At 39.7% G+C, this 72,089-nt stretch overlaps 1 long non-coding RNA gene across 1 annotated transcript; it reads right to left on the bottom strand.

The window, feature by feature from the left end:
- Positions 1–22,827: 22,827 nt before the first annotated feature.
- LOC135420034 (uncharacterized) lies at positions 22,828–23,747 on the bottom strand. Its single transcript, XR_010433301.1, has 2 exons — positions 23,578–23,747; positions 22,828–23,080 (listed from the first exon to the last, which is right to left on the bottom strand). It is a non-coding gene; the product is annotated as an uncharacterized LOC135420034 (long non-coding RNA).
- Between the last annotated feature and the right edge of the window lie 48,342 nt (positions 23,748–72,089).

Genomic DNA, 72,089 nt, shown 5'->3' with positions numbered 1-72,089 from the left:
TAAATAGGAAACTAATGGAATATAAAAAGTGAAAAATTAACAAAAATATTTTAAAATCTTCGAGAACTAACAGAATAAAAAATCCCTTTTAGTCTTACTGGAATAGTCATGCCTTAGATTGTTGCCCTTTGGACTAAGTTTTAGTGATTGATTTTATTCTTATAATAAGAATGCATCCTTTCTAAGTTAATAGCACTTGTTCTATTGGGGGAAATGAATTTTCTGTCTATGTATGTTTAAAAGAATCTAGTTTTCAAACAGTAATAGACTTCTGCATTTCCTTCAGAAATTAGTACTCTTCTGAAGTGCTCACCTAAATCCTAAAAACCAAAATAATCCATGAGTCTCAAAGGACAGAGTTAGTCCTATGTACTTATACACTAAAGTTCTGGTTTCCACAGCTTCCAGATTATATACAGTGATGCCTTTCATTTAGCTATGCTCATTCCAGTGTTGATGGGATCCATGGGGGTTAATTAAGGGTAGTTTATAATCTTTAGGAGATCCTAAATTTTCCCTTAAATTTAATAACCAGTCTTGTATGCAGAGCTCGGCTGCTGAGATATGTAACCTCTATCTCCTAGAGCACCATTTCTATATATAAAGTTATTTTTCAGATGATGCACCAAACTTTGGCTCCCTGTTTACTAGTCAGGCATATCAAGAGCTAGGTTGAAACTCGAAGCCCAATGTATTTTTATATTATTTGAAAGAGCAACGTTAAGTAGGCAAAGTATGTGCTGACAGCCTCTCAGACACACTGTGGTAGCACAGAGTCAGTCTGTTGCTGCATCCTGCCTACTGTTTGGTGCATAAAAATAATATCTGCCTTGTGTGTGACAAGAAGGTGTCGGGATATTCTCTTGGTGGGGCTGGAGACCAGAGATGTCTATATGCTTCATGTTATGTCGTTACTTTTATTGACAACTGTAAATATAATACAGCTGAACTCTGCCATGCTACAGAAAAAAATACGTAGGCTTGCATTCCTCTCACAATAGCATTTAGTTCTTTAAGTCCAAAAACTGCACAGGGTCATGCACTGGGCTTATTAGATCTCATAGTTTTATACTTCTATACCCAAAAGTTCAGGTCAGCTGTGTGGTTTTTCCCATGATCTCATTATGTGTGTCAGCAGCAGACATGCATACAAAAGCAAAATCATTGGAAAATATTTGGATAATAGAAGAGTTCAAGTTTTCTATTCTCAGAAAGGATTTGTAGTCATCTTTTAAGCAGTGCTTTACAGTAGTTACACTATATTCCAAATGGGAATAAATACATGTTTTCTAGGGACAAGAGTAATATTATGACAGAAAACATAATAAAACATTGAATTGGCAAGATGCAACAAAATAGGGGTAAAAAGAGGACTGTTCAGTCTGGTTTGAAATCTCTAATTTACTATATGGCTGTGCAGAGATGTTACAAAAATAAGGAAGTAACATAAATTGCAAGTGTGTAATGTACAGAGAATTGATACCCTCCAACAAATAAGATGTTTTGCTGTGTATATCCCTCTTTGAAACATCTGCCTGCATTATCTATACACAGAAGTGCTGTACCTCAATTTTTTTTCTTCTAAGTCCTTGTGCATGTAGGATTTGTACTGTAATACACTAGTGAGATGTTACAAGATGAGTGGGGCCCAGAGAGGAATAGGGTGTGTGTGCAGAGTTGTTTGTGTGTGAGAGGCAAAGAGGAGATTTGGCAGTGGGCAAAATAGACTTATAAACAACAATTGTATTTTAAGATACTTCAGCGTGTACCTTTAACACTAGATTTTTTTTTTCTAATGTATTTGACTTTTTTAATCTATGAAGAAGGTTAAAAGCGGTATCTTTGTTGAATAGCTACTGTATATCTAATTCTTAGAGGATTTTTTTTTTCCCCCCTCATGATGTGGAAATGATTTCAATCCCTTTTAATATTCATTTAATGTCAGTGCAATATATATTGCCACCTTACTTACTGCATTAGTAAAAAATGTGCTTATGTGCTATGATTCTCTTATGATAGAAACATAAAATCTCGGAAGGATCAAAGTCCACCAACATTCACCCTCCTGCAACAGCAGGAAATTGATCATGCGAGAGATGCTCACCTAATGCTAACATATTATTATTATTTATTATCGCACTAACAGCGTGCGAGGTGCATTAGACGCCAGTATGGAGATGAGGTCCTTGTCCTGGAGTGGCTTCAATCTCTGGGGTGATCTTGCAAACACTTAACTATATGACTAACTATATATACGCATGAAATCTTTCTAGCTCACGTATTTAAGTGATTTTCTTTTTTTTTTCTTATGTGCAGGACATTCCTACAGGGTCCACAGCAATAATTAAACTTAACGTTTCTCCTCTGCATCGCAGGGAATGTGAATACTTAAAGGGGAAAGGATCAAACTCCTCCAGTGCCTTATGATTTTATAGAAGTTTTATTAAAAAAACACCACTTCTTTTCACTAGGTGCCTCTTATTTCCCTACGCCGTATTTCCCACTCAATATTTTACAGCCAGTAAAAGCTATATTTTGTTATGGAGCTTTTTTAAAACAAAGATCTTACTGACCACAGTGAAATTCCCAAAAGGCACCACTCTTGGACTATAGTCTACAGAGGCAGTTATGTAAACCAGCTCAGAAAAAGGACATACATTATACTCAGTCATGTATATGCTGGGGTGATTCAAATGGCAAATTCTGATCTAAATCCAAACTAAAGTAAGTTTTGCCCAGACCTCCTTAAGACCTCCCTCTTTGAACCCTTCTCTTTTGCCTGCTTGCTTTTAGTGCATCGAAGAGGTCTTGCAGAGCATCGCCAGCGTTTCTGGCTGTGCTGCTGAGGTCTGTCAAGGCAGGAGCTGGCATCTTGTTCTCTGCAGTAAAATTATCCAGAGATATCAGCAGATAGATTCGCTTCTCAGCAAAATTATTCAGCAGATTTCAGCACGAGTGTGGCAGCTCTGTTAATCTGCATTGCCTACAAACGTATGGTTTTGTTGCATGTTGTTGGATATCATAATAGCTTTCATTTGTGAAACATCTTTTTTTCAGAAGTCCCAAAAATGCTAGCAAATGTGAATAACTTAGATCTCTCTGTTTTGGACATATGAAACTTAAAGATTGCCAATGCCTTTTCAGATGTTGAGGAGAGAGGAACGTAAATCCCTCTTTTTCATAGATACATCTTGGATGGATATATCTCTTGCTGGATTTTTGTTCTGCTAGTTACAGTGCAGTCCCATCAACAGATCGATGCAGTGGGAGTGATGGACCATGCTGGCTTTCTTGACCCCTGTGGTCACATCCCAGCCACTGATCCATTTCTCACATTTCTGATCCAGGAATTTTATCCTGATGACAGTCATGGACTACCGAGTCCTGGCTGTGGATATCAGGGCTCTGAAATGGGCTTCTACTTCCCCTGTAATCCACAATCAAAACCTCTTGTCACTCAAGTTATATTTCCTGTTTTTAAAAACAAAGAAATAAGCAAACACAACAAACTAACAACATGCAAAATATATTGATAATGAGAACAAGTTTATAATTACCAAATGCAGACAGAGATATCAAAGCAGTGTTCTTCAAACAGGATATTATTTTGTAATTAAACAGAACTTCAAAAGAAAAAAGCTAAAGACACGATCATTATAATGTACATTAAGTGCAACTGAAACACTATTTGAGTAAAATAATACTGGGTAACAAGGAGGAGAATATAGAGGGAAGGAAGAATTAAAATCACTCAGTGTTAATAGAAGAGGTCCAATTATATTTGGATAATTATGTTTTCTTAATATCTGTGTTATAAAATTATTCCTTGCATTATTTATTCTACGAGTCTTAATTGATAAATATTAGGTGACTGATTCTCACAAAAGAGCAAGCTCTTGGTGGAACGTATTCTGAGCTGGTCTGGTTCATACTTATCATAAAAATGAAAACCACCGGAGCATAAAGAACTTACAAAAAGGCAGCATTACTGTGGATTTAGTACAGTTGGTGTGTGATACACTGAGTTGTATTCATCACATACACAGTGTCAAGGCATTGCTTACAATGTGTCGGATCATCTTACAGGCCATAAGCAAGCACAATATTTAAATTGAATGATGCATTTGGTATCATTCTGCATTAATTCTTATATAATAACGTATAAAAAAGGCAAGTAGCATCCATTTCCACATAATCTCTCTTCAAACTTATCTGTATTTGACTGTATTTTTCCCATCAGCTTAAAAAAAGCAAATACAACTGAGAAGCCACCGAATTTAAAAAGGGTGTTACAAAGACATTTAGTGAGGACATGCTATTTATTGGCTTTTTGATGGCTATAACGTTTAAGCACATCACAAATAGAAATGGGCTTATTTTACATCTTCCTGAGACCAAGAGGCATTAGTAATATTCCCATTTACAGCAACCAAAGCAATACAGTGAGGCTCGGTGACATGTCTGCACCCTGCGGGGAGTCTGTGGTGCAGCTGGAAGCAGAACCACAGTGCTTTTACTGTTTTAACTGCTACTCTTAAAATTTTTAACTGGTTTTGGACCCCTGCTAAGGGATGCCTCTTTCCTTGTTAAACCTGTCTATGCATCTCGACGCTGTAGCTGTGAGTGCCACTATACAAATCCAGACTCCTCTTCATATTTGAAAATGCCAAGGGAGACACAACTGTCAGCAGAGCTCTGGGAAGAGCTCTGTCTTTTTCCTGGTGGAGGGTTCCCCAGTCGCACTACACAGAACAGAAGCTTTGTTCCTCTTCACTTAGACCTTTGCTTTACCCTTCTTTTGCATGATGTATCCCGTCATTGTGGGGTCACCCAGGTAGCAGAGACATAGGTATCTTGAAACATATCCTGTGCTTCCCCTGAACAGGGAAAGTACATTTTGATTTATTCTACAGGATGAGTAGTTCCAGAAAAAAATCTTTTTATTACATGTTCCATAGGTCAAATCCAAATCCATGTATAGTTGAAGCTGTTGGTTACCAGCCCCCTGCAGGCATATACTACTTCTGCTTGAAAGGATGACCTAAAATTTCTTCTTTTTCAAAGTTTTGTCAGGATGTATTCTCATTAAAACGTTTTTTTGTCGAGAATTCAGATTTTTTTTTCCATGCCTTTATGTAGATGATATTCTCTTGAAACACCGTGGACTTCAGTAACTTCTGTAATAGGGGTCGAGGTATGAAAAGAACAGTTTAAGCACATTCAAAATTTTAGCCAAAGTTTACTTTTTCCTCCCCCATTTCAAAACACAAACAGGCTGTCCTCGCTTTTGGAGCGCCTCGTTCTCAAGGCTCTCACCTTGCAAATCTCTACGTATGTGCTTTATTTCTTAAGTGTACACAGACCACAGCCAAAGCACGGGCATATGTGTGCGTAGGACTAGGATGTCGTCTGGCAGATGGTGCCATGGCACCTAGATTTGTTCAGAAGTCAACTGAAGCTTCCATCATTTCATGGAGATAAAGAGGAAAGCAATTTCTGAATGCATTATAAAGTGTTATTCACTCAGAGTTACTTAGAAGGAACAGCTAACATAGCATATAGAAAACTGCGGGTAAGCCACACGCTCTGTGGCTGTGTGTGCGAAAGCTGAATGCCATTTATTTAACATTTTGCATGCAAATGAACAAGGTATTATACCATCAAAACAAATATTTTCTATAGAAGGAGAACAGATACATCAAAATCAAGGAGAGTAGCCCTGAGCCTTGAATCTTAATATAACTGTTAGCTCATTAACACGAAACTTGGCGGGTTTCGTACGTCCCAAAATGTCCTTATCTCTGCAGAGCTCTGTGCCGATTGCTGAAGGTGATTTTGAGACAAAACACTTGCAGAACGGTACGATACAATTTGTCTTTGTGTCAGAGGGAACTGTTTAAATGACTTGAGGTAAGTCAGCAGAATAATATAAGCACATGTTTGCCCATAGTCTTACCTGAAGATATAGTTGAGCTTGTATTACAAAGAATTCAGCTGTATAAATACCTCGTGCCATCTGTGTATGGCAGGGGAATTGAGCCAGTAGAAGCTCAAGACCTGTGTCAGTGTTCTCACAGAAGGACTGTTTATGAACAGATGTTATGTGGTGTTTTTCACAGAAAATGGGCTCTGGAGAGAGAAAATGTCTATCAATTACTGAGGTATTATGTATAACAGCAATTTTTAACCTTGAGAATGATACTTAAAAGTTCTCTGTGAAATATTCAGCGCCGTGACCACTTCCTTTGTGTAACGTAACATATGCCCTTGCCTATTGCCCAAATTCTTTTTGATATTGCATTTTAAGTTCTTTTGAAGAAAATATATTAGATATTGTAGAACTCATTATTCTCGTGGAAAAAAAAAACCAAAACAAAATAAAACCAGGGCCTGACTGAAAAACTTTTTCTATTAGCTGATCTCAAAACCAAGCTGAGTTTTTAAGATTGAATGCTTGTATATTCTGTTTTGTGCTTCTCAGACCCATCTAAGGAATACACGGATTCAACTGTCATTTACTAAGCAAATTAGAAATGTTAAATGAATGTAAAAAATACCTATTCTGGCTAACCTGTGTTTAAGCCCTGGTAATTAACACTAATTTCAGTAGGGTGTTTGGAGGAATGAGGTCTTAATCTTAGTCAATAAAGATGAATTTACTTGCAACTGCAAAATCAGGCAATATTCTGTAAAATTTAACAACTATTATGTAGATGTATTTATTTAATAGATTGCCAGTGCTTGTTTGATTAGACTATCATATCTAACCCTCCATTTTTATCACTTCTTTAAAACTCTTGACTTCAGAGCATCTTTGAATTTGGGCTTCCCAGGTTAATAGAATGATAAAAGTGGAGCCCCCAGTTGTTGCTAACAGTTACAACTATCGGACTTGGACTCTGTTTTACCAATTTGCACTTGCTTCAGGAGACAAACTGTATCTTGCAAAAATGCACCATTATTAAATATTCTCATACAGGATGTCTATGATTCTGTAAGACCCTTACATGACCTGTGGACAGACACTGTGTTTTGCATAATATATATACTTTTATTTTCCTCTAGCTTTCTTATTATTTATTCAATAAATCCTTTTTTTTTCTTGCTGACAGCAGTTGTATTTATAAAGCTAAACCCAACACAGCAAAATGTTCATCACTTTATAAACTAAACGCTAATGTTTTATTTATGTGCAATGAACAGAGAAAAAAGAACTGAATTGATGTTTACCTAACAAGCTGCAAAAAAGTGCAGTAACATAATAGTGAAGTTCATAAGCATTCTGGCTTGTAATTTTTGGTGTCAACATTTGAATTGCAGAAAGAGCTTATGCAGACATAGCACGTATACAAGTGCAGTTTAGATCTACATCTATAAAAATAACATCTGTTTAAGCATACATTACATTTAAAAATAACTGTACAGTGATCAGCTGGTTAAGTACAGTTAACCAGATGCCGTTTTAAAGTGCCAGATGGAACAATGAAACTAAGATTGAAAATTAAAAAATACTGTGAAAGGTCAAATCAATTAAGCAACCTGTTTTGTTGGCATGTAACAGTTAAAAGTAAGTTTAAACTACTTAAGGAGTGAGCAATGTGAAGATGAAGCAGTTAATTTTTAACTTGCTATTTAGAAGAGGGAAAGATAAAATGCCTGCTGTAGTTCCAGGGTCCCTCAGCAAGTCTAGGGGGATACTGGGAAGACAGGACACGGTTAAGTAACTTTTGCCTTGTTTGTTTTCAATTTAAAATAAATAATGTGTTTCAGGCTTTTAAGCAACATCTTTTATGGCAGTCTGAGCTCATGCAACACAGACGCAACCGTGTCTTTCTTCTCCCCTATGACCAGTGGGAGACTCGTTGGCTGAATCAGCTCCCTGGGCTTGCTCTTTAGCAGTGGGGATGGTGCCCAGGGGGGTCAGGTTGGGCTTGGGCACACACTGGTGCCAGGGTGTGCATGGGGAGCAGACACCCCTTGTAACTGGGCTCCCCAACCCTTGTTGCTTTCTGAGAACCCACCTGAATTAGGAACAACACCCGGTAGGAGGTGCAGGGTGCAGCTTTAGAAACAAGTGTGTCACTGTGATTCTGTGAATAAATGACAAACATTTGTTAAAATTTGCACCCAATATTAAACCTCTGAAAGACAGATATGGGGAAAAGAGAGCTTATTCACCTAAGCTGTTCTAAGTCCAGTGGGAAAAATAGCATCTTTGAAACATCAGTGAGCCAATGCATTTTCTTCTGCAGTCCTGGCTGGCGTAAAATTCACAATATAAATTTAAATTTAGGGCAACGGGACAGTGGTATCCTTGCTTTAATCAGGAAGGTGTAATGCTACCTGCAAGTCTGTTGGCAGGCAAGGCAGCACTTGCGGACAGCAAGAGAGAAAGTGTTGATTTTCCCATGGAGATGACTGCTGCTATTTTTGTTATTTTTTTTTTCCTGGATTCTCAAACCACTGTAATTCAGACTGCTCTATGACACAGTATATTCCTGGATAATCCTCCAGCAACAGGACAGAAACCACAGACATCAGGAATTGTTTTGGAAAGAGGGTTTAGGTACCAAATCTGGGAGAGCTGTGGGGCTCCAGGTCAGAGGGAGATGCTCAGCTGCCTTGGGGAAGAGCAACCCCCTAGCAACAGTGGTGCCATCCATCAGCAATCTGAGCAGGAATTTTTCCTGAATGAGTGTAGGGCTATTTTCAACCTAGGAACTTGCTGTTGTTCCTTTGTTTTAGTAACTTTGTTTATATCTGGTTGGCGGAGGCGAAGGGAGGAGGGCAGAGCGCCGGGGCACGTTGCTCCTTCCTGACACCTCCTCTCTTGCTCCCATAGTTCTCAGTAAAGGAGCAGCTGTACCTCTCCTGCATGCACAGCCAACTGTTTAGACCAAAAACACAATGAAAAGACTCTGTGGCTGTTAAAATAAATAGCTTCCCGGCAGGGGGTAGAATAGTATGGCCGTTCCTAGGAACTTCGTGTACCCTGCTTCCAGAAAGTGCTGGGATAGGACATGCTATGAAGAGAGAGGAAACAAGCCTGGCTTCTGCACTTGGCTCACTCTTCCTCCTCACACTGAGAACAGTTACCCTACAGATCTCTGGTCCTGTTGGATTCCCTTTCATGGAAATATTTTGCGTTCCTGCTGGTTCAGTGGCTGATGTTCAATTATTTTTATTATTTTTTTTTCCTTAAACAGTTTCTCTTCGTTGACAGCATAAAGCAAACATTTGGGCTTGCTGTAAATAGAGAACATACTACACCAATGGCAGGTAGCTTGGGATGTTTAAGTGAGTTGCCAACCAAAGTCTGTAAATCTGCGAAATCGAATCATTATATTTAACAGACAAATATGTATAATATAAAATCAGTGAAAAGATAACATAATAAGTACTTTGACTATTATCTGGGGGCCTAATTAGACTGGTGGAATCACTGTAGTCAGTGAAATTAGAGTTATACAACTGAGGGGAAGGGAAATCCAACCCTTTAGCGGAATGAACGCTAATGGAACCCTGTTGACATTTGCTGTCCCAGGTATTCAGCAGCTGTTCCTTTCCTTTGTAGAAAACAGGGTTTTGCTCTTGCCAGACCATATTTTCTTTAATTTAACTCCCTGGTAGAGAAAATGGTGGAGAGGTAAGAGGGGCTAAACCCTGCTTGAAACCCAGACTCTTTCATCAAGCATTGTCCCATTCTCATTGCTGCTTCCCTCCGGTCTGTCAAAGTGGTACCTTGGAGCAGGATTGGGGCTTTATGTTAGAAAGGAAACACACAGTTCTACCAAACCCTGTGCTTTGCTCACGAGTGCTGTGAGACCACAAACCTTCAGGAAAGCCAAGGATGTGTTCCCCTCTTTGCTCACCCCTCCACCCTGGGCACTGAGCAATGTTTCTGTGGCAAGCAGAGGCTCTGAGGCAATGTTACTGCCCTGGGATTCCAGGTGCCAACAGCCAACCCTGCGTGGGGCAGGGGAATGTGTGGACTAGTGGTGGTCTGAAGGATGACAATGAAAAGGATGGAGTGTACAGTAGGGAGCAGACAAGAGCATGAATTTTATTTGGATGTGTTGGACTGGTGGCTTATTTGGGGGCGTGAGTCATTCAGCCTGAGAAAATGATTTCCCTGATGAAGGAAATAATTCTTAAGGAAGACCTTTGATTGAATTTTGCTGTCACACTTAGGTGCAGATGAGATGACTGTGCTTGCAAGGCACAGTGCATCACTAGCTAGGCAAATGCACAATGGTAGAAGAATATTCTGGCAGCTGGCAGTAGGACTGGGGCACTTGTTCCTTTGGGAGTACGAATGCCAGAAAGCTGGAGCCTCTGGAGGGTGAGACAGGAGATCTACCTGGCTGCAGGCTGCTTGCTTGCGTTTCTGTTTCCCCAACACCCAGTACCTGGCCAGCCTTCCTCATTACTCCTCGGTGCTCTCCTAACCTGTAGCTAAATCACCCTTGGCAAGTTTTCCTTCCCTTGCAAAGACGGCAACTCCCCTGTCAAGTTCTTGAGCGTTTGTTTGTGCAATGAAATCTGTGATGCTCTAAATCTCAATGTGCATCAGCTGGCATGCTCTGACATTTGGAGAGCCTCACATTCATCGTGTGCCAGACACACAACGAGAGGCCTCAGCACAGATGTAGCTGGACCCCAGGTTCATCTTGGAAGGTAGGGAGGGATGTGCTGTGGGTCAGCAAGTGACCCGGAGGCTTTTGGTGGGGGAGGGAGGACTGGAAGGGAGCAGTGGATGGCCAGCTGGCTGATCGTGCCGAAACCAGGACAAACAGTTGAATATCATTTTCTTCTGAATTCCTAAAGTACCAGGACATCTGGCTACCTGAAATACATCAACAAATAGGTCAGCTAAGATTGCAAATGCCTTGCACAGCAGCGCCGTTACGAGAGCAAGGGGAATCCTGCCAACCAAAGTCTTCCCTTTCACAGTAACATTTTCTTCTAAAATCCTCTCTTGGCTTTTCGGTTAAGATCGCTAGAAAATGTGTTAGTCTGGGGGTCTTTAATTAAAAAATATAATAAAATAAAAAAAGATACTCAGGGGAAGTGTATTTCCAGGGCGGAAGCAGGACATCTGCAACCGCGGGCAGCGCAGGCAGGTCTCTCCCACCCTCGGGTTTTCTGCGCTCCTGCATCTCAGGGTTCCATACTGCCACTGGTCTGACCGTCACGTGGGGAGGGACCTCCCTCGCCATTTTCCCATATTCTCCCTTATGCCATTGCTGCTGTGCTGATTTGGGGGCGCTTTGCAGCATCTGCATAGCCCCAGTGCTGACAAGGGATGGAAGGCGAGAAGGAACTGGCTGCAGAGACCATTCTTTTGCTTATTTCTACAGTGGGGACAATCCCTTGCTGAAAACCCTCAAAATAGCCAAAAATTCCATGCACTTAAGCACTTGCAGGATAGGATTGTTCCTCATGGAACACCCAAAATAACCCTCTAAATTTCTCTATTTAAAAATAAAAAACGCTCTGATTTTTATTTTTTTTATGTCACTGGTGACCTTTCTAAGCGTTTTTTACCCCAAATTACATTTTAGATCTATATCAGCTCCTACCCCTGATTAGGGTAATGTATAGGAGCTTATGTAAATGATGCCACTGTTTGTCCAGTGTTTTAGAGACTTATAAAAAATTTATTTTTAAAGCTTGTGAGGTCCTCATAACTTTTTTTCCCCACCCTCTCAAGCCACAGAGAAACTGGTTGGTCCCAAAAAATGAAATTCTTACAATAAAAGTCGAATATGAAATATCAAAACAAATAAAATAGTCATACTGTTGTTGTTTGCACTTTATGGGTTCAGGGGCACTGGGTAGTGCCTTTTTTCAGTCTTTCTTTTCCTAAATCAACATTAGCTAGCAACACACCTAATCTTGACTGAACTATGTTATTTCCTGCCTCCCTGCCTTTCCTGTCGAAATCTCACTCTCTGCTGAAGCAGCTAAATTTGCTGCAAATGAGGAATATTTTGGGACACGAATTTTCTTACAAAAACATGGGAAGAGATCTAATGCTGTAAGCAAACAGCACTCTAATTAATGCAGATCAAGGCTATTGAAAGCATTTGTAGGTTATGGTCATAAAAAAAAAGAGATCAAGAAATTGATGATGAACCCAGTACTGGCATGTGTGATAAATACTGACCACAAACATTTTTGGGAACGGTACCGGAGCAGATGCTAGCTCAGAAATTCTGGACCTGGAACATATGGGTTTTAATAAACACATTTCTGTTCCAGCTCCTCAGTTGCTTTTTTTCCCCCCTCTTTTTTTTTTTTTTTTTTTTTTTACTGTACTTGCTTAATTTTATGTGCCTGTGTATGCTTCCATTATTAATTAATCTACAAGTATTTGGCATTGCTTCATCGTCGAGGTTTTCTTTAATTTGCAAATGTGCTGTTTTAGCTTGAGCGGGACTTGTGTAGCTAATGTTAGAATGGAAACATTTTTAACCCTCTGTTTCATTGGTTTCCTTATCATCTCCTTTTCTCCTTCGAAGAGGAGTAGCTGCCTTTATATGTGTGTGCACGTGCACACGTGAGTGTGTGTATTATTAGCTGCGCTGTCACTTTTAATCCTTTTCTTTCAATCATCATTTTTCCTCAGACATGAAATATTTCAGTCTAACAGGCTGCACAGGCTGCTCACAGTGAAACACTCGTAGCATTTTCAAAATCTAAAACAGAGGAGTACCAGGAGGATAGAACAAAAGAAATTAAAACACTAGATATGCCACAGTTGTCTTATGCAGCTGTTAGAAATTTAATTATTTTATCTCATAGAATAATGTGCCCTTCAGAAATCATTTTGGACTAGATGTTTCAAACCAATGATCTGTAGTTAATTATCTTTAATAACTGTTGCACATTATGGTTAGATCTATGTTTTTGCTAAACCAATTAATAATATCTTCATTAGTATAAAGACAAGGTAGCTGGATCCTTTCATTTTTCACATTGAAAGAGTAGATATTTTAAACACTGTAATTTACTTTAGCCATACATTCCCGATGATATGACTAATTAATGAAACTTCAAAGACATATAACTTCCAAAAGCTACTTATTTAAAGTCATTGTTGAGCACTTAATGACATTATGTTGGGGCATTGCAGAAACCATCACTGCCTGAGTGTTGAATTTGCTAAACCTTTTTATTCTACAAAACTGAAGGAAGCTTGAGTTATATTGAAAAGCAAATTGAGCCCATATTTCTTCGTGTTAAAAAAAAAAAAATCCCCAAAACCTGTTGATTACAAGAGGATCTATCAGAAGTTGATGACCTCCTTTCTGCTTACACATTGCAGCTGTCAGTTTGACTTATTCATGCAAGTCTGTGTGGAAAACCCTGGAAAAAGAGCAAAGCAAATATTCTGTATTTCGTGGGTTAGGGGCAAATAATTTTGCTCAGAATCATTAATTGTATAAATATTCCTTTTGTATTTGATTTTTTTTGTTTTTCATGTCCATGTCTCATTTTTGGAGCTGGCTGATAACTACCATGTAATTTTAGTCTGCTACCTGACAAAAAATTAACCCTGAGTACAATACTAACCACACAAATTATTGCCTTGGTATTAACACTGCTCCTGATGGCACAGAGAATAAAGTTGGAAGTTATGGGGCCAAATAGTTTAGGACTCCTGTTTAGGCATGTGAGCTGATGAAAAGATTCTCCTGTAAAATTTCCCTGACCTTGAGGTAAACTGAATGTAAAAAAAGATGTATTCTGTTTTTCATCTTATATGTATTTTCACACAGTCTTCAAATATCATGCAGCCATTGGGGAAGGCTTTCTGAATCTTAAAAGAGCATCATAGATACAGCCCTCCAAGAACTGCTATTTCCTACTATGGAGAACCTTACACAAGGAATCAACTGAAAATAAAAAAAAAGAAAAAAATTACATCTAAGAGAATAAAACAGTGCAGTCAACTGTGCACAGGACTGGAAGGCCAGGAGAGAGGTGTTAACAGGCAGTTGTGACAGCTACAAAATAATTATCTGAGCAGTGAGCACCTGGTCCTTCAGCTGCTGAGCTTCCCACAGGAGTCATCTTCAGTCCTGGTGCAGATAGGGAAGAGGGTGAATACATTTAGTCGGGATTATACTTAACTGGTAGCAAAGATGGGGTTCATGATCCATATCTGTGCTGGGAGTCTGCTGGCAAAGCTTGGGGCTGCTGATCCTAATTCGCACATAAAGGCTGTTTTTGTTGGGAAGGTGAAAGGTGTGGATTCTCTTAATACCAATCTGGCAGCCTTGGAGGGGCTTGGGGGCTGTAGAAATGCATCACTTAAGAGCAAAGAAAGGAAGGAGCTTTACAATGAGTTCCCAGTGATGTTTTGGGGGCACTGTCCCTGCGATTTGTTGGCTGAAGTTTCAAATACAGGTTAACCTGAGTGATTGATATTTAATGATTATATTAATACATAATAAAAGGAAAAGGAGCAAGAGGTCTAAAACAAATCTTTTCAGATTATATTTCATTTTTCTCTGTGTGCCTACTGTGTTTGAGTCTCTGCAAGGACAAAGTCTTTGGCAGGTTTCTGGAAATGACCAGTTCAAACCAACTTGTGTGGAATTTGGCAGGTAAAGCATCAAAAAGATCATTTGCTAATAGCAACTGTATTTTGACAACTTGTAAACTCAGATATCTCTGGAAAATGATGACATTTTTCTCAGATGCCAGCACTTCTGCAAAGTTGTTTTCCCCCTTTAAACTGTGCCATCTTAAAAATACTGTGTATTAGTGCCAGACTGTTTGAAGCTGCTGTTATTAATGCTCCAGTGAGCTGTAGGAGCCTGTATGATCCTGAACTTGATAGTGTGTTGGGCTGAACCTTCTAACTGAGAGAAAAATAAATTTCCCCTAAATGATCATTATTCTTTTTTAATCCTGCACAGATATTTTTACTCAGTTAGTCTGAAAATACTGAAATAGGGAAACTGAAATTAGGCTGTCTGTAAATTATATGTGTATCTGAAGAAAAACTTGAGTAAAATTACATTTCTGGAATTAAGTGGAATATTTTAAACCTAAAATTTTGCCTACCTTTTCATCTTAGCTTTGTTATATGCTCTACCATTTTTTTAATCAGGTAATGGACATGAAATGTTGTGTTTATCCCTTCTAGAAATCTAGAAGATTTAGTTTCCTATGCTTTATTAAAGCACATAATCATTCTGATAATCTTTAATATTGGTCCATTAATGTTTCTGGGATATTTTGAGGTGTAAAGGAAATAGATGGTTTTATAGTAAGAGTCGTGAATATCAGCTAACTACAACATATTCTTAATCCCCTTGTATGAAAATAATGCCATTGTTCATTTTCATTCCCTGAGGTTTACTCTTTGATGTCCTACATACCTAATCAATCTTTAAACCAATGCCAAGTTTGATTAAAGATTGTCAGATGAGGCTGGCACTTGTTACTTCATATTTTTGCTGCAAGGCAGGAGTGTATACATGAAGAAGTTCAGTGTTTGGGTACAGTGAAGCGTCTCACTAGCTAAAATTTTGAGCTGAATAGCTCAGTGCACAAGAAATCTCGTTGCAGAAATGGGTGATGGTTCTGGAGTAAGGATCATATCATTTTCCTTTTTCACCTGTGCAGGACATCCATGTTGGAATATAACTGGAGGCATTTTGAAATTACCTCTACTGTGAGCTGTTGTTTGAGTTGTTTCTAGCGTACAGCTGTATTTTATTTTATTTCATTTCATTTCAGTGATTTGGTTTATATCTTTTGAGAACTTTAACCTCTCCCGTTTTGGGCTGACACAGTAACTCAAGCTCTTTCTCTTCCTTTTAAAGTTTGGGTAGCCAAAAAATCCAAACATTTACAGTGTTCTGTGCCTTGAAAGTAAGTTAGCAGGAACTGGGAGAGGCACCGGACGAGTTAGGTTACAGATGGAAATCATTATTCTGTTTGATGAAAGTTTCAGTAATATTCTCCAACCTTGAGGTGAAGAAGTCTGACTTGTACGGCTCCGTGTCACAGCATCTTGTTCCAGTGGGAAAGTAAATGAAACTCTACAGTTTCCATTGACTTGAGCTTTGCACTGGGGGTTAGTTTGCACGTGAAATCGGTGTCGTATGCAAGCCAGAAATGAATTTGAGCAAATCTCAGTTGCATAAGCTGATGTTAGTGAAATTATTGAAAATTTACCACTTGAGAACTTCTGATAATTAAAGATTGCTTCTGGAAGTTCCCCTGCTCTTCAGGAATAACCTTGTGAAGTGTTCATCTAAGGGCTGTTCACAACCCGCCTTTCACAGAGTCGCTCTTTACTTCTATGAAACCAGAGATATGGAGAACAAGCGTTTTTAGCACACCTCCATCTTTGCAGAGTCTGTGTTTGGTAGGTAAGCCCTCAAGGAAGAAATATATAATATAGGGAATTTGATCTCTAATTTGGATATCACATTTGTAACACCTTAAAATTATGATAATGTGATTCTGTTACTGCAGGACTAATTGGGAAACCACAAAATCTTGGAATGCATAAGCCAGTCCCACATTAATGTTATTTAATGCAAATGCATTTGGTTTGGGGTTGGGAGTATTTTATAATTTAAGTAAGCGGTTTAAATTATGTGGTTATAACTTAAACAAAATGTATTGTGCATGGGGGTGATAATTCAGAAGCCTTGTGGCCACTTATCCAACTGCTTATCCCATGAGAATTATACATGTAAAAAATCTCGAATGTACCTGAAGTGGTTAAGAATATATGTCTGAACACTTCCCTAGCTCCCAAGAAAATGAGCGATTGAAAATGTTAAATGTTGCTGCTGCCATATTTATGAACAGGAATCAAAGCTCTCAGGGCTATAAAACTTCATTCTCTAGTTGTAGCCCAGCTCATCTGGCCTAAAGATACCCCTTAGGAGTGAGCTGGATGAGAGAGGCTCAAGTCCCATCTCAGGCAAATGTCTTGCATGGTATTTTCTTTTAAGTAATCAGTATGAAACAGTCATATAACTTGTGTCTCTTGAACTGAGAAAAGGGATTTCAGATACTAAAGATCAAATAGAATATTGGTAAAAAACCTCATCTAAAACCAAAACTTGTCAGAGACTGAAAAAAAACCCAAACCCAGACATTTTCTTTTTTTTCCTTAGAATGGGGACTACTTCTTAAAAGTAAGTTCATATTCATCTGCCCATTCTGATTATAGCTGGGTCAGAAAATATAAGTATACTGAGAGAGACAATTGCAGCTAACCCAAAGCAGAGAAGATTGGAGAGCTGACGTGAAAACCTGTTCAGGTTAAGCATGCACAGTGCCCTAGGACAGAGGAGGAGCAGGGGATGGGAAATGAAGCTACTGCATTTTCCCTGCTGTTTTTTCTTTTTGATGGTTTGAATTTTTTTTTGTGGTAGCAACCGGGAACACAATTTCCCGAGAAAATAAAAAGAAGTGCTCTGAAACTGCGTGGCTGGGAAAAAATTTAGTTCTTGTAGCTGTGAGAATTATTCTACCGCTCCTCCCTAAGTAAGGATTACATCCGGAATTAAACCCAGCTTTCCTCTGCCTTTGTTTTATTTATTATCTGCAGAATTGCTTTGTACGAATGTTATGAAAGAGCTCTGCATTGGGGACTTTTTTTGCAAATGAGCCATTAGCTTGAGTAAACAGGATCTAGTCGGAGTTTGAAGCCTCCACAAGGCGGCACTGGCGCATCTCGCATCCCAGTTCCCTTTCCCTGCTGGATGCTCCTTCTCCAAGCGCTTGGAAATTATATTTGCAGGCATTTTATCAAAAAACTCTTCTGTTTCTAAATTTCGTGTTGCCTTGCAAAGTGCCAGTTTAACCAAATAGGAGTTAACCTTGATAAGAGCCATCAGTAATTTCTTATACAATAGATATTATGCATTCTGGGAGCTTTAAAGCAACAATAATGTAAATTGCCTATTTGCAGTGACAAACAATATTCTTTTAGTACTTCTCCAGTATATCAGTGACTTGTGAAATTTGTCACAGATACTACCTTCATTTTCCTGGTCTTTGCAATGTGTTCCAAATGTTACAGAAACTCGTTTTATTTTATTTCTTTGGGCTAACAAATGGATGCAACACTTGTGTGCATGATTCTTTTTTCCCCCACTGATCACAGCTGGTGACTGAGATGAAGCTACTTCTTGTCTTTACAAAGTTGACTCCAGCCAGATGAGATCCAGGCCCTACTGCCTCTTCTGTATTAAATACATACTGAACTCTGTCAGTAAACAGCAACATGAGAGAGGAGAGCGGTGGGCACAGCAAAACAAAGTGGTTTTCCTGATGACAGTTCCATTACCATTTCCAGAGTTGCTGCTATCAGTAAGGAGGGCAAGTTCCCCATTGTATCTACTTGTGCAGTAAAAATGCAACTGGAGAAATGAAATGTAATAGCAGCAAATGCTCCCTCAACAAAGGCCAGCTGAGCGGGGTTCGCTCTGCAAGCCCTGCAAGTCTTGTTGCCATGTGTCCCTATTCCAAATAATGCAGGGTGATTTTAGTTTAGCAGATTTTAAAAGAGATTTTATTAAACTTTAGAATGAGATCTATTAAATGCCTTTTTTCTGTGCTGACGTTACTTTGTAGAACCATAGAATCCTTTGGGTTGGAGAGGACCTTAAAGACCATCTAGTTCCAACCCTTCCACTAGGTGCTTCCACCAGGTTGCTCCAATCCCCATCCAACCTGGCCTTGAACACTTTCAGGAATGGAGCAGCCGCATCTTCTCTGGGCAACCTGTCCTGGTGTCCCACTACCTTCACAGTAAAGAATTTCTACTTGTCACAGTTGTTTTGAAACCCAGAAATGTGGACTGTACCTGCTATTCTTTGGACAGCTGAATAGCTTCAAATGTTGTGATTACTGTATTTTAATCAAAATTTCCTTTTTATTACTTACTAGTATGAAAACAGACCAGAAGAAAGAAATATATAAAAGCTCTCCCTCCTAAAACCTTTCTGGCTCTTCTCCCTTGTTCTGTGGTCAAAAGTTAAATAGGATGTTCTGATTATCACCACTCCCAAAACAGATCAGTGGGATTTTTGTTCAAAATAATTCCTCCTCCTCTTGCAGCTAGTCTGTGCCAACAAGTTCAAAATACGGGAAGCTTGACCTTAGCTGCAGTCCTTGCTGGTGTGCCACACATCCTGCACTGCCCATGTAGCACAGAGAGCTGAGGCAATCTGGTGGAGAATTCCAAGTTTTGCCCTTCCCACCAGACCTCTGACATACCAGGGGAAGGAAAGCCCATGGGGAATCTGATGCAAAGCTACTTGAAGCTAACAGGTTCCACAGATTTCATTGCAATTTTGGAGCAGGACCCAAATGTGTAATAAATTGGCAAGGAAAAAGTTCCCACTGTGTATGTGGCAAAAAGGAGTCTTCAACTCCTGAGTGCTAAAGGGGAAAGTCAAAATCTCTTTCGAAGTCTGCCACATTCACCAGTGTATAGTGAAAGAAAACATTCCTCCCTGATCCCGATGCTGGCGCTCATCCAGAGCCCAGAGCACTCTGGGAAATTCCACTTTCTGAACCCCGCTGTGCTACCTAATCACACAATGGGCTACATATACCATCCAAGAAAATAAACACAGGTCTGGGAAGCTGTTTGTCCTGCAGGGCTAGGAATGCTCTTCCTAACTTGGCAGGGCAGCATAATCCTCTCTGAAAGGGGAGAGAGAGCTGCTTGAACTCAAACTGACTAATGAGATTGACGAAAAGCCCATCAGAGGCTGGCACAGCCCTTCCCTTGCCCTGCCAAAGCACTGCCAGGTGACATGATGCTGGGTACTCTCACTGTGGTTTGTGTCATGACAGAAGGTATACTGTGGATCTAGACCCCAACAAGGGCCCAAAATGTTGCTGAGTGGCAGGCTGTACCCCTGAGCTTGTGGTTTGCAGGAGAAGTGGCTCCTTTTGTTGGTCCTCTGGGTAAAATCCAACTGAGTTGCAACCTTGACCATAGGCCACGGGCAGGTTCAGCAGTGACTGGAATTTCCTGTGACTGCAGATGCCTTGATAAAATCTCGTGGCCCACTCTGGGCTGAGATCCTGGGATCTCAGTGAACAGTGGTAGTAGAGAAGTGGTAGCCCACTGAGGGTTGCCAGTTGGTCAGCAGCAATTGCAAATTGCACCAGCTTTCCTGCGACCCGGTCTAGCGCTCTTCTCCACTTGGTTCTGGGGATCATAAACAAATTCCTCTGAGAATGAGACTTGCATTGATTATAGCAGAAATTGGATCTGGATTTTAAATCATGTTATTAGCTCTTCTAGCAAGATGAACTGAGCGATACAGTTTGATTAAAAATTGCAAAGACCTCCCCTTCCACCTCCCTTCTTCAGTTTTGGAGTAAATGTGTGTTTCATGGTAACAGGGAATGAAAGTGTTCCACAAGGGCTTTTTTAATTAAAGCATTAATAAAATGCAGTATATGTTATTCTTGAAATCTACAGATTTGTTGATTTAAACGCATCATATTGCTCTCTGAAATACTTGAAAATCTCAGAAGTTTTTAAAAGTGTGTGTTTAGGTTAAGGTTAAGTTGCCCTTGACAGCATTTTTTAAAAAGATTTGAATTGTTGAATAACCACCTTTCACCCATCCCTAATTGTAATTTAAATGACAATATGCTCCCAATCAATAGCTCTTTGTCACACTTTGAAGATCAAGGATGAGATTTCACCCCATGAGTTTACATGGCAAAAGCTTCTTTTTCATAATGCTAAAAATGTTGCATCCTGCTGTTAAAGAAGTATAAGAATACCTGCTCTCAAATAATTAGTTTTGAATAAAAGCATTTAAGTCATACTTTATAGCCATTAATTTGAAACAATTCACAGCCCTTCATTTCTGCACTTTGTTCACAGCTAAGTGTTACAATAAGTATTTTAGCCAATTGGAAAAAAAATCAGTTACAGCAAGGTAATTTGAACAACTTAAGTTGGATGATATTGTGAGTGGTGGGTTTTGGATAACTGCAGCTTTATTTTTGCATCAACTCTGTTTCTATACAGAACCATAACTGCAAGTGGAACATTGAAAAGCTGTTAATGGTGACTTTACCTCACTGTGTGTGTGTCTAACAGGTACATTTGGGGGCATGTTGCTGTTTCTCCTGTTGTACTCATAAAGACAGAGATTTTTTACATGGGCTCCACTGAAAAAGCTGCTTTTCTTATTTTATTTTATTTTATTTTGTTTCAAATATTCAGAGTCCTAGGCAAGGGCCAGGACTCTCCCGTGCTTGGTGTTATGAAATGCCAAACAGAATGATGGTCTTTGTCCCAGAGTGCTTACAATTCTTGTTTTTAGTTAGGGCAGCGAAATGTTTTAAGAAGGATAAAGTCTGGTCTGTTTCTATGTTGTCCTTGGTAAACCCAATCTAGTCTGGTCTCAAAAACAGAGCATTTCTGCTCGTTGCCAGGGAGAATACATAGGTATCCAATGAGTCATGGTCAAACATACGGCCATTATTAGACCACAAACACAGGAGGAGAAAAAAGATTTCATTTGGACCTGTTGTCCCTGCCGAGCTGGTGAAGAGGAATAACAAATAAGCGAGCGGAGAAGGTTGCTCTTTAGGTATTTATGAGGAGCTTCTCTCCCTGTGGGGATAGACTGGGGGAAAGCAGAAATGTGCATGTTGGAAAATTTAACTAGAGCAAGGGAGGCTGCGTCATGGTGTAACTAAGAGCACTTAGTACATTTTAATGGCAAACTAGAGACAATGGGAAAGAGAAGCTAAAGCTGTAACAGAGTTTAGTGAATACAAAGAACTTATTTTTAGTTTGGAAGAGAAGGGGCAATCAGAAGACAGACACAAAGAGAGAACTGATTAAGTTTTGTGTTAGAGCAATGTTCTCCTTGTATATCAAATGAGTAAGAGCACGTTCATCCAGACCAAGAAAAAAGATGCTGAGGAAACAGGGCACAGGGTGCTGAGCACCACAACGCATGGTTGTGTTTCTGTGGCTTAGTGGAAAAGGTCACGTCTGAGAGTTGTTATGCAGAAATGTTTTGCAAGACTGGGCCCATATGTATAAATTTAGAGAAAAATCCTCAATTAAAGATGAAGCACAAGTTCTTACTTTTAATTGTGGGCTTGCACAAATGCAAAGTAAAAAATGCAGAGTCTATAGACTCACGGAATTAAAAAAAAAAAAGACTTTGCAATATATATACTACAAAATAAAGACTTCGCACTTTGATAAGTCCTCTTCTCCTGAGTTGTCATTTAGTGTAAGCTTAGGAAGCTCACTGTTTTTACTCCAGCACTGAGTTTTGACTGGAATAGAGTGGGAGAAACTCATGGTATTGAACTGTTCCTGTCTGGGCTGCTTAGTAGAAGATTTGGAGAGCATCAGGTTGGGCTCAGGGTCCCACTGAATTGAGCCATGCACAAATACATAGCAACAGATATTGCCCTGGCATTGCACTTTATGCACAGTGATCTCAATGTAAGGATTAAGGTATGGCTGTGTATGGCTCTGGGTAATCACAAAGCCATTCTGTGCTCCAAGTTTTCCTACGTATAAAACAGAGGCAATAATATTTCCAGCTCTGACACTAGTGGTTAGGGAATTTATACTTTTGAACATTAATTTGTGAAAAGCTATATTGGTACAAAGCATTGGTTCTGTTCACGTTGTTTCAGGTTATTAACGCTATTATTGGTCATTGTATCTGTATACTCAAAACATAGGGTTTATTGATGCCTTTTATTTCCTATATGTGTCATATAAATGCCTTAACAGATGAACAGCGTAGTGAAAATGATAGGGTACTTCAGAACAGCTCGAAGTCACTGCTTCTTTAATAAAGCTTTGGTTTTGTATGTCGGGAGAGATGGAATTCACACCCCAACCTATGCACAGCTGCAAGCCCTATTAAGTGAAACCCCTCCTAAATATAGATCCAATGGCCTCACCCCTGGCCAACTTCCAAAGACCATAGAGGCCTGTTTCACTCCTTCCACATTCCCCTTTCAATGCATTGAGGCTTCGAACTCTGCTCGGTAGCCAGGAAGCCTTGGTGCAGGGTTTGGGGGTCTGGAAGGTGCAGATAAAGATAATTTACCCTTTGCAAGCAAAGTGTCGTTTTCATGTATGCAATTGCTCAGTAAACAACACTACAATCACTGTAGCTATTCATACACTATGCATTCATTTTCCTGTGTGTCATCACTTTAAATAAAAAGGGTTCAGTTTGGGTTTTTTTCTAGTAGCCCTAAAGACAGCATTCATGAGATGAGCAAGTCTGAGCCATGCTCAGACAGAACATTTTAACAATCAGGAGAGCCCTGATGCTTGGCAGTTGCCAACAATTGCGTGTTAAGAGTAAACCAGATCATCAAAATGCAGCTTGAGTAGGTCCAGTGAGGGTGTATAATATGTATAATATTGCTACAGTTGTGGCTCCTGGAGTTAAGGTTGAGTGGGCATTTCTATTATAAACCCCAACTGGTACGGTTGAGTATTTTGACCACTTCAGATAATGTCAAGTGAAACTTCTCCTATGAATTGACACCCAAATACATGTAACCCACCTCACAAAACAAGATCTAGCTCTTCCCCTTCCACCTGCTCTTCTTCCCAGTCTACACTTGATTTTGTAGCTGGGTTGTTCTCTTCAAACACCACCGGATAAAAAATTGTAGATATTTAGTTTAAAGAAATCAAGACAAACAGTGTCTGATTGCTGATGTGAGTTTTTCTCCTGGTGGCTGTCACAGTGCTTGATGTCACATCCATGCAGTGGTCATTCCAGAACCACAGGCATTGTGTCACCTGGATGTATGATGTGATCCGTCACTCTCAGAGACAGCCAAAGTGTGGCTGTAGCATGCTGATAACACTGTATTTCACTAGCCAGCTCTTAGTAAATTCCACTCGTAGAAGCTCAGTGTTGGCAGCACATTTCACATCTGCAGGTAGAAAGTTTGCCCGTATGTTTTGCCGAAGTTCTCTGAGTGGGCACACATGGCCAATGTTCTACAGATCTGCAGAGCTCATTGCCACCAGCAGGGGTTAGAGGGGCCAGGAATTTAACAGGATTAGAGAAAAAACTGAACTTGGATAAATTAATAAAAACATCCTATGTTATGTTGCTAAAGTTTTCAATGGAGTTTTCTGAATGAGACAGAAGACTTTGCTGCTACCAATATGAACTTGTAAGGATTACAAATGGATTTTCTTCATAGGAGAGTGACCCTTAACTTGATTTAGGAGAGAAAGGATGCTCCAGGGGCGAGGATGCAGCTGAGAAACCGGAGTGCTGAGCCGTTTCTCTGTGGTCATGAATAGGCTGAGCAGGCTTAGATTCTTTGCAGGTATTTAGGACTTTACCCCTCAGCAGTCTCCTGGGGACTTTGAGTGAACATTTCCAAAGACAAGACCCTAGTCTGTGGTGCCCTTGTCTCCATGTGGAAAATGAAGGGCCCAACATTTACCTGTTCTCTGCAGTACTGGAGTGGACAAACCTGTAAAAGACAGTACAGATTTGAATGAGTCAGGGGTTGAGTAGGGAGAGAGGGAGAGGAAAATCCTCCCACTGATAAATTGCAAACACTGTTCTGCAAAAGATTTAAGATATTTGATGGTATCATGATAATTTTTTGTGTATCAGAATTGCTAAATATTCAAACATCTGCTTTTTGCCAAACCCAATGTGTAAAAGCAGATGAGAGAATATTTTGCAAACTTCTAAAATCACCTACAGCATTTAAGATGTTGAAGGTAGATTAGATAAGACTAGCAAAGCTATTTGAACATAAACATTTATTTAAAAAATATCCTCTGCTTTGCTGAGCCCACAAACATTATATAAATAATACACAATTCATGAATAGGAATGAACAACCTTCTACCCCTCACCAGAACAGATTTGTATTCTGCACCTGCCAGGACTTAATAACTCTCCTGAAACCAGTGGTATCTTTGCAGAGAGATCTAAAGGAAGTTGTTCTTGAGAGTATGCCTCCAAAACTTAAACTTCAGGTATTAATGGATAGATTTACAAATGTATTTAGGCAATTAGAAATGACAGTACATGACTAGTCACATTTATAAAAGTTAAGTTGGCTGCCCGGCTGCTGGTCTGGGCTCTGTTGACGCCCTTCATGAATTTTAGGGTAGTAAGCAATCATGGTCTTATTCTGCAAACAATGTTACATGTGCTTAGCTTGATGCATGCAAATAGTCCTCGGTGGGACTGCTCACGGGGGTGAAGTATTAACACATCCCTAAGAGCTGGCCTGAAATGGTAAACATTACCAAATGAGTCTAAACTACCATCTTTGGGTCTATGATTTTAAACATGGTCAGAATTCAGAAGTGGCTGCTTTCATGCTGGTGGTGCAAAAAGTTTACAGAAAAATCCCACTTGTGATTCAGTTTGAACTTGTTTGTCGCATTGCTTCGAATCTGTCTTTCAAAAAAGTGCTTCTTTGTTTTTTTTCTTGTTCTTTGCAACCTCACCTGTGTGCTCCCGAGGGTCTGTCTGAACACTGGTGGCTGCAAAGCCTTCTGCTAAAATAAAAGTCTCAAAATAATGCATTAGATTTCCTATGCAGTTGGGGAGTTAAAAAGAAAAAGAAACCTAGATAGGAACAGCTGTTCTGGAATTTGTTCAGAGTGTTTTTCTATATCTCTGTCATCTAGTTTGGTTAAAAAACAAACAACAAAAACCCTCAACCCCTCAGCTAATAAGTCCACAGGTGCATCAAGAATTTGAGTCTCAAACAGGGGGAAGGGAGGAAAGTTTATGTACTGAAATGCAGCCCACATTCCACAAAACATGGAATACCTCAAGCTTGTTGCTAATGACCCTCTGCCTGTTGTTTGGGCAAATACCTAATGAGTCAATTATGGGCACATACATCATAATTTGTAAGGTACTTACTGTATTATATGTTTTAAAATGTAAATAAGTTATTAGCTCTGAAGTATCTTTAAATCTTTATATCATTACAACAAGAGATACATTTGTCTCTATACATTGATAATCTGAGGGTTAATACTCTATTTCATTAAAAGAAACATCAAAATGATTCAGTAACATCTCAAAATACAGCCTGTGTGTGCAACAAGGTTGTGGTGTAGAGACCACTTCCCCATTGACTTTGTTGCAGTCAGGATCAAAATCCCAGTAGCACAGCAGAGTTATTGGATGACTTGGGAACTCCTGCAGATCAGAGCACGTTATTAAATGTGTCAAATAAAAAATAAAGCTGATGCATTTTTATTGCTATTTGTGTATTTCAGTATTTTTTTCCTATGCTAAATGCAAAAGTCTAGAAAGAAACATTCAGAGAGCTGCGACTGATGTGGTGGATATGGAAAAGGAAACAAGTTGGCTGAGGGGTTTGGTTGTAGTTTTATTATGGTCAACATGCATAAATGTGGATCGTGGCAATCGGGTTTGAAATGAGCAAGAGAACTTTGGGAGATGTAGCTGTAGGAGTAAGGGGCAACAAAGAAACAATTATTGATACATTACATTTGTGCTAAGGAAAGTATTCCCGGATTGGTTTTTTTTTTTTAATATGGGTTAGCATGAAAGGATCTGTGGCACCTTTGGAGTAGAAGTGACCTGACAGGTGATTATTAGAGGCCCTTATAGAAGCCCTTTCTACCAAAACGGTCAATAATATCTTTCTAGAGCCATGTCTCCTGGAAAATATTGAGTATCATATACTTTGATTGAAATATTTCATCCTGTTACTGTAAGAGCACCAGCAGAATGACTGTTGCTGTGTGAAACATTCTGATAACCTAGCCAGGATCTTGGACATAGTCAGGCTCTAAGGGACAGGAAAATCCCCGTAAACAAGCCCATATCAAGGATTGCTGTACTGTTAACAAAATGTGTGAAGCCAACAGATCCCACTGACTCCCTGAAGTAGGGTGGACACTCTGAGTCGGGAAATAGGAGGGCTCTGGGAAGCCATCCCAGATGCCAAAGCAAAGCACAAAGCTGGAGGGGGCTGCTGGCACCGTGACTGCCTCACATCCCTCCCTTCAGGCAGGTCAGGTTTCCTTTGGTTCCCCTGGGAAAGGCACTTCAGACCATGTGGAAACTCAGTATGAATGAAATCCTCTCGCTTTATGCATAGCCCTCCAAATTATCCCTGTATGAAATCAGATGCACCACTCGGCCTTGGTATATTTAATGCCGCGTCTCTTTTTCTGCCTTTCTCTCCCTGTGCCTTATTTCTCTTGCCAGACTTATTCTCCCTTTGTTTTTATGGGTTTTGCAGCAGTAAATCTGGCTGCTGTTTAGCAAGGAGAGCTGTAGCTTGATTCAAACCTTAGTTACAGACTGTTTCTTTTTGTTGTTAGACACTACCCGCCTCATACTCTACCTGGCCAAAGCTGCCAAGTTTTGGATTTCCTAGAGGAGGCTTTTTATTCTGTCGTCTTGTCTGCACATGTACACACAACCTCCAATTATATAATAGGTGAACTCACTGTTGTGCTATTGTGCGTTTTCCTCTTTTTACAAGCGAACTGCACTGACACTTTTTTGTGTTTTGAGTCTATTGTTACCTCGTGCTGGGGCTGCAGCCCTGAGATTTCCTCAAATCTTCACTTTTCCCACACCTAATCAAGAGCTTATTTTTAGCATGTGTGGGTTTTTTTCCCCTTCTACTTTTTAAGTTTAAAACGTCTAAAATACTAAAAATGGCCTGGCCAACATAACCTCTCTGAACACTGAAGCGTTGTGTAATCTTTGGGCACGTTGTCAGCCTACCTAGGATGGCAGAAGAGCCTCATCGGTGGTAAAAGAGCTCAGTGTGTTTAAAAAAAAAAAAAAAAGAGCAAGAGGTGATTCCCTTGGTGCTGCTTTCAGGCTAAGCTTTCCAAGCAGCTTCAGAGGAAGCTCCTGGAGGGAGCACCATGTTGTCATCAAAGCCGCCAGTGTGCAATTTATATCTGACAGCGAGGAGGAGGACGGGGTTCCCCTTCCAGCCACACATGTTGCGTGGGCACAAGGCTTCCCAGAGCTGGGCTCTCAGCTGGTACACATCTGGCTCTGGCTCGGCACAGCTCTCCTCCTTCCCAGCAGATAAGGAGTGATGGGGGCTTGTTGCAAACTGGCTCTTTGTCGAGAGCGGTTTCTTGGAAAAGTGACCAGATATTTCTGATTGAAGGAGCGGAAAGATGTGATCTCTGCCTCTGACTGGCTGTTAGATCATCCTTCTCTGCAGACCACATAGGAGGAGGAAGGGGGAAAACAACTACAAACAAACAAAAATGGAGTGAGGTGACTGAGTCCAAATTAGATTAATTAGCCTCAGGCTGTTTTGTATGTTTATGTTTAATTTAGATTCAGCTACTTCAAAGTTCACATAGTTTTAGTTAATAACTTTACTATAACTTATTATTTTCAGATGTTGGCAGGTAGACAAGTTGTGAGTCACCTGGAATCTGAGGCTAAATAAGTAATACTCACTGGCAGGGTTTTGACCATGACTGATTACACTTCTCTGTCTTCTGTGTTAGAAAAATATAGCTTCAGAAGGAAAAAAGTCTACTTTTCTCACTTCTACTGCCATTTTATGTTGAAATGTCCATGGGGTGGGTTAGATTTCATACATGGCTGTCTAGCTTTCAAAAACTTTCAATCTTTAATCTGCTGCTTAATGGTTAGTACATCCTGTGGCATACCAGGTCTTTATTATTTCATTTGACCTCTTTTGTGAACCTAAGAAGGTCCACAAGACCTGTTTGTTTATGAGCAGGGCGGTCTAGAGGTTAGTAGTCTTAAATCACAGTGGAGAAAATGAATGGGCAGCTCTTTACTTGGGATAATAAAATTGTTGTCACTCCAACTATAGATTTTTGTAGGTTATTACATTAGTTAAATAAAATACTGCCTCATCAATGCAAATTCCAGTTCCGGCTAGTCCTGTTGTTGGCTGTAGAAGCAGGAATTCATTCATATAGCTGGCAGTAAAAAGGAATAAAATTGTGTTTGACAGGAGTGGAGAGTTAAGATCATAACTTTTCAGAACCAATAAGGGTTCATGGAAAAATATATACTTGGGAAGAACAAAACCCTAATCACAGGCATTGCTTACTGGAGGTCTACAGCTGTGACAAATGGTGTGATACTCATGAATATGCAAAGTTCTTTTCAGCCTGTAATTATAAGAATCATTGAGCCTATATATGCATTTCATAGGAAGCCTCAGTTGCATAAAGTGGCAGATGTATTTTGGTGACAACAATCAATAGTAAGAAAGAAACTCATCATAATCCCAGGAGCTCAGTGTGGACCTGACAGGCTGTTTTTCCTCTAGATTTCCAAACCCTTCTGTGAATTTGCACTATTGGGTTAGTGTGTGTTTTTCTCTGCTCTCAGAATAAGTCTGCTCTCCTTGACACCTAGATACACCAGCTCTACTCTTTTACCTTCTCTCCCTTTATCCCATATCCACCTTGGAAAGAGAGAGGAAAAGTGCTGCTTTGTCTAAGCCCTTCCTCCTCCAAGCACAAAAAGTCTGTTATCCCAAAGCAGCAGCAGCTATTTGTGGGGTGACAGACCATTGGGTTATTTTGCTTGATTTTTCTGCTGGCATTTTATTTGGAGAGCTACTTCCATATGGAGATGAAATAGCCTCAGAATCTATCATCTAACACCTCTTTTCTTCTGATGTGTTTTGCAGATGAAGCCCTGGCTGGACCAAATTCAGGAGCAGTGGCTGAAGACAGAACCTCAAACGTGCGGGTTGGCGTCGAGTGCAGGTAGGGTTAAACTCAAGTTGCCGCTGGCAGAGATAGGACTTGGCCTCCGCCTCCAGGCACTGCTTCTTGGATATGTCAGGGAATCACTGATGGATGGAGGAGATGGTGAGAGATCTGTCTGTTAAAGATTTCCCTTTCGCTATTGAAAGAACCTAGAAAATTCTAAATTCAAGAGTTACACAAGAGCTCCTAGAATTTAGCCTCTTAGCCCAAATGAAATGATATCCAAACCTAAAAGGTTGAGAAAAAAAAAACGAGTCCTGATAAATTCAGAATCAAGTGAGACAGAGGAGAGAGGTAACTAAGACACCTATAGCAGCTTATCATGGAGGAAGATTATTATTACCATGTTATGTGTATCTGGGGACAGAGGCAGCTGTTTGTGTTTTCTAAATGTCACCCTGGGACTAACATCTTCCCATACCAGTGTAAGCATATATTTTACAAATTGAAATACCTGTTTATCAGCAATATTAAGGTATCTGTGTTTATGGCAGGCTTATTTTGGCAGTAAATTATGTTGCATGTCTCAGTCTTGATGAAAAGCGTGGAGATGTATGTGTGCTGGAAGGATCATCTCAGTATTTTGCACCTTGTTTTCACCTCTCTCACGTCTATTTCCATAACATCTCTCAGGATTTCTTCCTACCATGGGCAAAGCTCTTTTGAAAGTACTGGGCCCATGTCTGTACGCTCAGTTACAGGCACTATTAAACCCTTATTCAGGTGTTATAAAGGTGACCATCAAAATTTCTGCAGGTTGTTTGGAGTTAACTGCAAATATCTGGAAGAAACATATATTTTCTGCCCTTCAAAAAATCACCTGGAAAGCATAAACAGACTATCATGACAATTATTATTGTATAGTGTAAGACTGTTTAGGAAATAGCTCTTTTTAGGGAAAAGGCAATAAAATTTATGTGTTTAAGAACAATAGGATATTAAAATATTGAGAAAAACCCATTGTACTAAGAGAAATCTTTTTATTTCAAGAGGCTACATTGTATGTGTTCAGGGTATCTTGGCTCTGTGTTCTTCTTAGCCTAAACGAGACAAAATACTTGTTCTTAGACAGCAATATACTGACTTTGTAATGAAAAACCTGTGCATTTTGGCAAAGTTTTTGTCAGAGGGTATGGTGACTGTAGCAAGTGAGATGCAGGATCCATGGAGTTACCAAACATAAGCCATCAACTTCTTTTCTTCTCAAAATGTTGGGATCTGAGCCTCAGTACCCACCTGCCCAGGGAACTAAGGGACACCTTAGACACCCTCCATGTGGCCACAGTACAGGTCAAAGAGACCAGAATCTGGGCCAGAACTGCTCTTACTTTTCCTTAGGCTGGGGGAAATATTGGCCCCCACCATCTGCACAAACCAAGACAGGACAGGGGGCAGAGTAATGAGAAGGGACTTTGTGATGCTTTGAGTCTGGGGATAAGCTAGGTGACAAACTCCTTTAAGCCAGGAACAAATTGGTTTAGGCCCGTGGCATCACAGCTAAATATCACGCCTGGCTCAGGACTTTGCGGCATTTTAGCGCCTTTAAGCTGTTGACTTTTTGCACGCCAAAGTCAGATGGAAAGATGTACATCTTCGTGGCTAGATGGATGTGAAAGCATGGAAAAATAGCCCTAAAATACAAATGAGTGACCTGTGGTGTAGCAGAAGGGGATCTTGTCATGCTGAGTGCTGTGCAATCTGTTGAAAGCAAGCCTTCATATTGATTAACTACCTTCTTTCTGCTGCCATAACATAACTGAAATCCAATATGTTACATAAATAAAAATCTTTCTGGTTATTAAGGGGTCATTTATTTGGGGAAAATGTCCACATGAGTGTATAGCCCTTATTCATTCTGAATGGAAATGATAAATAATTGGGGTTTATGCAGAAAACCCAGGGGGGGTAAAAGACCATGGGGTGGAAGGCTCCTTCCACGAGCAGGTTCAGGGTAACTTGGTGTCACCAGTTTTCACCCTGGCAGCACCTTCTACTTTCAGGACTTCTGCTCCCTGCTGGGATCCCCAGGTCAAGGAGAGCCAGGCTTTGGGCACAGATTGGGTGGGTAGAGGCAAAACTCTTGGGACTGAAACAAACAGTTGATTTTGTAGCTATGAACTACATGAGAGGAAAGATTTTTTCACCCATAGGCTTTAAAAACCAACAAAAGGCAGAATTTAGCCTTGGCTATATATTTGCTGCCTGGCACGTTTGTACATTTCAATTTCCAATAAGCCACATTCTCTAATCACGAGACTTCTAATCTTCCACCACCGAGTCACCGAATTTGAATTCAAATTTCCTTCTTTTTGTCTGTATTTAAAAAATAATAATAATCATTTTCCATCTATTACAAATAACAACACAGATCCACAGACTGAATGCTGAAGTTGTAATTCAATCTCAGGCTTTGGCTGCCATTCATTGATACCTCGAGCTGTGCTCTTATTATTTATGACATCAGCAGAAACTCTCGATTGAATTGCAGCCTTATATTTAATTAGGGACTATGTATTATTTTGTATGCAATATCCAGAATTAAAAATAGCCCCTTTCCAGAGTATAATGGGGAAAAGGCAGCAAAGTTTGAATATATATTCTAATTGATATTTCTTGTACTTATTCTAAAAGTAATCAAAACGTATGTTAAATATTAATTATAATATTTTTACTGCATTGTGCACCCTGATTTATTGCTGCCTCTTTTGGTTCACTTTTTAATTACTGTACATTATAAGAAAACTAAGGGGTTTTTAAATAGAAAAGTTATTTAGCATTAAAATTAATGTATAATTCAATATCAATCCTCATAGTGAATGTTATATTAAACGTAATGAACAAAAGGTGTATTTAACACAGTTTGCAAGTTTTTTTTTTTACTTTTTTTATTTTCTCTCCTCTCACAACATGCCTCTCAACTCTCTCCACATTTAAAAGTCGGGGACAAAGCTCATAAAGGAACAAAAGACTAAAATCAGGGATGGTCTTTTTTTAAAAGAGGTACAGTTTCAAAGCCTGGAGGGAAAAAAAAAGATAGAAATCAAAGTGCTCTTGAATACAGAGAACATTTTAAAGGAAATATTGAACTGTTTGCTTAAAAATCTTACATTATTGCCTTCTTTTTTAACTCAATTCCTTTTTGAAGGAGAACACCAGATAGGGACAAAGAGAATATTTTCATGCAAAAATCAGGCACAGGTACAGAGGCACAGCCAGACATCATTTCAAGTGGGCACAGGAATTTAATTCAAGTTATTCTCTCCTTTATTCCACATTTAACAAAGTTGAAGGATTTATCCACCTCTCTGACACTAGTGCAGACTTCACTAGGTAACATTTGTATCCAGTGGCAAGTAAATATTGGGCTGGATTTTTATGTCCACCTGAAATGGATTCTGGTTATAAACCTTAGCAGTTGTAGGAAATTAAGTTTAGCATCACTGCAGAGCTCTGCTCACAGATTTGTTAGGCTGTTATCAGCAAGAACAAAGAAATTACCCTTGTTTACCCACCCAGCTCTAATTCAAAGGCAACATGACCCATTTTTTTTCAGGGGTAAATTCACCTGATATTTCAAAGCAGAAAGATTTATGAGTATTGGGAAAATGGTGCACTGGGGGGAAGTGTTCCCGTACTAAACAGAGGGTGCTATGGAAATCCCCAGGGAAGGAGGCGATATAGTGGACCCTCTTTAAGCAGTGATGTGTCATCATGGGAAAGTGGAGAAGGATCAAGGTGATGCCTCCTGTCCCAGGGCAAGTTTGAGCCCCAAGCTCATGGCAGATCAACCTGATCAGCCTGGGAATGTGGGGCATTTGGAGGGATGGATAAGCTGTTTGAAAAAATATTTACAGACGTGTTATCATTAGCCTGAGAACCTCCTTGTCTAATCTACATGACCTGGTTTCCTGAAAGGAGAAATGAAAAAAACATGTTTGTTTTTAAATAAATAAGAGATCCCTCACTAAATCATCTAACATACTGTCTATTTATATTTCATAAGGACAAATGTTTCTGACAACTCTCATAATAGGTCTGTACAAGTATGCCATGTTCTTCCCAAGGAGGCTTCTTTGAGTGACATAAATTGCCATTAATGAAAATTTTAACAATTCAGGATAAATAATTTTTTAACTTTTAATGTGCAGAGATGCAACATAACATGGCAGGCCTTGAGAGAGAAGACATTTGTTTTGGAAGGAAGTTGCAGAGTATATTTATTCATAGACCAAAATAAAAGCAGCATGAACATTATTTTTTAATAGCTCTACTTGTTGGGTGGCTGTACAGAAACACTGATATATTCCTTCAATAAATATTGGAATATAAAGTGCTGTAGTGCCTTGAGGAAATCTCAAGTATCCAAATGTTAAAAGTACAGATCTGCAGAATGAAACAATGATGTTGACCAAGAGGTCACCTGGGACAGTGGGACTCTGTGTGAAACCCGTCACAGCTCAGCTCTCTGGTCTTTAATGGAAAAAGCAGCCACTGAACAACCAGCATTGAGAAAAAAAACCTTAGCATTATTCCTCCAGAAATTCCCCCCCCCAGCAAAATCATAGTATTGCAACCCTAAAATGCAAGCACTGGAGATATCACCCAAGGGAGCAGGGAGAACTTCCTTGTCACTCTTATCATTCCTTCCCTTATCAAGCTATGTCTGGGTCCACTAATCCATTTGAAATTTCTGTATCACTGTCATTTACCCTCCTTCCTGCTCAGCGCCCATTGATGTTGGCATTGACAGGCACCTGTCACTTCCCATGAATTCTGGATCTGGTCCACTGGACTCCTGCGAGGCAGGCGAGGATCATTAGGATTTTGCGGTGTTAGTTCCAGCTTTCCCCTTATATAATAGCAGTACCACTTGAAAGGCACAAAATATAGTTTCAATAAATGGCTTTCAGATCAGATAAATGTTTCAGCTTTGCTTTGGAGTTTACAAGACCTGACAGTCATCTATTTTGAGTGTACGACGAACATTCAGACATTGGTGTTTAAATATCTAATAACTGTTACATAAGAACTTGGCACTAACAATGCCATCATGCATTCATTTGAAAAAGCAGTAAACTTATCCCATGGAAAAGAAAATGTGAATATTGACACTTTGCACTGTATTGGGCAGGGATCCTTATCGATTCCGTCACAGTAGATTTATTTTTTAATGTTTGCCAGGTAAAACAAAAAAGTTTTCATGCAGATTAACCTTGCATTTTCTGAAGTCAGGTTGGTAGGGAGTGAAAATATGTTCTGTTGCTGTAATGTAGGACCCTTTCTGTGTTGCAAGAAGTGACTCTAATAACTGTATACATCAAAATCATGCTGAATTTGTTACATAAAAGTATGCAGTTGTATTGTCTGTATAGCCTTCTGAAAGACTTTAGTTCAGCAAAGCACTTTTATTAGTATTTACTACTCCCACTGAAGTTAATATACCTAATTGCAGACAATAAAACAACTGAGATTCTTTAAATTAAACACATCTTTAATTGCTTTGCGAAATTGAACAGTAATGTCATTATGTTAACAAACACACTTATCTAGAAGAGGATGATGTAATCAAACATGAGAAAGAGTCAGAATGGAAAACTGGAATTTTATCATTAAGTGTGCAGAGCCGTTCCAGAAGCCTTAGGAAGGAGGCATGATGCAACTGAAATGCAATCCAGTGGGGGGGAAAAATGGGGTGAAGAAACTAGACACATTGCAGAGTTAATTCCTAATTAAAATTAAAACTGACAAAACAAACCCTGCAGGCAAGCATCCATTAGTGCCACAAGGCATAAGAACATGGAAATTTATTTTAGTGCAATAGTTGTAGCTTCATGTGTTTGCTCTACCAATAGCTGCTGAATTATTTGTAGTCTTCAGCATGAGGAGCAATTAGAGGAGGCAAAGGGAGAAAATGGTTAGGGCTGGTTCTAAGTAGGCATAAACCTTATTAATTGTAACGAATTTGGACTAAGCCCTTACTAAATTTCCCTGAAGGCAAATGGCATGTGGGGAATTCTGTGTAGAAAGGAAGTTGAAATTTTCGTGCAACTGTTAACTTTTTTGCAAAGCATGTGTCTATCATGTTCGTAAACAGTCTGTACAGGTTATTGTTACTGAACGGGATCAATTATTCTGGCTCTTATCTGTACTTTGGGTAGACAGAGAATCATTGAATCATGGACTGTCCTGAGTTGGAAGGGACCCGCAAGGATCATCGAAGTCCAACTCCTGGCGTATTTCTTTCAAGTGAGCAGAGGGGTCTGAGAAGCAGACCTGCACTCTTACATTTTGATCTTGAGTAATATGATCTTCTATACCAGTTTGTGTGTGTGTGTGTGAAATTGGGACGATACACATTTTCCTGATTTTTAAAAGCATTGGAATGGGAAAGAAAGTAGCATGACTAATGTTGTTTATCATAGTGTGGTTTCTATCTGATTTTCTTTATAGCACACACACTAGTGCAGTCCCACTCTATTTTGTGAACCGCAGAAGCAGCTGCAAGTATCTAGATATCCTGTTTTGGTATAAGGCAATTAAAGTCTGAAGATATTTCGACTGTCACCAAATTGCTGCTTTATTTTTGTAATTTTTTTAAGCTACTCATAATGTCAGCTTAAGCAGTACAACAGGGCTTTCCTGGGGCTCTTGTGCCCATCTGCCATAGTGGCTGCAAACAGATTCCTCTGTTCATTGAAAAGTTGGTCTATTAAAGGGATCATAAGTAACATCTGTCAAATAGACTTTGATACCATGTCTATGAGGGTGGAATGCTCTGTGCTTTCAGCTTAATAAGATCAGAAAAGACTTCATTTCCTGTCTATATGTGGCAACTAGTAAGTAAAACTGGAGTGGGACAAGGATTTCTGTTAGGGATATGGAAGAGAGCAGAGCAGGACTGGAGCAGCCAAGGTGTAGGTGCATCTCCATGCACTTGCCCACCACACATAGACCACAGGCTATGGTATAAATCTCAGCTTTGGCTGGATGGAGAAAAAAACATCAGCTGTGGTATCATTTTCCTGAGTGATTAGATCCAGTTTCAGCCACAAGAATTTTCTTTTGGTGACTGTGTCCTTGTGTTCAGTTTTAAGGTTCAAGGACACCAAAATACTGATGATTCATCTGCCTATTTATGGCTGCAGGGGAGGGCAGCACAACTTTTCACCACTTTGCCTATACTACTGTTGGTAGATAGTAAGCAGCAGTTGTTTGTTGGGGAAACGATTAATTGATGCCTGTTGGGGTTTAACCTGGCAGCAGTGGAACACCAAACAACTCCCCTCCAGTAGGATGGGGGACAGAATCATAAAGTAAAACTCAGGGGTTGAGATAAAACCAGTTTAATAGGACAGTTTAATAACACCGTATGTTCTCGAATATTCCTTTGGCAAGTTGGGATCAGCTGTCCTAGCTGTGTCCCCTCCCAGCTGCTTGTACCCCCCAGTCTTCCCCCTGGCAGGGCAGCACAAGAGGCTAAGAAGTTCTTTTGACTCTGTGTAAGACTTGCTCATCAACAACTAAACAATCAGTGTGTTACCAATACTGTTCTCATCCTAAATGCAAAATACAGCACTGTACCAACCCCTAGGAAGAAAATTAACTCTATCCCAGTCAAAATCAGGACAAAGCCAGAGGCAGAACTTCCCTGAGCCAACAGCTCAAGAGCTGTTTTTTCCTTTCAGCAACTTCAGAAATAAGGGCCTCGTTGTCCACCTCCTGGCCACGCTGCCTGGGGCCATTCAGGTGAGAGTGGTTGGGAAGTGCCCACTTAGAGCAGGGATGGAGAGAGAAGCTGCTGCGCCAGCTTGACCTCTCACTGCCTCCTTGTTCTACTCTTGCAACTGAAATGACATGCAGGGATGTCTTGCCTAGGATGTTGTCCAGATCCACTCTCGAAAAGGTGTAATGCTGCATGCTGCCTACATTAATATCATCTGCACACCTGGGTCTGTCCCCACACCCAGTCTCACCAGTGGTGTTGATTATGGCTTTTGAACATAAAGGGACCTGGACAGGAAGGATTCCTGCACAGGCCTCACAAATTTGGCTTATATGGGGCTGAAATGGATTGAATTTGGCTTAGGTTCTAAGTACCCAGAGTGTTCAGCAGCTCCAGCAACTAAACTTCTCTGTCAACTCAAATGCAGCATCAGCATCTGCACGTAGTTTTTGTTGTTGTTTGGAACAATCGTAAGAGATCCTCCAATCCATGCTCCTGCCCAAGCCAAGGTCAATTCACCCTCTTCCTGCTAGCCATGTCCAAAAATGTCAATGCTCCTTGCCTTGGTGTCACCCTCCCCACAGCAATTACTTTACAGCAATGTAGCAGTTAGTCTCAGAGCTCTCCCTGTCATTACTGTGAATACATGGGTCAATATCTTACTGATCTCTCAATATCCCCCGATGCCTTCAAGACCCTTCTTTAAGTTTAGCACTCACAGTTGTGTGAGACTCTTTCTGTTCTGCATTTTCCTCCCCCCTAAAACTCTCTCACTTTCCTCAAAGAACAGATCAAATGAGAAAGCAGTTTTGTAAACCAGACACTTCTCTTCTCCTACTTGGGAGAAATGTCATTGTAGTGGTGATCATAGTCTTAGTCCTCTGCAGTTGCTCAGATAGCTTTTTGAGCCCTTGAGAGATTTTTCCCTCCCACAGGGGAAAATATGCTCATGGATATCTTCATACAGTGAGAGACTTGGGAACACAATTTGTTTACTCGCTTTTCAAAAAATTTTATTCTCTTTGTCTTTTGCCATCCCCCCAAATGTGACAACTTTCTTAGTGTGTTCTTCAATTTGTCTACTCCAACTCTAAGGAGCTTTGTGCACCTGTGAGTTCATTAAACCAAACTGCTCAGGATAGCTTCCCCAGCTCACTTTAGACTAATTAAATGGTTGTTTTCATCAGTTCTTGCAATTTATTTTACTACAGATAACAGGAGAATATATTAGCCTTGGAATTGTATTAAATATTTCCCTCATAACATATTGTCAACAAAAGTCCTGCTGAATTAATGACTTGTGTGCCTGTTTGAAAGTGGGATTGTACTTGTCTAATTGTGGCATCAGTTGTCATAGTGACTATCAGGCAATCCGGCAGCAAACACCCTTCCTTGGCAGGGTTTAGGTAAAGCAGCCTTTGTGCAGTTGTCAGCCAGAGATTTATGATGGTAAAAACTATATTTGGCAGCCAAATCAATGCATTGACCACTCTTTGTGCTCCTGCCCTTATTTTAACTTAAACACTGGATATTCTACCTGAATATTAAGAGACCATATGTCTCTAGAGCTGTTTTGTTATTAATAGATCACTTTTTATAAACTGTGTGTAGGATGACTGGTTATTTGTATGTATGTCCAACGAATACAGTTGCTGATATTTTCTGAACATGTAACTCCAAATGTCAGATCTTGAAAGCAAGTGGATATTAGAGGGTACCTTTTTATGCCTGCTATTAAAACATGTCGAGTGATCTATAAATTACTCTGTTGAGATAAACAGTGGATTAAAATAAGGCACTCCCATTCTGTCATCACTGTAATATTAATCATTGGAGTTTTGGTCTTTATTTTAAAATGTACCTTTTAGCAGTATATGTCACTCTGTATTAAATTACATTTGAACTGACAGATTTTTTAATCAAAACTTGCATTCTGAGTTTTGTTTTCTTCATAATGTCACAACAAGGTAGGAAAATAACTTCGCTGATATCTATGATTTCTTTTTTTTTTTTTTAAAACTTGGTGTCTTATTTTTGCTTGTAGGATTTGTTTTTCTTGGTGGTTTTCTTAAGTTTGAGTGTGTCTTGTTAGTTGCATTGAGCCTATGCAAATCCTTATTTTTGTCTTATTGTATTGGTGAAGGGAAGGAAAGGAATCAGAAATTTAATTCAAAGGATTAAACTATACTGCATTGCAACATAAGAAAGGACAAAAATTACATTATGTCAGTTAGTAGAGGGAAACTTTTGTATGGCCACATAAGCATCACTTGACTGGGTCTGTTTAAAAACCAAATATTTTCTTGACTGGATCTATTTTTTGCCATCATTCCAAATGAAGTTGTGTTAGTGGGTTTAACAGCATGGATTTACTTTTTTAAAAGCACTGGACAATAACAAGGCCATGTGTGTAAATGTTTTTCTAATCCAAATATGCAGCTTTGAGACTGCCTATTTTGTTTCATAGGGGAAGTGGGCTGCAGCTCATCTTGTAAAACTACAAAATTAATCATTCAGGACAAGAAATCACAACCGTTTTGCATTTGATTTTGTGTTAGGCCTCTGAAACATTGAAGGCCAAGTTCTCCATTGCCAAATGTGGGTACTACTGCTCCAAGATTCACATCAGAGAGCTCACTACATTTAAAGTGCTGTAATACTACATGACAGTGGGTGCAATAACAACTTGACTGGTAAACAACCTGAAACATCTACTGCTGTTGACGTTCTACGTTTTCATGTGGCCAGAAGAGTAACTTATCATTTGAATATGTATCTTGTGTCCTTGTCCTCCAAAGCAATTAAAACCCAAATTTAGTTTGGGAGTGTTCTGACTTCCAATGCCTCAACACATTGGAAATGTTTTCCTTCTGTTAAGGTGATTTTACTTTGCAATCTACCATTTATGGGCTGTTTCTGTGCATTTCTTTATTTCTGTTGGCTCTAGAAGGATTTTTGCAACCATGCATTTACCACCTCTCCTTCCCCTCCCCTGTCATTATGTGGAAGTAGACATAAGTGTCCTGACAGGGAACCACCAGCCAGAAGTAGCCCTTGTATTTCTGATGCACCGAGAGGGCTGTTCACCTGCCAAATGTGAGATCAGAAGCCAGGAAGGAAAATCTGAGAGAGGAAAGTAGTCTGAGCTCATGACAGATGCTCCCAGCAGAAATATCATAGAATGGTTTGGGTTGGAAGGGACTTTAAAGATCATCTAACTCCAAACCCCCTGCCATGGGCAAGGAACTTTGCACTAAGATGAGCTTGGCAATAAGGAGGAAAACTTCCAAGCCAAGAGAGAACTTTGTGTCTCAGACTAAACTAAGTCTCCTTACTCACAGAAGTGAGGAAGGCTTGTTCTTGAAGGAGATGACAAAGTTACAAGTACAAGACAAGGAGGAAGATAGTAAAAAATCAGTAGCAGGTACAGCAGATTCAGAGAGAGTGGTGGTTGGGTAAATCAGTGAGTCTGTTGGCTGGGGGACATCTGTATAGAACAAAGGATGGATGAATCAAGAGAGGATTACAGATCCAGAAATGGAGAGACTGGAAAAGCTGTCATCCTAGTCACAAAGACAAATTCTGGCAAGGAAGCGTGTGGATGTTATCAGTTAAAGGTTATCTCGCTCTGCTCTTGCTGGGTGCGGGCTGAAAGCAGGGACTGGGAAAGGGAAACATTTCCCTGAAACATTTTTGCAATGCTTTATCAGTTTGTTAACATTTGGTCTAAGTGTTCCTGCATGCCTTTTCCCCATCCCCCCACCTCAAATCCCAGGCGTCAAAGCTCCTTTCACAACATATTGATAATAACCAACACAGTTGTCCGTCTTGGAAATAATAAAAGCTATAGACCGTAATAGATTTTTAAAGTTACATTTCGAGTTTAATGCTTATAACTATATCACTGGGAGCAGGTACTTGGCACAAATGTCTCCATTGGAGCATAAACACCTTGGCCTATAGCCTCTGAGAGTTTATCAGTGCCATGGGAGATATTTCCTGCTATGTACATGCTCCTCTACAATGAATGAACAGCTTGCAACTACATATTAATCTACTTGATGACCTAGATCAAGAACAAGGAAAATAATGTTGATAAGTCAGTCACTTTTCCTTTTTGGTCTATTCCTGACTATTAGCACTGGTAGAGAGGCAAACAGATGAATGAAGGCTTTGCTTTCTGACAGGGGGTCAATATCATTAAGAAAACTTTCTTTTTTAATTATTTCTGGGCCTAACTGAACAAGTGGCCGGATGGTGAGTGGGTAGTGGGAGGTGAGTTCAGTTCTGCTGGGATTGATCTGAGAGCTGCAGTGTTTAGCAGTGTTACAGCACTGGATGGATGGTTGAAATACATGGAATTTCTGTGAATATAAGTGCTGTTGCAGTGATTTACAGCAGCCAGGATCTGGACTGTCATGCCTGATTCTGTAAGAAACTTCTCTGTGCAGGTTATTTTGTTCTGTGAGGCATCGCCCTGTTAACCTCTGAGCATTGTGTCCTGGCTTCAAGCAGAGAGTTCAAATCAAGGCAAATGAACTCCAGTGTTATCTGATAGAGGATTATGCAGCCCTGCAGTCATTCAGCTGCAACCTCTACAGTAACCTTCGTATACACCCTGTATCCTTCCTGGTTATGTTCATCTTTCTCCTAGCACCTCTTTAAATTACACACCTGCAGAGGCACTGATCACTGCAGTGTAGCCATAAAGGAAAGACATTGCTTCTTTGCCCTCCTAAATACCTTGAAACACCATTGATTAATTTTTCACCAAAAATAGTCCACCCTGAATAGATTGAGAGGAATTTACCACTGATATTCTGTAGGCCAGTGTGTGTGGATGGCATCCCACTCCCTCAGCTCTGACAACTGTGTATTTCAGTCCCAAAGCCCTCTTTTCTGCCACCCAATCTTTTTAGCCTTTGTTCTTGCCAAACTTAGAGAAAAACAAGGACTTTTTCCATTTAATATGTCTCACAATAAGAAAAAGTTTAAAGTGAGAAAAATATGACTGTTGCTGTTTTCAACAGGAAGTGCTCCCCAATGATCCGTATATTCAAGATGTATGGGAAATTAATACCTTAACACATATATTAGTATGTCAAAATGGCATGCCTACTTACCCATTTATCAGGGTAAAGAAGGAGACTGGTGTGACTTTAGATAGTCATTTCATTTCTATATGCCTCCGTTCTGTCATTTAAAAATAGGAATATGGATAATAAACAATAGCAGAATGTTATTGAGTCATTCACATTTATAAAGCCCTTTGATATTGTCTATGCCTCAGTTTTCTCATTTGTAAAACAAGTGTAATAATTCATGTATTTATAGCTTTAAAGGGTGGATAATCTAATTTGACATCCTGTGGAGCAAAATCCCTAGCATTTCATTTAGCTCTTCCTTCACTGCTCTCAGTAACTCGTGGTCTAAAGAAAGCCCATTTTAGAAAGACATGAGATCTTAATTTTAAAAGTGTCATGTGACTGACAACCTTCCGCAACTCTTGGCAAACTATGCCCTTCATCAATTATCTGAACTATTAAAACTATGTACCTTATTCACAGTGTGACACTCTTCATGATTCCCAAATTTCTAGCATGTTTTGAAACACCTTATAAGTAATTTATTTTATGGGACAAGTTTTATGGGACAATTTGTACAATATATTCTGTTCCATTTAGCACTCCAACTATTCTGAGATCTGCAGGTGGCCTGTGCTTTATGACATCCTTCTCCAATATCCTCTGTTTTTTCCAAGTCTGAGTCACACTGGCTGAAAGATGCCCAATGGATGCTTGTAAAACAGCACCAGCTAGGATAGAGATGTGTCGTTAGTGATGACCTGCCAGTGATTTTTCCCAAGTGGGCAGAGGAGCATTGACCAAACCCCCAGCAAGGGGCTGTTAAGTAGAGCTCAGCACCATGTCTGACTTTCCACTCATCTTCCCCCCAGTCCGTACCACTCCATTATTTCAGGAGTCACTGGAGTACATGGAAAGGAGCATTCCAAGTGGTGGGAACCATCTGCTTCAGAGAGTGTTGCTGGCAGCTTGTTTCCAAGCTGCATCTTAGTCAGGATTGAGAATTTTCTAACTTGATGCAGTGACTAAAATCTCCTCATCGATCGTGTGTGTCATCCTCAGCAAATTTCCGGTGTTTTGGTTATCGTGCAGGAAGGCAGCTGGATGCAAATACAGATGAAGTCAAGTCCAACAGAAGAGATGAGGTTGTGCTCTCACGGGTGTGCACACACAGGCGCACACGGGCCAAAGTGCCTCTGTAATTGCAAAATTGCATTTTATGAATCTTTCGAAGTATAGTTCTGTATTTTCCTGACATTATGTGTTTCGGATTGGTCTCTGTGAAGAAAAAATAGAAATCATCTTACTGTGAAGTCCGGTTAGAGAAATATAATTTACCATTTGAAATTCCACTCGAGGGTAACTTTTTGATTGGCAATTTGTTTGATTTTTTCAAGGCAACGAATACAAGCAGTTGTCTCTGAGTGGACTCTTGGCTACTTCATACAAAATAATTTATTTTTGTCCTTTTCAAAACTCTCTTTTGGGCCTATCATGAATGGACCAGCTGTCTTGAAACTTGGATAAAATATTATTCTTTCACATATATAACAAAGCAGTGGAACAGTAAAAATAATATTGGCATAAGCTTGCCAAGGGGATTCGGTTGAACCATTAGGTAAGGTCTGCCAGATATATATATAGTTTCAGCTGTTAAAATTGCATATTCATGTGTTTTCCATATACCTATTGGCCTCTCTGTCGGAGACCCTTGGAATACTTTTTTACTAGACTACAATTAAACAACAGCATTAGAGACAGGGTATTCCCCAGAAATTGCAAGACAAGGAGTGTGTGGTGGCCACTAGCAGAGCTGCTCATTAATCTCAAGAAAATTCAGTAAGAAAAGGCTTGTTACAGAGAAGGGATGTAGGAGGGCACAGAACTAAAACATGATCATTTTGTATATGTGTTTTGCAGATTTAAGTTTTGTGCAAGGAATATAATTGAAATAATTCCCTACAATCCAACCAGTTTATATTTGTCCGTATTATTTCCCCCTGGCCCCTAGAAATTTACTTGAGTTGGTGCCACGTGTCCCAGTGCCATCAGTCTGTATCTCTGGGAATAATTCAGTCCTATGCTAGCCTAGCTTTCTGATGACTTCCCTGGCATACAAGTCTAGCTTTCTGTATTTATGAAGCAATGAGTCAGGTTCTCTGCTTTTTTTTCTTTCAACGAAACACAATGTTGAGTAGCTTCTGAGATGTTTCTGTTGGTGTAGCTTTTCTTTCCTGAGAGTTCTGCCTTATCAGAGTAACCTCGTTGGTAGAGCTTACTGAGTTGTCTTGATGTAGCAAGAAGTTACTAATTAGAGGAATATTCTTTTTTCCATATCTGTGGGCAACTATAATCTTCAGATCCCTACCCCAAATCAGGTTGGATCAGTAGTGTGAAGCCTATTTCTGGATTGTGATGAGTACTATTTGAGAGCTATGCGACCTAAATCGAGAGGTCATGTTTTTGGTACAGATGAGTCTGTACGCTGCTAAATTCGGCAGGACGGGAGGGAAGTCATTCAAAGCTCTCACTGTGGCTTGCACATTCTCACCCACCCACCTCCAAAGTATTTATGTGACCTATGAAACCTTCTGTTTCTTCACTCGCTCGGTTTAAGCATTGACAGCGTTGTCTTAGGAGACCTGTGCTTCAGACTCAAGCTGTGCAGATTGATGGTCAGAGCAGAAAGTGGACTGAGCAGGGCTTCTGAAATGCTCCAGCATGGAAACCCACACAGCTGTAGGTTCTGGGTTATGAGATGGTGGGTGTCCATGCTGTGCCCTCTACCACTCCATACTGCAGTCCCATCGCACTTGCGTCATCTTGATGTACTTCTGATTTTACATTCACCGCATGTTATTTTGTAATTTTTCTCACATCAGAGCCATGACAGTAGTCCAAAGATAAGTATTTAAAAGAATTTTAGAATAATACAATAGTGGAGCCAAATATAACCCTGAAGTTACACTAAGATTAAAGAAAGTAAGCATGATTTTTACATTGAGTCTCTTTTTGTGGTGGATTGGGATCTTGTGTGTATGCTACTGTCTTTCTTCTGTTCTGATATGAATATTAATTTGTAACCTTCCAGACAAAATTATATATTTATATTTATATTTTTAATATGTTTTGCTCTAGCTTGGAGGAGAGAGTTTTCTGACTAGTCTTGGACAGCTGGGATGACTGCTTTTGGGTTTGGAAAAATAGTGTTCTGATTTCCCAGTCTGCAGAAACTATACTGGTGTTGCTTAGTTTAAGGGGGGCTTATGGTCTTGGACAAGAAAGTTTTGATGTGTCAAGTATGCAGGCACTGAACACTGGGCACAGGAAACACTGAAAAAATTTCATGCTATAAAAAAAAATCAATTGCTGGGGCTTTTTTCTTCTTTTTTTTTTTTTTTTTTTTTTTGTCAGCAGTCTACAAACATTTATTTGGAGAAATTTATTGGCTGGGCAGACGTTTGTACTGATATAACACAAATGTCTCTTGTCTTGATATCTTGTGAGAAGTCGGTTGTAAACTCCTGTCACGTCTATTTTCTTTGTCTCCTATTTCTTGGGTCCCAGTATAATGTAGGGTAGACATTACTGACAAGCTCAGAGTATCAGTTTCCTGAAGCTGATTATACACCAAATTCTTAATCTCAAAGCAACAGAACTTTAATTCCCTAGATTAGGCATTCAAATTATGAAGAGAGGGGGGAAAAGAAAAATAATAATCAACTCAGTCTTCCCTAAATTTAAGGGATAAGCAATAAGCACCATATTTCCTTTACAGCTTTATCCAAGCACCTACTCTGAGTGTAAGTTATGCATTAAATAAAAAAACAGTGCAAACTACTGGAATTATTTTACAAACACTTTGCACATCTGAGGCCCAGTGTGCTGCAGGCAGTGCACCCAGAGCAGCTTTCTTCTGCATATTCTGCTTTTTGAATAGCAGGACCCCCCTTCCCAGCAGGGAAAAGCAGTGAACAGAAAAGCTAAATGCTAAATGTCCCACCGGAGGTTCTTGGCAAAACTAGGAGCAGCACTCAGAGATTCTGGCTCCTGTTTCAATATCTTAATTACATAATTAGCCTTGCTCAAATCAGGTCATGTGGCACTCAATCTGACTTCCTTTGCTGTCTTGCTATCTGTGCTATGTAATTCTCATGCCAAGATAGTGCAGAAAGCCTTAAATAATCCAAGATATTCTAGTACGGTATGGTAAAAAGTTAATTTAAAAAAAAACTCACATAAACATATATATAAGGAAATTAACACTGTTAGAGATTAACATAATCAAACAAAATATGGTTCATTACAACTGTATATATTACCATGCATTTAAATGAATGCTGATTGAAGGAAAAATGTATTCTCTCTGCACTGAAATGAAACACAAGAGCAAAACAAGTGAGCTTCTTTTAAGAATCTGTAGCTAAGAAATTTATTTCATAGGTAACAAATGGTAAACGGACAGGAATAGTTATTTCTGTTAAAGGAATAAATCTGCTGAAATACTGTGAAACATTTTCTGTGCAGCAAGCCACAATATATACAATAATGCAGTAAAATCCTCCACCAAATATCTGTTAAAGGAATAAACCTGTCAAAAGAATTAATTTTCTGTGCAACAAGGTTATTCATTCAACAGGCTTCCACCATATGTAATTTATGAAGCAAATTATACTATTCCAAAAAGGAAAGGGAAACTCATACAATGCAGTTCAAACTACAGCAAGATTGGCTGGAAGACTGTAGCCTTAAAAGTCAGGAAATCTCTGAGTAAAGCCAACTGTCTGTGCTGTCAGTAAGCAAGGACGCTCACAGTGTGCACCAAAAGCTTTTCCATGGCTGTGAGGACGAAAAAGAACACCCTTCCTATCATATATGAAGCAAACCTGATGATGTAAAAGGCAGGGGAACCATTCACACCACAGATTGCTATTCAAGAATGTCCTTTCCTGGTGTAATTTATGGGTGAACAGGAGCTACAGTTCAGTCCTGGCAGAATTACCTGTTCCAGTGAATCAAAAGGTACTGGAAGTATTAGTGCTCAAATCAGTTGATCCTGCAGGAAGTAATAATACCTAGTGATGCTTTCTTTACTGCTGCTTTCAAACTCATGTTATTTTTTATTTTGGTGTCATTGAGTTTGACTGTAGGAGGCTGAGGAACCCACCAGCACTAAGAAAATATAGTTGTCCTTTCCAGTCACTGCTGTCCTTCTGTACCAAACATTGAGAAGAGCAACATGAAGGTGTGCTCTGTTTTACCTGTGGCTATTCCTTTGCTATCTGAGCCAAATTCATCCAAAAAATCAAACTTTGCTGCATGCCAGATCTATAATTTGAAAATCCCTTTGTAATACTTTTTCCTTGGATATCTGTCTGGGGGCTACTGCAACTTTGGGGTGAAGTCTTGTAATCCAGCCTGAAGTGTCATCCTCTGTGTCAAGTTTAAAGCCATCTGAAACACTTTATTTACAAGTCTTTAATTTCATGCAAGTGTCTTCCAGTCCTGGGCAGATTAATTTGCACTGTGAGTCCTAATCTTATTATTTTAATAACTTTTTGCTAACCTTTAAGCAAGTAGAATGTTATTCCTAGAGCAATGCTAAAGTTTTCTTAAAAAAATCTGCAGCAGGGTGAAAGTTGTTTTGTTTGAGATTTTGTTACAAATCCAGAGACTAAGCCAGGTTCAGTGGGGTTCATGAACCTTTTGGTAAATGTGGGCTGAGTATCATCATAAAATCACAGAATGGTTTGGGTTGGAAGGGACCGTAAGGCCCATTCAGTTCCAACCCCACTCCCAAGGGCAGAGGCACCTCTCACTAGACTGAGTTTGCTCAAATCCCCATCCAACCTGGCCTTGAGCACTTCCAGGGATGGGGCAAGTGATGCCAGGCCAAGTAGGAACAAATATGGACTGATTTATAATTTTGGATGGAAATCAAGTGAAACCAAGAGAAGTGTGTCAGAGTAACTAAGTCACCATTTACTTTTTCTGGGTATTGCTAGTCTAAACCTAATAGAGAAATTCAAGGTATTGGATTCCCATCATAGGGGTGATCCCATACCAAGATACTTCCATGGGTAGTTAGGAGAAATTGCAGAAATCATATCTGATAACCGACAAAGCTACAAAAAATGCCACAGCTACCTTTGCATTTTGAATCACCCCAAAACAGGTGCTTCCTTTAAGCAGCAGCTGTAGTCACCTGGAGTACTGCTCGTGAGGGAAACAAGCACGAGCAATAATTCACAGCCAGTTAACAGATAGCCTCCAGTGGGGAAGCTCAGGCAAAGATTACATAAAAGAGATTTAGACTTCCAGGGATTGTCCGTTCCAGGTCTATTTATTTACATACATTTGTCAAAGCAGAATTAAAAGCTGCAGTTAAGATCCAAAACTCCATATCTGTGATTGAGCTAGACGTGTTATTTGAAAATGCGTACTTATCAAATTGCAATATCACTTTATTTTTTTCCTGCAGGCAAACTAAGGAATAAATTCCCTCCCATGCAAATCCACTCATCTGTTTTTTGTTGGGTTTTTTCTTTTTTTTTTCCCCTCCCATTTTGTTTCATTTTGTTTTATCATTCAGTCACTGAAATCTGATCTCAAAAAATGTAGGCAGATGTACAGAAGACTTATTTTTCCCTTGGCACACTGTTTAAAAACTTATAAATTAACTCCCACTCTTTTAAATCATTCTTCTCGAGGTGTTCCAGCCAAGCATCTTTGCTGGCTGCCACATCCTAAATTCTTTGGGATTTACTGTTGGCCTGAAATTATTGTGCAATGTGAGCTCATCATCTAGGATATTAAAAATATCCGTTACTTCAAATGCGATTCGTATACCCAGTGGCACTTGAGTAAACAGCAACATCACTGACTCAGGGATCCAGTTTGGCTCTATGACATATACTAAGTGCAAAAGCAACACCATTTTAGGGAAGAAGAGAACTTGAAGATTATTTTGTTTATATATTATTGACTGGAAGGGAGATCTGGCCACCTCAGCAAGTGTATAAAAAGATCTAGAAAACAGAGGCCAGAAAAATAAATCACTGTTGAAATAAAATTTTAAGTTTCCTGTTCCTGACCTCCTCAAGAAAGGTCTCATTTTTCCTTTCTCTCACATTCTGAGTGTTGCACAGAACTGTGAGCCATGAAGTGCTTTTTCAGTGATGGATTTTGCTGATGCTTTAGTCTGACTTCTGCCTCCAAAGAGATTTTGTTTACTGAGTGTGCTCACCATTTTAGTTGTGGTTGTTGTTTAAGTAACTGTTTGAATTGCTGATAAAGATTTCTCAAATTAGAGAAAGTCCTGAGTGGTCTAAAATATTGAAACACAAGCCATTAGTTGAGATTGACAATAAAGTCTGATTGATAGTTTGATTTTTAAAACAATTCCATAAAAATATTGTTTGAAATCATTCATTTTAAACAGTTGACACTTTAATGCATAAATATAACTACAGATTCTTTAAGAAGAGCCTAATTTTGGCCTTGATATATATGCTGGCAATTGTGTATTTGAAATAGAATCATAAAATGTAAAACTTTTATATTTAATCACTAGTGTCAAAAATTATTAGGTAATAACCACAGCAGGAGAGAATGTGATAAAAGATACAAAGGCCCATATTTAAAACATAATTTTTCTAATACTTACTACGATTTTAAGATGTCATGTCGTCATATGGAGGTGAGCAGGTCAGATGCAAAATTGTCTTTTTCTTTTTTTCATGCTAAGTGATCGATTTACACTCGTGGACGGATTAAGATTACTGGAAGCCCAAGTCCTCTTTGTCCATACTCCAGGTACATCACTGGAAGCTGGGACATCAGCAGGGTACCTGCCTGCTTTCTGCAGGTGCTGTGGGTTAAGTAAACCAGACTCCCATCCAAACCCAATGCTCCTGTCCAGTGCAGACATGGAACACGGAGCTGCAGGAAGTTCTCAAAAGAAATCTGTCATCTCACAAAATGCAGTTTAATTAGCTCACACCTGGTTGTTTTCCACAAGGAATCAGGGTTTCCCCTTCAGTTACTTAACACGTTTCTGCAGTACCAACCTGAGTGTTTTCGTGATAGAGGGAAAAGGACTATCACAGCCCTGTTGGAGGCTATAATAGTGTACAATGCAGGAGAATCACATCTAGTGTGTGCTCTTACTGTGTTTAAGATCCTTTTTAGTCAGCAGAGATGGCTATGATCCTTGTAGCTTGCTGTTTGTCTCAGCAATCTTTTTCCAGATATGTAATAGTTACTATGAAAAATACATCTCCTATTTCCAGTCCATCTGTGACCATGAAAAAAATCTGAGGTTTTTAAGTCACAGCCACACACAAATGGTACCATAAAACTTGCAAAGCAGAAGGCTGATGTATTAGCATTATTCCTTATTTCAGTGACTTATTTAGCATTGGGACAGACCTCAAGAGTTTACAAGCCTTGCAGAAAGGAGTCCCTGCCCTGGACACCTTACAAAAGTGCTCTGCAATCAGATCTCTGCTTTCCTAAAGGAAGTCATAGGATCAGTCCCAACAGAGACAGAACAGAGGAGAGCAGCAGAGCCTGTGTGGCAGGCTAATGGCCAGGCATTTCTGCTATTACCCCTGTAGTGCCTCTGAGTGACTACTTTTAAGTGGAGAATTGGGGTTTGTGGAGTACTTTAGTGTCATTTTTACTCTCCAATTTTTTTTACTCTGGCTTTACTTAAATGAAAACTGATTTTGAACTGCTCTCCACTTTGGCTGCCTGCACAGGAAGAGGATATGGGACAGGCATAGCAGGAGTCCTGCATTTCAAAACTCTTCAGCATCTATTGGATTAATCCAGGGGACCATCTGTCCTTCCACAGGTGCTCAGTCCTTTGTGACTGGAAAAGGGGATGGAGACAAGGTGTGGAGGAGAAAATCCTTTTCTTAAGGCTCCAAGTATTCTTGGACTGCCAGACTGGAAACAAGATTTTTGCTTCCTGTAATAAATGTAATCCAGAAGTGCTGAGGAAATTAAAATAAATTCAGAGACAAATTTAAAATTTAGATTGAAATACCAAGGATTATTGGGTTTTATCTAGAAGGCAGATGATGCTACTTAGCAAACCAGACAATTTTTAAATGGTATGTGTAATCACTTAATATAAGTTACTGAGAGGAATTTGAAAAGAAAGTAGTCAAAGTGAAAGTGGTAGTTCAAGACAGTGTTTAGTTCAGTGATGACACACACCAAGACATCCAATTATTTCTTAGTCCCAGAATCAGAGAATGACAGAATGGTTTGGGTTGGAAGGGACCTTAAAGATCACCTTGTTCCATCCTCCTACCATGGGCAGGGACACCTTCCACTAGACCAGGTTGCTCCAGGCCCTGTCCAACCTGGCCTTGGACACTTCCAGGGATGGGACAACCACAGCTTCTCTGGGCAACCTGTGCCAGGACCTCACCACCCTCACAGTAAAGAATTTCTTCCTAATATCTAATCTAAACCTAGTTCCACAGAAAAGCTGTTCTACATTTTACTGCAATTCACAGCAGGAGCATCCCCAGTAGGCACCATGTGGTTCTTCTCTTCAGGGACACTTCCCCAGAGCTGTTCCTCTCAGCCCTGGCAATAAGATACTAGGCTATAATGACCTTTTCTACCACTTTGCATGGCCTTTTTATGCTCTTACTTAAGAAGGGTCTGGCTTTGCCGGTTTAAAAATCCTTAATTTAAATAAAAATTAAATTTTTATGTTATTATTAAATTATTATATTAAATTTGTTTTATTATTCATTTTAAAATTATTGAATTTAATTTAAAATTTAAAATTATTCTGTATGCCCTTTAAGGTCAGCTGATGGAATGTCATTCACCAGGAACTGTGGATAGAAGCAATTAGCAAAATTTTGGTCTTGAGACAATGCCAGTGAGTAGACATAAGTTGTTTAGTGTTTTAGTCAGGAGATGCTCCAGTGACTTCTCCAAACCAGCAGAGAAACTAGAGTTTTGTAGCAGCCAAACTATGAAATCATGGTTTTGCCTCATTTTCTGTCACTCCAGCTCTGTCATATAGGGGAAATAATTCCAAATCAACTACTCGTTGGTGCCAATGTTTACTAAGGGTTAGCTGATGAGTAGTAGATGTACTGCTAGCAGATACTTTGCAGCCCTCAAAGGAGGACTAGAAGCTCTGCTTCTAGCAAAACTGTCTCTCAGCCCATGCTGGAAAGCATCTCCACCCTCACCTTTGTAATCTGGGTGTGTCAGCTGAATTCAGTTTGAACTGATCTACTCAAAATCAAAGAGTACGTGTTAGTACTCTTCCTTTTCATCACCAGACTTATCTTCTCCACTTAGAGTAGGTTAACAGTTCAGAAAGATCTATGGAGTTTGGAGAGTAGCCAAGATAGTGCCATTTTTAAATGCAGCACCTCGGAACAGAAGGAAAATCAGTTTGTGTCCAGTATCTGATCTGCACTGGCCATCTGAAAATAATTATATGCATGTATATGTAAATATATATTTTTATATGGCAGAAACAGTTTAGTAATCAGGCTAAATATATCCAGAGACTAAACTGCTCACTCATACATTGTGGTGTGTGAAGGGTTGCTTGTTTGTTTGGGGTTTGCCTTGTTTTTCCTCCTGTATTGTTAGGAGAGCAGATGGGCTTATCTCTCCAGAAGGGCTCTTAGCAAAGTGCATTATCAGATCATCCTTCTGATTGCAGCACAAAAACAGCCTCTTTGTCTTCCTAGCAGGGATGTATGGGAAAATCACCCTCCCAGTTTCACATGTGTCTTTGCTTCACCTTTTTTTTTTTTTATGCTATTAGCTTCATTGGGTTTGGTGTGACAAGAGTTTACAGCAGAGTCACCAAAGCACTCTGATGATAAAATCTTCTAGTTTGTTGATGCTATGGCCAGTTCTTTGTAATTCATGAGTTTGTTCACAGTGGGTGATTTTAGCCGGTATATTGACAGGAATTTTTAATCTCTGTAGTATCCCTGGGATGATGCAAGCAGGAGAAGGCTGTTTATGTCTTTGACAAGCATCCTTCATCCCTACTGTGTTGGCTTTAGATGTGTGTTTAATATAGGGGTAGCTATCTCTTGCTGATCTCTACTTGGCAATGGCCACAGAAAATAAATCTATGTTGATTTTATTAGATCTGTCAACAGTCCTTGCTGTTATTGACAATGAGGTTTTGTTGACTTGCCTGCAGAGACTTGTGGAAATGGAAGGAGACCTTCCTCAAGTTTGACAATTTCTTACCATCCCATGAAGTGCGTCCAAACTAATGTTCTCAGCAACAGGTTGTTTTATTGTGAAGTGGCCAGACTTAATCACTTGAGGAAAAATAATAGAGTTTGCTGTGTCCATATGGGAAAGTTAAAATAGGGAGGGGCGATACAAAGAAAGAAGGAGGAGTGCTCTTTAGAATGATTGAAAGCCCCAATTTCATGGTATTCTCTGAGCTATTATTGCAAATACTGTACAGCATCTTGATGTAGAGAGGTCTGTGAACCTCTTGGTTGTTCTATAGCAGCATTGTGCCAGATAAAGAGGAAACAGTTCTATGCTTTGACATTAATCTTTGCTAATATATTTTCCAGCAGGGGAAAAAAATAATCCTAATTAAGAAGTTACTTTATGCCTTACAAAATGGAAGGGCAAAAGGTTACTTGTTCCAGGGAAAGAACAGGAGAGTAGATCTAAGGACTGACAGTGGGATTGGCTTGGATCCACCTCTCTTTAATCTTAGTTTTTGCAAGCTCTCTGCCAGTTTGGAGCATGATGGACCTCTTTCCGTACCTAATGGCATGCTGGATGTCAGCCCTGGCCTCAAGAAAACTCAACTGCACAAACAGAAATTAGGTGTGTTTCTGTGCAACAAAAACATCTTTCTCAACAGCAATAATTTTCATGCCCTACTGAAAGTAGCTGATTTGTAATCCATTCAAGCCCATATGTAAAACACTTGCACTGAAAACACAAAGATAAAGCAAGATGTAATAGCGTATAAACACGTGCAATAGGGATGGATTTCAGAGTTATAGCTGTATTTATGCCTGGAATATTCACACCTTGATCTAATCCTCTTTTTCTTAAAGGGGAATTCTTCAAAAGTTCTTAAGGACCCCGTCATTGGAGCTACATCTTGAAAAGGGCACGTCTTTCTCTCGCACACCTCAAACAAGGTGGCCTGATGTTTCAAAAGCTGCTCAGAATTCAAACGCTTCCTTCGGGTGCCTAAGTGGAAGAGCATCTCTTTTGAAACTTTGGCCACTTGTGGAGGTGTTTAAATGGGAAGACTTGGTGCTAAGTAGGGCATGTAAAAAGTTTTCCCTTGAAATATTTCCTTAGGGAAAATTGGGGTTTTGACTACTGAAATGTTATTTCACAAAGAGCAATGCTTTCTGTGATAATAACAGGTTTTAATAAAAAGAAAAATGACCACTTGAAGAACAAAGAAGATTCCTGTTATAAACTAAAATTTAAAGCATTTTCAATTTAAAAGTTAGCATTTGCCCTTTGGAGGCTTCATTGAATTTTTGTTTTTTTTAACAGCATTTTTCTCAAAGAGGAGGCTGGGCAAGAACAATTCTTTCCAGATCTAACATAAAATTTTAAGGTGAAACAAGTGGCAAGATTCAAACAAACATAAGAAAAATGAACCCATCTTTAAAAACATCCCTGGGAACAGCTGAAGATCTACATTCATTCTATTCTGTCACTAAAAACAGGAAAGTTTTCAGACAGCTATCAGGAAGCAATGGGGTACGTGTGCAGAAGTCTGTAACTGAAGGTAGATTAAGAATTGGAGCATAAACTTCACTTACCTCTTGAGTAGACTTTGAGCTCCAAGGCCCTTAAAGGTTAACAATAAAATCTCAAATTGAATCCTCATTTTCAATATGAGACAATTTAAGTCATAAAACAATGAAGTGACATGAGCTTAGCGAGGCCAACGAGGACACTTAAACCGGGGTTGTCAGAATGCCCAGGCTTTATCACCCATGAAAGGATGTAACTCTCCATGACATTAAGGATGCAGGGTTTGATGGAGTGTCACAGTTAGTTGACACCAGAATCATCCGAAATTGTAGACTCCCTGTCACATCTTGCCACTGCAGAATAGAAACTAATGATTGTGCTACTACACCATCACAGGCATGCTGGGGTGCTGGTAGCTAGTAAATTATTACCCAACAGTAAGAGTTGCCAACAGGAGTAGATTTCTAGAGCTAATAGCTAGGGAAAAAAAGGGAAACTATAAATGTGGGCTGTTTTGCTCCAATAGAGTCGGCTGCTGCTCTGAGTGCCTGATGGGACAAGTGGTTTGAGGAAGATATAAAGTCCTGCTGGGCCATTGCATCAGTTGGAAATGCACAATTTTGTGTAGATGCCTTTCTGAAAGGGATATTTAGATTAAGAAAACATGAATATTCACTTTTGGTCATGGAAAATGTTTTTGAAAAAAATTATAGATTCAAAACACCAAGGCTCAGATTTTTAAACAAATATATACATATAAAATAGAGGAATGTCCTATTTCCAAAAAGAAATTCGCAGGGAAAAGAAAGGGAAATATTATTTACAAAATGTAATTCTGAATCTTTCACAGACTCCAGAAGTCTGTAAATAACCGAAATATAAAACATCTTTTGGGCCCAGATGCAGTAGGCATTAAAGTCGGATGGAAAAATAAATTGATTTTAGATTGATAGCTTTTTATCATTTTCTCCAAAGGAGCAGTATCAAAAATCAATGTGTGGGAAATACAGAGGACAGATGCACTGTATCCTCAGCTGAATGATCTTTCAGATCAGACTCCTGCCCAGGTTGCAGTTGAGCACAGAAATAGAAGCTTTATGGGTGCAAATCAATGGTATTTAAGTCCAACAAGCTACCCAATTACAGAAAATTAGCTGATTTGGGATCATCACTGATCCCAACCTGACTGGGGTTCCATGGTGACATCTTGCTGCAATATGCAGTGTTCAAACAGATGGATCACCTGGGAGAGGTGAGAAGTAATCCCTTCTCTGTACATGCACTTTTTCCTGGGTTATGTCCCAAGAAAAGTTGTCGCCTGTTTGGAGAGGGGCCTGAATACAATGCCTAGAAACCCCAACCTAGCAGGATAGATTGGCTGAACAAGGTTGTTTAGCTTAAATAATAAGCGCTTGAGAGGGAACATGAAAGTAATTACAGAAGAAACAGCGGCAGGGAAGACAGAAACAATCTGTGCATAATGGAAAGGACATGACATAATGGGCTTAAATTACAGCGAAGAATTCCGGTTAGACATCAGGAAACTTTCATAACAATCAGGATAATAAAGCACTAAGGTAGACTGCCTGCAGAGGCTGTGGGATCTCCACTGTTGGAGGCCGTCCAGACCAGGGCAGACAGACTTCTGAAAGGAAAGACAGGAGAATAATTGATCCTGCCGTAGGGCAGAGGGATGCACCAGGTGACCTCCCAAGAACCTGTGACTATCTTAAACTGTGTATACCCTTCATCCCCATCTTCTTAAAACTTGTTTCTTGGTCTTATGTCTCTGTTTTCTGCTGGTTCATCTCTCAAATCTATTTCTGATTTTATTTTAGAGGCTTGGCCTTATCCATCTTCATCTGAAAACATAAATTTAACTACTACTTTTATGCTGATGATTCACAAGTCTATGCGTCTTCCTACCTCAGACCTAGCTAATACTTTTCAAAATAAAAGCTTGGCCTGTTTTCCTGACATATCATTGCAGATGTTTTGCTCTCCACTAAACTCAGCACAGCTAAAAAAAGTCTTATTATAATCAATTCCCTCTGCTTTTCCTTTGATCACATTGAATAACACTATCAGCCTGCTGGTAACTCTGGTCTAGAACTGGGAAGTCATTTTACCTGAGACCTCACCCGGCTCCCTATTTCAGACTATATATGTATTTTATGGAGGAGAAGGAATATTGACCCTGCAAAATGACACAAAAATAGGACTTCTTACCATCTTCATCCCTTTGAGAAATGCAGGCTTTCTCATCTACCTATTTAACATCACCATAAGCTTCACTGCTGTCTTAGTTGCTGCTTTGATCCTGCCAGAGCAGAGAACTGCGGCTCAGCAGAGCAAGTGCCAGGCTTTGCAGGTTGCACACCATATCCAAACACGTGTTCCTGTCTTGTTACACCACTAACAATTTGTTGTTCAGTGGTGAAAACATGCTGAATAATGAAAGATGCCTGGAGAAAGGAACACGGCGCGTATGTACCTGCAGCGTGTTGTTTCTGTTTGTGTACACAGCCCCGAGTGGAGACAAGGGAGTGTCGCCCTTGCCTGGTGGATAGGCACCTGTTTCTCTGCCAAATGAAACTGTGGCTGCAGAAACAGTGTCTGCATTTGCTTTCCAGCAGGTAAATACACCCACTGAATTCCTGCCGTGCAGCCCTGGGTATGGCAAACGCCTCTGGGAAGAGCCCATGGAAAGGGAGCATGCAGGACCTCAACCCTCAGGATCCATCTCTGTGCTAAATCAAACTGACCTTGATTTGAAATCTAAGGGAGTGTCCAGGTACATCCATGTACCTGATCAAAGATATACTTGGACTAGAAGATTTCAGGACAAAGATTGAGTTTGCTTTTTGTCTGTGTTTGTGCAGGTGCCCAGTGCAGCTCCATGACTAAGCTCCCTGGCAATTCCTCATTAAAAAAAGTAAAAGCTGCTTTTCAGTGGAAAGTAAACGGACAAAGCCTTCCTACCTTCCTCCTGGAAATATGCTGTGGTGCAGCAGAGTGTGGGGAGATGTTGCTTTTCCTTTAGGCTTAGCTGTGACCATGAGTTTCGGTCACTCTCCGGGAAGAGCTGATATTAACAAAAAAAAACAAAAAAGAAGATTCTGTTTAGACCATGGATTGTTCCAACCAGCTATTTGTGGAGTGACTGTGAACTAGAGTAGATGAAACCCCCACATAGTCAAATCACAGGAGTAATGAGGTTTGGGACTGGGAAACCAAGAGGGACAACAGGCAAACAAAGTGGGGCTCTGCCACAAGCCTCTGAAGTCTGTAACTAACTTCTTTATGTCAGTAGCAAACATGGGAATAGCTTTGCAAAAATTCAGATCCCAAATACCATTGTAATTAGCATTATTTCAAGATTAAAGAAACCACCACTTCCGTGTAACAAATTATCTCCAATTTAAAAGCAAAAATAATGTATTTTTTGTTCATAAAAAATGCTCAAGCGGAAGCATTCTCACATTAATTATTTCAGTCTATTCAGAAAGCATATCCCTGCTTGCTTTTTATTATGCCTTCCAGCTCCTTCTTTGAAAAATATGTTAAGAAGCTGCAAGCTATTTTCCAAAAAAATGAAAAATAAATAATCTTTGAAGCAATTAGAGCTGAACGACAGAATGTATAAATATTTTTTTTACTTATTCTCCCCCTAGATTCAAGTCCTCCATTTTCTGCCACCTCCCATCTTGGCAGCTTCAATTCAAGAATCTTTGCTTGAACTTTGGAGGCAGGCAAGTGTTTCTCTTTCTTCCCCCACAGTTGAATCAAATAGTATTCTGTAGATTTGACTGGCAAGAGCTTTTATAAGTGAGCAGAGGGTTACTCCTGTAGGCTAAGTGCATTATTTCTGTAATGCATTTGTCTTCACTCTCCTAGGAGTCTAAATACTTCTAAACCTTTCCCTACAAAAGTAATAATTAGTGAACATGTTACAAAAAAACTTTGCTTACATAAGAGAAATTGCAAAATTGAATAATAGGAACTATGGTTGAGTAGTGTGGAATTATCTGGAATGTATTTTATTGTAAGAACAAAGAGCACTTTGAATGTCATGTAAATATCATTACAGAGCTGCTTTTTATTTTAATGAAGGCTTTGCACTGGTTCAGTGTTGGGCACAACTGCTCAGCGTCAGCGCAACTTTAAGTCAGCCTGTGCTGTGGTGGGGCTGGCAGCAACGTGTGCTTTTCAAAAGCACCTTCAGCCTCAGAAAGTTGAATTTAAAATGTAATTAAGGAACATTTGTCTACTTGCACTGCCACAGTCGAATCAATATGTAGCCCAATTAAACAAGAACAGTAAACTCTACAGCACTATCAGCTACATTAATAAAAGGTACCTGTTTTCAATTCTCTGTAATATACTTTCTCCTTTTCTTTCTTTGATTTTTGCCATAGGAACAGGAGAAAGCATCTAAACAGTTTCCTATTTCTCTGGCACCAGCTGGAAGTAGTCATGAGTTGCAGGGAGATAATATATTAATATGAAACTAGCCAGGAGATAAAAAGAGCTTACACGGCAGTTTTCATCGGTAAGATGATTAAAAGTGTTATATACGATATTAGGGCGTGGGGCCACATCCTCATTTGTTTGCTTTCCTCAGAGGTGGATGGGAGGGTGTGCAGGGATCCTTCCTGGAGATAGTATGGAGGATATTCTCTGTGGGGAAGGAGAGTTTGGGATCAGTGGAGGATTCTTCTTATCCAGGAAGAATTTGAGATCTTTTGTAGTGCAAAGACATCCCAGGCAGTGAGAGCAGCACCTGCTGCAGGCCAGTGGGGAGCAGAATAAGGTGTCCATGTGCAGAAGGGTAAGGCTGATCTGGTAAGATTGATCCTAGAATAATCTCACTGTGCAGCGATTCCTGACACTGGAAGCAGTTGCCCACCCCAGGTGACAGGTGTGAGTTGGTGCTGTAGCTCATGGTCTTTTAATGGGCTTCTTGCAAGTCAGAAATGCTCAGGATCATCAGAGAGCTGGAGATGCCAAGCAATAAAACACAGGCAAAGGCAGAGGGTTCCAGCAAGCCCACCTGCTGTGACTTCCTGTGTAACTTGGGCCTGAAAAAGCCAGAAATAGATAAAATTTTAGGGAAGTTTCAGTTTTAAAATCACAGTTTAAAAACTTCTAGCAACAGAGGGTGACCCACTGCAACCTAAGATGAGGCTGATGAGTGGTTGCCCTGTCGGGGAACTTTCCAGCTTCTTTTTCTCAGACCGTCTGTTAATTCCTACAGACTGTAATAAAGTTGCTCTGTGATCCTGTCAGAGTTAGGCTAAATGAGCTTTTCCATGAGACAGCATCTTTTTCAATTTCTTTAATGTTTCCTATGACTTTCTACTATAATTGCCTAATTTTTCAATGCACTTTTCAAAGTGTGGATCCAGAACTCAATATTCTCACAGAGGCAATAGCAGGCTGAAACACAAAAGTGTGCCTGCTAAATATTCTCTTATCTGAGCATCTTAGGATGAGTTTGTTTTTTAGTTCACAGCTTAATACTTGAATATAATGTTGAAGGAATTGTACCCATGTCTTATTCAGAACTAGACTTCCACACTTAGAGACTGTGGCCTTCACATTTTAATTACTAGACATGTAAATTCATACAAAGTCATACCTTGAATTCATATTTTTTGCCTTCAGATGGTTTATGGTCAATCTTGTCCATTTTCAGTAACTCTTCCTCAATTTTGTTTACCACTCTTCCAAATTTAGTTTCACTCCAGAGTGTTGCAGCAGCAATTGGTTTTCTCCTAGTGTGTAGTAATGATAACATGGTACAAGGCCAGGAACTCTTCTCTACAAGATTGCACAAAATGTTGCCATGTTTCTTGTGGTTTAATAATTAGAATGTCTTGGAGTAATAAAAGGAAAGCTAATGACATTAAAAATCTACTGAGCAATGTCATATTTATGCTGCAGTATGAAGTGTAGTCTGTAAGCCACTAGAGAAGGTACCATCTACAGCAGGACGGAGCTCAGGGTAGTTCATTCAGTTTGTTTTCTTAAGCTTGTTTGAATCCTGTGATTCTGTATCCACCACCAGGGTTTTCGTGTTGTACCTTTGACTAGTATTTACTTGACGGAGAGCTGAATGTCCTCCCTTTCCTCTCTTGCGCCTTTCTTAATAATATATAAAGGCTGCTAAATTTTTTCTTGACCTTATGCAAGCACAAATGGAATTTTGTCTCCTTTCAGCCAAAAGGACACTTTTCTGTTTGTTTATTTTTTTAAAAAAATCTTTTATGTGTAAAAAATATTAGCTGTGTACTTTTCTTGTCCTTTTTTGGAAAGATCTTTGGAAATCATAAATTCTGAGAGCATTTCTTACTTGGCAGGGAGAGGTGGCATCAAATTTTCTACCTGCAAGCACTTTGTAATATACTGAAATGTAGAGAAACCTGTGCAAGCATGACCATGACAAGCAAGGAGGGACAAGGAATCTTCAAATCAACTGATAATCTCTTGATGTCATGGAAGTTCCTGGGCAAAGAAACAGTTGTATTAGCAGTAAAAAAAACACATTTTCTTTGGGGATCAGCAGTGTAGGAACAACACATATTTGCTCATGTTGCTGTACAGCCTAATTAGCTGTTTGTTATATTATTTACTAGGTTTCTGTAATCCAACCTCTTTATGCACATGGCCTTTCTATAGAGTGCGGAGACAAATCTGCTCCCCAAAGACACGTAAAGAGCGTCAGTTGAAACGTTGAGTAACGAGAAATTCCTTTGAATTTCTTGTGTGCATTCTAATCCACCATGATGAAACTTTCATGTTTTGTCAGCTACTGCAATTTTGCTTTCAGAAATGCAATACAAATTCTTCGTGGGTAAGTGACTGACATATTTAGCAGTGTCTTTCAGAAGAGGATCACTATTGTTGTGTTATAAATGGCATGTGTTTCAGTGGCACTCAAACATACAGGGTCTTCCTGGTATATATTTGAAACCCAATTGGTTTTACTCAGCTGAAGCCAAGCTTACTTTTTTTAATTTCTTTCAGTAATTACCTTATGTTTTATTGCCTGCAAGGAGAGACCCTAAACTGAAGCAAAATTCAGGGTGCATTGTTGAAAACAAAGATCATGAAAAGATAAAGGTCCTTGTTCTTGGATTATAACAAGTCATGAAAAAAAAAAAAAAAAAGGGATTTCGCTCCTCTTGTCAGTAAGAATCTGTCCATATCATGTTCCAGTTATGTTTGTTTTGGAGCTATTTTTATAAGGAGGATTTTTATAAGAAAATCATCTGTATGAAATATTTTGGGGAGAAGAAGGAAAGCTAGAGGAGGAAACAACCCGAGAGAGTATAAAGAATTTTCCTTTCTCTATGCCTTGCCCTCTCCAAATCCTTAGCAAGATAGTAAAGGTGGAAAATTTCCAGCAAAATGTCAAATGGCTTCTTAGTTAGAGAAAGAGTCTCCATCTCAGCTACAGGAGTCGCTCTGCTATAACAAAATCCAGTGGGATGTATAAATGCAATATATTGCATATCATATGTTCAATAACAACAGAAAAGCCAGCCTGGCTAAAAATAATTATGAAGCTCAGCAGCTGTAATTAAAATAATTTGATGGGAGATAGGAAACGTTTATGCATCTTGGCAGAAAAAGACATTTTGAGGATTTTGATTGATGCCTTTTATGTTTGTTCGATGTATTGTACAATAGCAGATATGGGCACTGCACCAGGATGTTAACTAGGCATAATGTTGTGTGTCTTACTAGGGCAGATAAAAGGTCATGCTGAGAAAAACTGAATTTCCTGGTGACTTCCATTTTCCACCAAAAGTATCAAGGTAGGATGATGCAAGTGTTTCATGGCTGAGCCCTTATAGACTCAAATAATCCAGCTGAATTAATTTGTGTGAGGTCTACTTAAATGAATTTCCAATCACCACAGTAATTAAATGAGGGCCAAGGTAGTTCACTGAGAAGAACAAAAACTACTATCTGAAGTCATTTTAGTGAGAAATATTAACCTCTGCATTGGGCTTTTCAACACTTCACCTGGGGCTTGGAAAACATCACAGCAAACAACTGATCTCACAAAGCCAGGCTGCTCCCAACAATTTCCTGTTGATAGTGTAATTTTTTCTTCTGTTCAGATAAAGAATGGGCCAGGTTTTTTATCAAGGAGCTGACTCCAGTGTTTCCAGTGAAGCTGAGTGGATGTTGTCTGCACTAGTGTAATCGTACCTTAGAAAAACAAGGAGCTATCTTCACATCTCAATTTACATTATTGATGCAGTATGAAATAAGTCCCATAGTAGATGAGCACTCTGGGGATTCTCTTGTTTGTCTCAGCATGTTAAATGACTGCAAGGCATTACACATCTGAGATAGAACTGCTTAAGTGCATAATTCTTCCTCATGGCTTTGCTAGGAGCTAAACGAACCTTCTTAAACTAATAATAAAATAATCTAAGATATAAAAATATGTTTCTTTTGGACAAATCTGACATGTTACAATGACAGAGTGTTTATGACTCACAATCACCACCTCCACCACCAGCACTGCTGTATTTAGAAGCAGCAGGCAGCAGAGTGAAATAGGCAGCCCTGAAGTTTCACATCAGGATAAAAGTAGCTAAATTCTTACTAAATGAGGATTAGACATTAATGAAGAAAAAAAGATGGTGGATTTCCAGGACTGTATCTCAAGGAAACGCTCTCCTATTTCACTGAGCCTTGTAGTTGTGTCTAAGTTCAGATTGCAGTTTAGATATAAACAGATGAAGACTTTAGGGATGAAATATAAACATTCCCAAGTTCTTACAGTTCTAAATTAGGTGCGGTTCCAAGAACATGGATTTCGGTCCTAGCACTGTTTATATTTGATTTTTATGTGTCAAGGAGTACTTATTCAAAGGTGGAAAAAACTAAACCAGGAAGGCTTGTCTCGTTAAATCTGTACATTAGAGGTGCCTCACAGCGTGCGATGATTAATTGGGTCTTAGAGGAGAAAGTTCTACTCCCCCAAATGGAAAACTTTTAGAAGTCCAAGAACACACTCTTCTGCATGCAGAAAGTATGAATAGGATATAGTCAGCTTTCAGTGTCCTGCAAGATTTCTAGAAAAATGTAGCGTAGCAAATCTGTGTTATTATTGCAGTAAGGTGAAGTAAAGGAAATGTCACTTATAAACCTCAGAAAAGACTATCAAAACCACTATTTACAAGTTCCTTTTTATTCATAGCCATGTAAAGCCTTTAGCATCACTTTAGATTAGCCCTGGTAACCTTTTCCCTTTGCTCTCTCTTATTTTAACTCCTAATTCTCGTGCCAAAATTCCTGCAGTCACATGTTACCTATTGAGCTAAATTAATAAAGAGGAGATTTGCAGCCACAGAAGCTTTTGTTAGCAGGAATTGCTTAGCACCCCAGGCAAACCAGGAACCAGGGGGATGTCAATGGGACCAGAGCCCTTTCTGGGGCAGAGGGTGAAGGTGGGTCTTTGAGCGCACTGACAGGTAGATACGGATCTCCAAGGTGTCCCATCCTGAGGATGAAGTGCAAGGATTTACAGGGGCCTGTCACACACACAGCTCCATCACCATCTTGCCAACCTTTGGGAGAAGCAGGGAGGGTGAGCTGATCCCTGTGGGATGCACAGGACCTGCTCCCTGAGAGCAACAAACAGATTTGTGGTTTGACTGACGCAATCAAAGCAGGGACCTGCAGGAACTATGGAGAGAGCATTTGTGCCACGTGTCCAGTGTCTTGATTAAAAATCAGAAGTGATGAACTAAACAAACACAAAATTAAATGTTTCTGTCCAATGAATGTGGAAGCCTTTGTAAAGGAAGGAGGAGTCTTACACTGGTGTGATGCCAGCTCAGGATTTAGCCAGCCTGACGACCTAGTTTGACCTAAATGACTTACCCAGTTTACCTGTAGCTTTGCTGGTTTACTCTAGCAACACCTAAACATAAGGGTTTTCCCCTTGCTCTTTGTACATATTAAGCTTCTGTCTGTGTAAATAACCATCTTATATAATAGACTGTGAAATATTGTAGTATAAAGATGTATATGACACTTTTTCTCTGATTTTGTTCCTCACCCAAAATATAACCACTCAGACATGTTTTTGGAATGATGCACATTTTAGCGGAAAAAATATTTTAGAAATATGCTGAGCGTGTTGGCATTATTTCTTTTTGGATCCCTCTGGTTGTAAGCAAACTAACATTGTGAGCTCCATTGGGCAAAAGAAATATTACTGCCACTGTATAAAATATGTGTGTGTTTGAACTCCTGGTTAAATATTTTAATGTTAGCTTAGGTCTTTTCCAGTTGCCATATTTTTAGATAAAGAAATTTGTGAAACACTAGGACTAACAGTAAGGCAGTTCAAATGTTTTCTTCCTATTTATCAGCTATGCACATTCTTACCACAGTTACTCAAATTTTTAAATCTTTCATGGCTATTGGTAAGATTCCAGGAGGTTTGCTAGCCTTGAAATGGAAAAAAATTCCATGATGCCAAGAAAATGTAGCCCAATCTGCATTTAAAACAGCTATAGTTAAATATTTAAAGATTTTCCTGTACCTATGCAGAGCATTCTTGCAGCTTATCCTTAAATTTAGGAGTCCTAGATTGTCTTGCCTTGATAATTTCCTCTGTTATCTTGTACTTTGGTCACCTTACCAGTGGATCAAAATTTCTCTGTTTTATAGCCTTTTTCAGTCTAAATTGTTTTAATTGTTAACTCAGCCAATTTCTATTTAAACAGTAATTTCCCCTGATTTTGGAAAAGGAGTGGGATATTTTTACCTCAGCTAACCCTGTCAAAGACCATGCCCCATTTGAGGTGTTTATGCCAGCCAACTGCATCTTGGAGGTGCTATTATTTCTTTACCTATAAACCCTTTTTTAGAATTGAGACATAAAATTCCTGAGAACGTGGATTTGAAAACCCCATTTTATATTTAAATCTTAACCAAGTACCTTTAAATGTATAAAGTACATTCATACATTAACCTCATACCTTCTAATCATCTTTCTGATCTAAGATTCACCTCACCTTATTCGAGACGTACCCTGGTTATTTGCTTAGTAACACATCAAAGAAAGTATTGATCCAGTTGATCCCAAAGACCTCCGAAATTGTTTTCCTTCTCTGTACAGCCACAGGAAACTGTACCTATTTTGGTGCTGGTTTTGCTCTATGAGGGGTTGTGAATCAGTTCTGTATTGACTGTTTCTCGTTGACAATGAAAACCCACTTTTCTGTGGCAAATGCTGTGAACAGCTCCAGGTGAAGATGTCAGGAAGGATTTTAAGGATAGAAGATGCTGTGCCCAACTGGATCAGGCTCACGTATCTGCTCAAGTGCCAGCACATCCAACAAGAGCTTGTTGGAGATGAGTTTGCTCCAAGGGATGCTAATCTAGGGGTTCCTCTCATCTAACTCAACCATGCTTGCGTGAAGCTGGTGAAAATTTTTCAGTGGTATAGATTTTTTTTTCTCACCCAATGCTCTAACACTTTTCCATGATGCTTGAGTTGTTTTCACAGTGAGGTGTGGTGTACCTCATGCCAGGACAGGATGAAATGTCCAAACCTGATGTTTTAGCCCATTGAGAGTGGGGTAATCTGGTGGGGCTGAGCCTTTTCTGCACCCCTCCATCTCTCTGAGCTCATCTGCCTTTCTGCATGTCACGATGCTTGGCACCTGGTACACACTCACAGTTCTGATTGAAAGGAAACAGCCTACAACTTTAATTAGCTAATCAGACTGTGAAAAAAAAAAAAAAAAACAAAAAAAACCAACCTATAAAAGGGGAATATTAACAAAGCCCCAATGGTTGGTAAATTATATACTTTCAGTGGATCTAGTGCTCATCTTCACTGTTCTGTAACTAAACTCAGGTTACATGGAATGTCTGTCCTCCATTCATTGAAATGCATAACACTTTTCATGTCATTATAGGTGTGGTTTTTGTTTCGGTTTAGCTTTTTAGGCTCCTAATGTTTAGGCAAACCAGATATCCTTTCAGAGCTATAACACTGAAATCCTTGAAGGAAGCACGCATGCAGAAGTAACAAGATAACAGCACTATCAGCAGCTGGGCAGGTAACGACAGGTTTAGAGACTGAAATTATTGAGCTCATTTAGTGTTCCCACTTTTGCAGCAGGAACAAGCTGTCCTGTTCTAAAAACCTCCTGAGTGTTAGTGATACTTTTTTCCTGGCAGTCTCTAGTTCTGCTGACTGCACAGTTTATCACATAAGGAATGAGACTGCCATGGTTGAAGTCTGCTCATCCTCAAAACCAATCTAATCTGCCTAATATTTTGTCATTTCTGGTCTAGGGATGGTCTGTGTTTCAGGCATTGCTCACTATCTTGCCCACTACAGGCTTCCTTGTTCTCTTTGATGACCACACTAGCCATTTCCCACGGTTTGAGCTGGTGGCCAGGGGGTGAGTAAACTCCCACCAACCCCCTGACTTCTCAACCAGGATTAAATGGACAGTGTGACAGAGGGAACTGGATGAGACTCCATTTCATCAGAGAATCTCAAACCTCTGGTGATTGGGTAGCATAGTATATTTTACACAGCACTTCCCTGCTCTCCCTAATATCTGCCTGTGGGTTTCAATGGAAAAGGTGTCTCTACCTGTTTCTGTGATCAGTGTTATTCAGAGTTTGGCATATTTCTTCCTCTTTGCTGCCATTGTTTTAAAGCAGACATGAGCTGTGGGATCCTGCAGACAACACTGCTAATGCTATACATCCTGAAAATTTTTTGAGATGAGCGACATAATCCTTCTGCAAAGATATTTGTAGTCTCAGAGGCTGGGATACCTTTCAAACTCCAATACTGGACACACTCGTGGTCCATTATGTAACAAACATATTGGGAGGAATCTTAAATGTTTTAGCAAAATGCCAGTCCTCCCAACACCATTAAATAGATTTTTTTCCCCCAAGAAATTCTGTGTCTTATTCTTCTTGTAGAACAAGAATAGACTTGGGTAGACCAGCCAGCATAGGAATATTTGCCCCAGTGTGTAACAGATCTGTGAGTATACATCTGTAGAAGTCCTCAACGTAAATTAGTGGCAGAGAAGCAAAGGGGAACTTATTAAGATAAAGGCAGGAAGGAAAATTAATACGCTGTGTATGCATATATGGTATACCTAGAATATTCAGCAGTTTCAGCAGTAGTTTTACTACATTTTGGACAATGTGCTGAGTCCACTACTACCGTCTGAGATCAGGTATCATACTATGCATGTGATTTTCCTTTGTATGTATCCGTGACACATGAAAGAAGTTGCAAAGTCTCATTGTACCAGACCTCCTTTCTGCAAGGCATTAAGGAAGGAAACTTGGAAACAAATGATTTCTAGAAATCGTCTTCCAGGGGATAGTGGAGGTATTTGACCTGATCTTTCTTCCCTTTTTGCCTCCTGATGAGGTGACAGGGGGTAAAGGAGTGTCTGTGAGGGAAGGACATAAGACAGAAAACTGTGGTTCAAGTGAATATTTTTCTTCAGGTGATTATTTCAGCATGTACCCACCCTGAGCCTCTGCAGGGGCAAAATTTTTGATTTTTTTAATGACCTTCAAGTTTGAGCTTGGAATCACTTGCAGACGCAGCTCACTGAAGCTGCAAAAGACAGATCTTGGGCATCAAGCTCTAGCTGCGAATCAGTAGTGTTCCCAGTCTGGAGAAAAGCACATAAATTTCATCCCACATCCATTTTTGATATCCAAAAGACATTTTTTGGATTGTTACATGCTTCTAACTTGACAGATGTATTTTTCTATTAGAAAAACAAGATCTAGCATTATTTCCCATTTCATAAAATTTAGCAAAGTGTCTTCCCTTGGTTCTACATAAGCATTTCTTTCGGTTCTCTGAAATGAACTTCAGGGCTTTGATCTCTAATGTTGAATCCAACTCCTCTCCCTCTAGTTTTTAGGATGTCATAAACTTTTCAACTGAGTAAGCAGGGTCCTGACAGAGTTTCAGCATGTTCTCTCAGTCGTCAGTGGTATCAGTACCCATTTTCTATGACCTTTATCCAGTTTTAATTAAAATATTGATAGGTTGATCATGTAATGCTGGATTGCTTCTGAGTTCCTACACAGTTTTGAGGGGTTAATGACAGACACTTTGAGAAACCTGAATCCAATCAATCAGAAGACCAATTTCATTCTAAAGTTAGCTTTGATTAGAGGATTATTTATTTATATAAGAAGAATGTTTATCTCCTGAGGAGCATTTGAATGGTGAAATAGCTGTGCTAAGGTCCTGAAAGTTGTTCTGCACTGGGCACCAGAAAGTCTGTAATACAGCTCTGAAACCAGGGTGCTTTTCATGACATCCATTATGATGGATGAGGTATGGGTTGCATCTGTCTTGACTATGCTGCCTGGCTCTCTGCTGATAGCAAACCCCTACACTGACCTCCTTGCTAGTGGTGGTGTTTCCTCAGCTTCAGGAGCTCAATTCTTTGCGGGCACTTGTGGGGGTTTGAAAACCCTTTATGTCAGCTGTGTGTTCCAGGAGCTGGCAGGAGAGAGAGAAGAAGGAAGGCTCAGAAGCTTCCTGAAAAAACTTAAGTGCCTGTTGTCTTTGCTTCATGAATGAACAGTTATAGGGCTGCCCTTAACAGAGAGGTGACAGAGTTTAATTTCACACCTATTGTCAGTGGCTATGCCATTTCCCAAGGGAGCACAAGTGGCCAAAGCCATGGTGCCGGCAGTCACTATGATGCAAGGAGTAGTTTATGATGCTAGAAGTAGTTATGATGCAAGTAGTAATTACAGTGATGGCCCTAGAAGAGATATGCTGTTCAAAGGACCCTGGAGAGGCTGATGAGCAGGGAACAGAGCCCACAGCATGATTCCTGCCAGCTCCTGAAGACCAGCTCTCCTCCTCCCTGCAAAGCTGAGCCTTACACCCTGCCAGAGAACCAGGCAGACCGTGTATGAAATCCCATGGAGATGGGGTCAAAAGTTCAACTTTCTGCCCTCACTCTTCACCTAGTCACACAAAACTTCAGTTATTTCAGGAGTAAGAACTGAAGGTAGCTTTAAAGCTGTCTTCTGCCGATTTTGCTGCAGGGGTCCCCTTTGCTGTCAAGTTCAGTTAACATTTGTTTAAACAAGAGATGTAGATACCTGATAAATGGCAGCACCTGGCTTAAAGATGCATTATGGACAGCAGAGAGTAAACAGAGCAGCTATAAGATTCCAGTGTGCAGAGGTCAAGACAACATCTGTTTTGCCTCGTGTACATATTTATACATAGTTTTCTGTTCTAGAAGTCACTCAAGCATCTAATAACTTCCTGCTCCAGGTGATGTTTCAGCAAATTGTTTTCCTGCTCCAGTTCAGTCAGGATTTTTCTAGCTTTGGCAAAATGGCTAAAATACCTACAGACTCTGCATGCCACCCCGGCTTAATTGCAGTGTCACAAGTCTAGGGCTGGGAGCCAGCAACGAACAAGTTCAGCCAGACAGGGAGGGGGATGGACAGGGAGCCAGCAGTTCAAACAGGGGATGCCAAACTGATGCTGCTGTCAAATGCGTTAGAGCTGCAGGTCACCAGCCACCCTTCCAACAGCTGTGACAAATAGTAGCTATATATCCTGGTGGCTTTTTCCTTAATGCAGTGCCTTAGTCTGTGGTTATGGATGCAGGCTGGGAACCACCCTTTACTTTCAAGGCTACCAAACCAAATGGTATGTCTGACAAACAGCATTGCCTCACCTATCAATTTTCACTCATTTAAATTGGGAGTGTTGGGTAAGGTCATGGGTTAGGCACAGAGACCTTGGATTCAGCCTCCTCTCAGGGCCAAAGTGCAGACATTTCATTCCAACAAGCATCTAAGTCATTAGTACTATTTAAACCAAAAGGGTTTCATATTCTGCAGATAATGACTTTACATTCTGTTCCTAAAAATTAATAATTGAACAAGTGTATCTGATATCATATTTTAGTATTTGTGTTCCACTAGCAGCTAAAAACCCACCAAGATCAGGGCTCCCTTGTGCTGAATAAAGATGCAGTGAAAAACAGATTGTAGATAAGAAACATATATTGTAAATAATTAACACCAAAGGAAAAAAAAAATGCAAGAATTTGATCTATCCTTCTGTCACACTTTTTTTCTTATTTGTCTTCTATATCATCTCAGACTCACACTCATCTAGTTTAGTTTTGTAACTGGGCTTTTTCTTCTTTTTCACTTTTTTTTAATGTTAAAGGGAAAGTAGATGCAGTAGAAAATACTGTGAGCAATGCACATTTTTGGGTATGTAGGCTTCTGTAAACTGGTGAACAATGTTGCAGACATCAACTGAGATATCTGTGATATAACTCTGTGTGCAGTGTTGTCCCTCTTTTGGTTGCGGTATTTCCTTCAGCAGTACTGAAATACTTTAATCTTCCTCCAGTTTGGCAGTTGGTTTATTAAATGTTTATTCATTTTCTTTGCATTTGGGATGGAGCTGAAATTAGCACGTCCATTTTCTTGTTTAAACAAGAGAAACTTCAGTGTAAATAACATCTCGTCACACAAATGCGTTTTTGTCCTTCCACTGATGTCAGAACAAAATGAAGGATGATATTTGTGGGGAAAACAAAACCCAAGCAAATCTCTTTCCTAAAACCAACAGAGGGAGCACAAACCTTTGGGTTTTTGTGAGGCTTTTAAAAAATAAGAGATTGGGCCTGCCATATCTTATCTTTCC

Source organism: Pseudopipra pipra, chromosome 11 (assembly GCF_036250125.1).
Source record: "Pseudopipra pipra isolate bDixPip1 chromosome 11, bDixPip1.hap1, whole genome shotgun sequence".
NCBI classification, from domain to species: domain Eukaryota; kingdom Metazoa; phylum Chordata; class Aves; order Passeriformes; family Pipridae; genus Pseudopipra; species Pseudopipra pipra.
Note: the sequence above shows the minus strand (reverse complement) of the source record. Positions and strands in the feature narration are given on the sequence as shown.